Genomic DNA, 60,948 nt, shown 5'->3' on the forward strand with positions numbered 1-60,948 from the left:
GAACAAAGCAGAGGAGAATGAAGTATTTGTAAAGGATTAACTAATCCATTAGTTAAGTCATGGAAACAAATGTGGAGTATTGATCGGTGGAGGGTGTCCGCACGGAAAGAAGTTGTTGTGTTTTCTGGGTGGGAAGACAAGAAAGACGTTTCTGGAAACTGGGTTGTTGCTGGTTTTTTGGAGAGGGTCCCTGCGGCTGGCGGTTATTTCCCCAGCGAGGTTTCTAGCAAATTCAAGAATGCAAAGCCTGTTAAAATGTAAGGCCTTGTGCCTTCCCAGGATGGTTCTGGGATGAATCAGAAAGTTTCACAAATTTGGCAAAAGGCATGGCACAGACAGGAAAAGGAAGCCATGGATGGGAAGAAGGAGGCGGTGGGTTGGACGGAGGGCAGGAAGGTGGAAAATCCTTACACAGCAAAAGCCAAATATATACTGGTGACTGAAAGGCATTTTTTCCCTCCGTTCACGTGATTTGCCCAGAAGGGTACGTCGTCTGGGGGAATTTTTGTTTGGCTCCAGCTGTTTTGGAAGAAAGGGCGAGGGAGGGAAGGAAGGAGGGGGAGAAAATAGCATGCGTGATGCAAAAGGGGCAAAGGTTTCTTGAGTTCGTTCTTTCGTTCTTTCAACAGAAAGTCACCAGGATCTGGTGCGGAAAGGAGGGAGGCGGCTCTGGTGTTGGGAAATCAGTGGCAGAAAGTCAAAACTCCAGCCATAAAAGGAGAGAATGGACACATCCCAGGCAGCAGATCCCATTAGGAACACAAAAAGGCTGTTGTGAAGGGAGTGGATGATGGGTGAAGTGGGGTGGTCCAGCTTCTAAGAAATGGGCCTGGAGCACAAAGCGGGCCTGGCATTCTGAGCAAAGACTGGAGCTGATCCAGTCCTCTTGAGAGATACGTCAGATCCCAGGAATCCGTACTATCCAAAATGTCACAGATGAAGACTGAACATGTGTGTCCAAGCAAACATCAGACAAGATTGTTGTTCACTGTCTTCAAGTCGATTTGGACTCATGGCAACCCTATGGATGAGACATCTCCAAGACTCCTGTCCTCCACTACTCTCCTTAGGTCCTGCAAATTCATACTCATCCTCTCTTTAATAGAGTCCATCCATCTAGCATGTGGCCTTCCTCTCTTCCTCCATCCCTCCACCTTTCCCAGCATTATTATCTTTTCCAATGAGTCCTTCCTTCTCATGATGTGTCCGAAGTACAACAGCCTCACTTTGGTCCCTTTGGGCCTCATTCCCACTTCCAAATAAATCGATTTGCAATCCAAATCGATGGATCGGTTCGGCAGTGGAGCATGGTTTACACTACATTTGCCCCGATTGCATTTTCTTGCTGCAAAATAAAATAAAATAACCCACTTGTGGTTCACATTGACGAATGAATCGATTCAAAATGGACCCGCTCCAGTCGGCTGAAGGGCAAATTTAAATCGATTCTGATCCGCATCTGGTTCACACTTGCCTCCATCCAGGCTAACAGGGAATACGATGCCTTGAATGATTCTAACTTTTGTGCTCAGTTGTATATCTTTGCATTTCAGGATCTTTTCTAGTTCTTTCATACTGTCTTTTCCATTTGTCATTTTGACTGCATTTCTATCAATGTTTATTCCCAGGTATGAGAATTCTTTTACTATTTCTATTTCTTCGTTGTCTAGAATCATTCAGAATCATTCCCTAAAGATGCCAGCCACAGATACTGGCGAAACGGCAAGAATAAGCTCTTCTAGAGCATGGCCACAGAGCCTGAAAAACCAACAAAAAACTATGGATGCCAGCCATGAAAGCCTTCAACTTCATACAACTATGCCTTTAAAGGATTCCTTGGTTCAGAAGAAGAGACAGAACTGGAGCTGCCATTGTCCTGCCATAAGAACTGGGTCCTTGTCACCTTGATTTTGATAACAGGATTTTGATGGAAGTAGGAGGGAATGGAAAGGGGAATTCCTCTCCATGGCTTTTCTACTCTGGATTTGCATCTGTTTAATTCAGGACTGTAACGTTTTCCCATTCAGCAGCTATTGATCTGCGTCTCTTAAAATCCTGATCTGCATTTCTCAAAGGAGGTGCCGCAAAAGTGACTTCTTGGTGGCATGGAAGTGTATAGAAAAACCCCATACAAACGCTATCACTCAATGCTGATGTTATTCAGTTTAGTAAACATGTTCCATCGTTGTGTACATCACAGTCAACATTATCAGCAAAAATATAGGCGTCCCTTGTTGTGCGTCTTAGATACCTATCTTCCAGAAATGTGACGGAGTTTCTGCTGCTTGTTTCTTCCTGTTTTTTGCCCGGCGTACTGAACGACAAGAAAGATTTCCTCGTATTTCAAAAGGAACTAGAGCAGTAACACTGTAGTTACTGAGAAACAAACAAATATCTGAATGGGAAAAGACACTGGCGTGTGGCACAAAACCACAAATCCGCAGCTTGAAAATGTTTTTTAAAATATATAAATTCCAAAAAGCAAATCTTGATTTTGCCATTTTATATCAGGGACATCATTGTACCATGCCAGTGTGTTTAATGGGACTTGAACATCCATGGATTTTGGGATCCATGGAGGTTCTTGAACCCAAACCACAGCGGATCCCAAGGGCAGAGCGTAACAAGGACTGCCTCCATTCTCCAGAAGCAAAAGGAATGGGGAATGTTGAAGAAGCCACAGTGACCTCCCCTGGGACTTGGACCCTTGCGTCCTGTCCAAAATGAGAGTTACATGCATGCGCCACCTTGAATTCTCTGCTCGTATGTCACTGCCAGGATTCTGGACAGGAATAATTGGAAACGGAGGTGTGACCAAGAGCGGGTGTGTTGTTCCTTGAAGTACAGCTTGTGCCCATTGGGACATGATTTTCTTCCTCTCCGTCTTTGAGTTCGATCAAAGAATTCCATGCCCTCCAGCATTTCACAGGTGGAAAGTGGGACAGTTGTGGCCAAGCAAGATCAAGAGCGTGGTCAAGATGTCAAAAGTTATTGATGCGGATGAACTCACACGCCAGGAAAGGCGGGAGCAGTTTTTGCTTTGTCCTGGGTTTATAGGGACGGGTGAGATTCCTCCATGCAAGCCAGCATGGCGTAATGGTTTGAATGTTGGACGATGCCAGGGTTCGATTCCTAGGTTGGCTGAGAAACCCACTAGATGACTGGTGAGCCACACTCTCTCAGCCTCAAAGGAAGACAATGGCAAATCTCCCCTGGACAACTTTCGCCAAGACAATCCCATGATAGTTTTTTATGGGTTTTTCTGGCTATGTGTCCATGTTCTAGAAGAGTTTATTCCTGATGTTTCGCCAGCATCTGTGGCTGGCATCCAGATGCCAGCCACAGATGCTGGCGAAACATCAGGAATAAACTCTTCTAGAACATGGACACATAGCCGGAAAAACCCATAAAAAAACTATGGATGCTGGCCATGAAAGCCTTTGAAATCCCATGATAGGTTCTCCTTGGGGTCACCTTAACTCAAAAATGACCCGAAGGCACACAACAACAACAACAACAACAACAACAACGATTTCTCCCCCTCCTTTCCTCCCTTTTTAAATTCAGTGAATGCACTTTGAGCGCACTTTGCCGCAATTGGGGGGGGGGAGCTCAGGACAAAGGGGGAATGTGGGACGAGAAGACAGAAACCGGGACATTTTGAATGCAGTTGTGAAAGTGGGAAACCAGCATGGATGGGTGATTATTGAAGTGCGGATGGGGAAAACTGGCCTGTGCAACTGGGAACCAGTTCTGGAAAATGATCACCGCCTTGAGCTTGACAGCAAACCATTAAGGAAAGATTGTCTGAACTGAACCCGGAAGAAGAAGGCCTGGGATGCCCCAGTCTGTCTCATCGCAATGGAGCTGGCCGGGTGCCAGGGGCACACCTTCCATGGCAAGTTCCTGATGGACCGGCCCAAGTGTACCAGCATCCAGACATTTTGGAACAGCAAACCAGTTCCAACTGGTCCGGGCTGGTCTGGGCAAGAGAGTTCATTTGGCATTGCCTGGCGCATCAATGGGGAATCCACCAGTGGCCTCATTAAAAGGCTCCCGTGCCCAATGGGCGCAAGACGTCAGAGACTCACAGAGATGGCTGGGAGGGATCCAGTGGGTCAACTGAGTCCAGCCCTCTGCCTTAGGAAGGCAGGGCTGCTTCTTCCGACATCAAATGCCGCCTCCTCCGCCGACTTCCTAGCTTTTTGCTAAAGAACACAACTTCTTGGTGTGTTAACTTCTACTCTGTGTGACTCAGAGACGTGCAGATTTTGCCAAAAGCAATGGACTCCTTCGGTTGCCAGCCACCCTTTTGTCTTCAGAAACAAGAGAACTGGCACTTTTCTACCCTAGCATTGGGTTTAAGGGGAATTGAAAAACTACACATTTTGGAGGGATGAATTCATCCCACCACCTTCATTGTGATACTTTTACGCCAAATGTCAGGATTTTCTAGGATACAGCCTTTAAAGTGGTGCCAAACTGTATTATTTCCACGGTGTAGATGCACCCAGCATTAGTGCAATCGTAGTGCTATAACTCTCTAAGTGCCAAAGGGCCCCTGAACTTGGGAAAGTCCCCTTTATTTTGTTTCGGAACACAACCCTCTTTTTCTCTTTTTCAACAAAGGAACTTGCTTCCCAGAGACCCAGACAGGTCCCTTGGTGTTGTTGCGGGGCAATGACTTTGTGGAATGGCTGTTGCTTGGCACTGGGTTTCTGTGGCAATCGAGGGAGTGTTTCCAGGCATACAAGTGTGTGTGTGTGTGTATTGACACAAGGGCGAGTGTATGTTTGCCTTCTCCTTCTCGGAGGGTGGGAAAGGTTAGCAAGACATGTGAAAGTGAGGTCATGCTTTGGATTCAGCCTTATGCGCCTTCAGCGGCGGAGGCAGGTTATGAAACCCAGCGGGTGCCCTGCCTTTTCCAGGAACAGACCTGTTCGGCTCTGTTGCTGCCATGGCCGCCTCTCCCACCTTGTCTGGATTGGCCAAAAATACTCTCCCAAACCCATTCCCCTGTTTCCCGGATCACCTCCAACACCTCCAGGCTTTGCTACTCATCATTTCCTCTTGGCCTCACAGGGAAATATATATATATATATATACATATATAGTATGTAAAGAGATCTGGTAGCACCTTTGAATCTAACTGGAAGAAAGAAGTTGGCATCAGCTTTCCTAGGCTGGACGTGCCACTTCTTTCCCATATGCAAAGCATTTTGAATCTGAATTGACATTCTCACATACGAATGGCATATTTAGGTCTGTCCCTGGGTTTTCCCCTCCACCAAGCACATCTGAGGACATAAGTCTGCAAAAGCTTGGGCTGCCAACTTTTTTCTTTCATTTGGTCTCAAGATCCCTTTACATACTGACTGTATGTAAACTAATGCGGCTGTATCTTTCAAAAAATATACAGTCATCTCTCCGTATCCCCAGATTTTTTTTATCCACAGATTCAAGCATCTATGGCTTGAGAATATTCCAGGAAATATACAGCCCAACAAGGAAACCTTGATTTTGCCATTTGATATAAGGGACACCGTTTTACTATCCCGTTGTATATAATGGGTCTTGGATATCCCCAAATTTTGTTATCCATGGGGGATCCTGGAACCAAACCTCAGAGGAGATCAAAGGTCTATCATATTCATATATATCTATATATATAGATATAGATATAGATTGGAAAGAACTGAGAAATTCAGTACTTGTGCCTCAACTCTATGGCAGGTGGTCTTAATGTACAGTCAGCCCTTGATTCTTTATTCATGGATTCAACTATGCACGGTTTGAAAGTATTCCTATATATATATATATATACTGTATATATATATTCTATTTTATATAAGGTAACCCTTTTTACCAGGCCGTTGTATCTAATGGGATTTGAGCATCCATGGATTTTAGTATCCACAGGGGTCCTGGAACCAAACTCCAGCAGATACCAAGGGCCCATAACTGTCCATATACTTATGTATTTTATTTTATTCTATATGCCAGCTGTCTTCCGGAGTGGGACCTAAGGTGGGTCCTGAGATCAAACCCCAAGTGGAGACCAAGGGCCCAATATATTTGTGTGTTGGGTGGGAGGGAGCCGAGTTCAAGAGGGTATGGTGAAGTTGTGTTAAACTCAAGGATTCAGCTGAGAATCCAGTTGCCAGGAGTGGGTTAATGGCTCCTGTCTGCCTGGGGATTTGTCAGACCAAAGGCAAACAGTGAGCTCATTGTGTGTAGAGGCTCAGGTGAGATGTTTACCTGCACCAGGTTGGCTCCGCTGAGCTTTGGGGAGGGAAAAGAGGCCACTTAGATCTCCAAGAGGGGAGAGGATACATAAAATAAAGACGTATATGGACAGTTATAGCCAGATCAGCTGCTTTCAGAGAGAGGCCAGTCCTTACCTTTCATACACTATAATAGGCCTGGGTGGGGGATGCATGCAGGAAACCCAACAGTGCCTCCGGTTTGAATTCAGAAAGACACATGGCCTTCATAATCTTGCACCTGAATCTGACACGAGTGAAGAAAACCACACACAGAGCTCAACAAGTGTGCTTTTCGTTGGCAGCTCTGGCATCTCAAAAGGGGAAATCCCCAGAAAAAAGGACGAGTTGCTATTTGAGCAATGCAAGCAAGCAAAGGAGGAGGAGGAGGCAATGAAGCGGGTGTCCTCTTCACTGTCGTACCTGGAATATTTGACACCTGATCATTTTTAGTACCACTCTTGTTCCTTTTCTGGGACACTAGGTCGGCCTAGTGTCAAACATCCCTGTCCTTGTCTTCTAGGTAAACGTACCCATCGCCCTTCTGGGTTTGGTTTCTAGGTCTTCAGACTTTGAAATCTCAGTGACAGAAAGAAAGAATTGGGTCTGTTAGGAAATATGTATGCAGCCATCTCCGTACATATAGAGCGGACCTTTGGTATCCGCTGGGGTTTGATTCCAGGATCTCCTGTGGGTACCGAAATCTGTGAATGCTCAGGTCCCATTGAATACAAAATGGTCTCCCTTATATACAATGGCAAAATTAAGCTTTGATTTTTGGAATGTGCTGTACATATTCTTGAACATGTTAAAGGCCTGAAAGACAGTATTAGTTAAGAGGTCTTGATTTTATAGCCAGTGCGTATCTCCTGGGATACCAAAATTCATGGATACCAAAATGCCTTGGGGACACCAAAATCTATGGATGCTCAAGGCCCACACCCAACTGTACACACATATTATGTGCATTCACATTCCTCCATGGGTTTAGGTCTGCAACAAACAATCCCTGGTCCATTTGTGTGTATATATGTGTGCGGTGCATAATGGAAGGAGGAGAAAAAGGCAAGCAAATAGTGGGAACTGGTTCTTCAGGTCGGACACCACCAAGAGATGTAAATAGGACAGGGCGCTTTTGTCATGGGGCGATTACCACCTTCTTGTCACAGTCTGGGCACACCAAAGCCGGGTCTGTCTGCTTTACCGGCTTCTGACTGCTGGGTTACCAGAAGCTCAGGGCCTGAGATGCTCCACCAGTTAAGGGACCTGGACCCAGCTTGGACTGGTTTTTCGAGAGTGAGACATAATCCCCGGAGGGGAGTCAATATCGACTACGTGGAAAGTTGCTTCGCCAGTAGCCGGGAACTGACCTTCGAGCACAGAAGCACTTTAACCGAAAGACACACATGGCGCACCCCCGAGGAAGGCGATGATCCTGGGAATATCCCAGCCCACAGACTGTGTCCTGGGGAATAGGAACCCGCTGACATGGCCTCCCCAAAAGCCACGTCAGCTGGTCGGGACGGCTGCCTCCATCTGGGATTCTGCCCACCAGTCGCCTCCTAACCCTAAAGGGTTTGACTTCTTTTTTCCTCCCCTTTTAAAACTGAAAGCATCACACTTTTCTAGTCCTCATTTGTGGTTTCTCCTACTGCTTCGTAGGAGGTGGAATCCAGGCCATCTGGAACGGAGGATGGTCAACCCACTCGGCTGCCATTTAACCCACTAGTGCTGATGCCGCTGTAAAGGACTCGAATCAGTGAGTCAAGCTGCGAGCAAAAGTCTCAATACACATCCCCTCTCTAAAAAAACAACAAGGACACCAACACTAGACCCTTCTCAACCATACTAGAAACTCATAGTAGGCCAAATCCTCCTCCTCCTCCTCCTCCTCCTCCTCCTCCTCCTCGTGTCCATAGAGTTAATGAACTACTCAACCTGGTTTCTTTTACAACAGGGACGGATAATATACTGGAAAAACTCTTTCTAACCAAAACAAATCTTTTACCGAATTTTGTACTTATACACAAATCTTTATTGCAAGCTGATATTACTGAATCGTTGGTGTCTGTAATGTTGGATTGTTGATGCCGTGTGCCTTCAGGTCATTTCCGATTCATGGCGACCCCAAGGCATAAATGCTATTGTGGGGTTTTCTTGACAAGTTTCATTCAGAGGGGGTTTGCCATTGCCAACTTCTGAGGCTGAGAGAGTGTGACTTGCCCAAGGCTTCCCAATGGGTTTTCATGGCCAAGCAGGAATTTGAACCCTGATGTCTTCAGAGTCCTAATCCGACTGCTTTTTCCTTATCGCTAATTTTCTTCATCTTGACCACACTCTGATGTTGCTTGGATGTATGTCTGCTGGTTCTCATGTGTGAAGTTTTAGGGACTGTGCAGTGTATCTGAACCGATTCCTTGCAGAAGGTTTTCTTTTTGAATAATACTTTTTCATTAGTGCACTTATTTGATAATTACAGTGTTAGTGCAGAAAGGTTTTCAAAATTAAACCAATAATCCCAGATTGCTCACCCTTGCAAAAAATAAAATAAATTAAACCTGTGGCGTGGCTAACAGCTGTGCAGAGCTGGAAACCCAGGATTTGCATCCACACTGCAGGCATTAAGAATTAAGTGTCAGAATCCGTAGCCAAAGTGCAATCTTTCCCAGCCCTGAGGAGCTAAGGATGTGAACCCACAAAGGCCAAGGACATAATTCGGTGCAGAATATGCCAGAGCCATGCGTGGGCAAACCCACATTTCCCCCTGGAGCTTTGCAGTCATCGCCAGCCACGGCAGCCACCACCAATGGATTCCCTTCCCTTCTGTCAGTCACCTCTTGTGCCCTAGAAATGGGCCAGAAGCAAAGTGAGTCACTGCATGAACTAGACAGAGACGCGGACGCTGAGTCGCCAAGGCTCGCCAGCCCTGCGAGGAAGGCTGGGACTCCTTGGCGGAGAGAAAGCACACAGGCTCTCCTTGCTTTGCTTTTCGAGACGTTATCGGCTCCTCGATCAGTACTTAATAATAACAAGATTATAATATAAATTAATAATTAACAGCAGGGGTTGCCACGCAGTCAAACCAGCCTCTCTATATGCCTTGAAGTTGACTTTTGGTGAATTTCCGAGGGTTTTCTTGGGCAAGAAGGCCAGTTTGGCCAGTTCCTTCCTCTGAAATAAAGCCTCCAGCAGCTGGAGTTCATTGGCAGTCTTCCATCCAAATACTAACCAGGGCTGACCCTGCTGAACATGCCAGATCAGATAGGAACCGCTCCCTTTAGGGTCTCTAGGAGATGGTCTGGGTGCCTTAACCATAACTAAAGATCAAAATGAAGCTCAAATGTACAATGCTGGTGTACAGAATGCAACTCAAGGCTTTGAACAGCACAAAATCTAGATTTTATTTTCTGGATTTTATTTTATATTTAAATTGGGTAATATACAAAATTCCTACGATTGTTGTTGTTGCTGTTGTGTGCTTTCAAGTTGTCTCTGACTTATGGTGCCCAGAGGGCAAGCCTATCATGGGGTTTTGTTGGCAAGATTTCTTCAGAAGGGGTTTGTTTTTGTCTTCCTCTGAGGCTGAGAGAGTGTGACTTGCCATGGATGGGTTTCCATGGATGAGAGGGGATATGAACCCTGGTCTCCCAAGAATTCTAGTCCGGCATTGAAACAACAACACCATGCTTGGTCTTGGGTTCTTCTTGGCAAATTTTTTTCAGACGAGATTGGCCATTGCCTTCCTTGCTGAGCCTGAGAGAGAGGTCACATTGGACCTTACCACACGGGGGCTTTTTGACCGTTATTTCGCATTGGCCAACCCGGATCCGCGTGATTTAGAATCGGAGTTCCACACCTGTGAGTCCGAGCCCAACATGCACACTGCTACACCATGCTGGCTGCCACAATTACAACCAGAAGCTTTACAAGATATAGGAAAATCAGATGGTCTTTACTTGGTAAAGTATGGGTGCCAGAGAAGGCATGCAGCCATGCCTGCCAGAGCTTAAAAGGCCCTGATGCTGGTCATTATTTGCTCCACATCACTCCAAGAAGTCCTTCCCTTTCCTGGAAAGAGCCTCAAAAATGGACCTTACGGCCACGGTTAGTTAATGCAATAGGTAGGCTTCCCTGCACGTAACTTGCCCCAAAGTTTCTGAACTGGGCCTCAGAGGTGAATTGTCCCCTTGGGCCAGCACTTTCAAATGGACCAATTGCCCCTCCAGAGGACAGACGCCAGCATCCTACCCTCAAACTCTCCAGATTAAAAAGAAAGATATTCTTGCAACCCCTATTCTTGATGATACACCATTTCCAAACCCTTTTAAAGGCAGTCTTTAGGCATTAAGCAGAAGGTTATCAGATGGTGGATAGCCATGCGAGGTTATCTCTTCAGGTGGCAATGGGTCATCATTTTAGCCTAAGGCTTGTTGTCCCTTTTAGATGGCAATTCTGGATCAAAGAGCATGCACAAGCCATCTGCCTGTTGTTTTTGGACAGGGCAGTGGTGATGCCCGTATCGGTTGTGGATCCGCTCTGGGTTTTATTTGAAGGTCCTATCCAAGTTGATGACCCTATTGGGGAGAAATAGGGTTTGACAGCCTTGGATAGTGTCTTTTCCATCATCAAGTTTATTTGTCCATGGCACAGTGTCCATTACAAAATGTTACAAAGGCACTGCGGGAAACTTGTAAAAATACAACCCGCTACCAGCATGCTTACAGGAAAAGTCTCCTACATAGTACAAGGAAAATACAGGAATTAAAACAATTAAAATTGCCGGGGGAAATGCCAGGGCAACAATAAGGCTACAACAACTGCTCCCCTTTACAGTCCGCTGATGATGATTTTAAATATTTGTAGCGGAAGGATAGTGTCTTGTTCCAGAATTAGGTGTAGATCCAGGCCTCTCCAAGGGTTCTTTTGGTGCTGGACCCTGACACATATTAGTGCTTTAGCGTAATTAGCGCATTGCACTAGTGACAGGGCCATTCTATTGGTGGTAAAGCACTAGTGCACTAATTACACTAGTATAATGCATTAATACACTAACCCAGTGTAAACACCAGCCTTTGTACAGCTACTAAAGCACTAAGGTGTATCAGTGTCTGGCACTGAAAGAAAAACTGTTGGTGGTAAATGGGTGCAGCAGGTGGTACCCAGCAATGAAGCGACCAAGGGTATGATTTGGACCCCAAACATATTCTACCCAAACTTATGCCCTGGCCAGAAATCCAATTGCCAAAACTATGGGGGAGTCCTTGGGTTGAGGGGCACCCACTCCAAGGTGAGGCTGACTGAAGGTGGGCTCCCAAGCCTTCTCCAGGGCAGAAGCAAACAAAGAAAACCAAAGTGCACAAGTGTGACTCATATGAGAGCTGTGCCAGCAGGTTAGCAACAGAGGAAAATCCACTCCCCCAGTCAGTTCTCAGCCTTCATCTCTTTTCCCAGCCTCAGACTGTAAAGGTAACGTAGAAGGTACCCAAACAAGATCATCCACCATCTTGAGGGGGAGAGAGGCCTGGCCTGAAAGACTAGGAGCCCTCCTTCCGACCACCATCTTGAGGGGGAGAGAGGCCTGGCCTGAAAGACTAAGAGCCCTCCTTCTGACCACCATCTTGAGGGGGAGAGAGGCCTGTTATGTTTTATTTTAACTTTGTACTGTACTTCCTTGTTGTACACCGCTTTGATCTAATTTGGAAAAGCGGTATATAAATAAACATTATTATTATTATTATTATTATTATTATTATTGACACGGGGATACAAGTTAACTCATTCACACCAGCGGACATCTGTTAATGTGGACCAGGGTCCCTTTTTTAAACATCTACTCAACTGGACGGTTCGGACCTTTATGCCAGTCGTCCCCATACTTTGGTCCTCCAGATGTTTTGGACTTCAGCGCCCGGCGTTCCTGATTGTTGGCCAAGCTGTTTGGGGCTTCTGGAAGTCAGAAGTCCAAAACACCTGGAGAACCAAAGTTTGGGCATCCCTGCTCTGGGCCTTCCCTTCAAACCAAAGCCTGGAGAAAGGAGATGATTTCTGAGAAAGGAAGGATAGACGGTCAAGTTGGGCAAAAATAAAAGCAAAAGGAGAGGAATGCGGGCAGGGAGATGCTCCATCCGCCTCTGATACCCATTATCCATGCCTGCTTGATCATTTCCCAGCGCCAGGGCCTGCGAAATGAGATCCCAGGCTGGTTCTGGAGGCGTAATTGTCCTCCCCAGCTGTGCCAAGAATCTGATCCTTTGCCAGGAAGCCTTGCTGGAGAGGAAAAGGTGGAGCATGGGTTCCTAAGCAGAGCATAAGGAGTTGTTTTCATGTTCTGGGGAAATCCCTGGCAAGCCCAGTGCTGTGGTGTGTTGTGTGCACACACAGGAGAAGAGGCAGGGCTAGGCCAGCAGCTGGAAATACCCCTTCTGGAGATCTACAGCAAACAGATGGAGCCCAGCCCTGGGAGGCTTCTGGTGTTCCAGCTGGGGTCAAGGGAGTGGGGATGTCTGGAAGGGGATTGCCGTCAGTCTGGCCTGTCTCTAGGGGCTTTTTTGCAGGACGCAGCTGGATAAGCCAGGGTTGATGTCTGGAGAGGAAAAATTCCACTGCATCCTGCCCTTCTTGGCACTGTTTCATACCTTCCAACTTGCCCGGTTTTAATTATTAATCCTGCACATATTCTCAGCCCCAGAAAACCTTGTGATAGATTTGCCTTAGGGTCACCAGAAGTCAGAAACATCTTGAAGGCACATAACAATAACCACTTGGCAGAGGAGGGAGAGAAGAGAGATGAGGATGGGATCTTGCTCTTCCCAGTAGGCTCAGGCAAAAGCAAACAGCAGCAGCCTTTCCTTCCTTGTGTGTTTTTCCTCATTAAAAACCTTTGCCACCTTGACCACATTCAGATGCCGCTTGGCCCCAAGTGTCTTGGTTTTCAGCTGCGAAACATTGGAGGGTATGATGTAGAGCCAGCGTGGCGTTATGGTTTGACAGTTGGAACTGGGGAGACCATGCTTTGGATCCCTGCTCAGCCATGGAAGCCCACTGGGTGACTTTGGGCAAGCCACACTCTCTCAGCCTCAGAGGGAGGCAACAGCAAACCCCCTCCGAACAAACCTTGCCACGAAAACCCTGTAATATAGGTTTGCCGTTAAGTCAGAAACGTCTTTGAAAGCATGCAACAATGACAATGATCCCACGGATTTAATAGGTCTACTGTAGCTGGATTATCAATAGGACTGCAAATCCCTAAATTCATTGGTATCATTCTAGACCAAATCCCTTGGCATGCAAGAATACGCAAACTAAAGCATTCTCAAAAGACAGCTATCCAACCTCTGGTTAAAGACCTCCAAGAAGGAGAACCCACCACCCTCCAAAGTAGTGTAATAAATAAGTCAAGAAGTTCTCCCCAAATGCTTTGGGATCTATGGCTGGGAATTCAAGGGCATCTTTTGACGCACTGGGCCATGGGTTGGCACTGTGGCAAATGAGACCGCTTCAAATACTGAGCCCACACTCCATGCATGCCCTTTGGACAGCCCAGCTGGCCTTGAGGAGGTGGGTGTGAAACCCGGGAGTGAAACGAACCCTCCACGTGACCCTTGTGTGATACGGCTGCCATGTTTCCAAAGATAGGAGAGGGCCTGTTTGTTCAGAGTTTACACATTGACAGAGCCCTCCTCGACTTACAGTGCGACGCAGCAGCCAGCTGCAAAATTGTGAGTAAGCGTGACGTTGCCGACACACTCATGACCACCCGGGTTATTCACCGTCTGGTTCTGTCTAATCGCCAGGCACCGGCTCTCGTCTCGCCCACTCCAGGCCTTGCGCTCTTTGCCATGTTTCGACCTCAAGCCGGGTCTGGGGTGGGGTGGGACTGATAGGAAACATTTGGGGGAAATGGGACATGTGGGGCTTACCTGAACTTGTGGGATTGCACCACCCATCAGCCCTAACTAGCACAGCTAATGGGGAGGAATACTAGGAGCTGCAATCCAACCATTATGTTTAACCATTATACTTGGGATACACAGAACTGGTATAACTACAAAATGGCAGACGTGTGGCCAGGGATAATGTGCTCAAGGTGGCATTTGTTATTAATAAGGAAAGACACACAAGATAGGAGAGGTTGCAGCTGTTTGCTTTTGCCAGAGATGACTGGGAAGGGCAAGATTTAGTCCCCAATTTTTAAAAATGGGGGTTCAGGTGGGCTTTTGGCACCAAAAAACTGGGGTTTCAGAGCTGCATTTGGCCCACTTTCTTTCCCCATCCCTGGCTTAGAGTGGTGGAGAGAGAGCTGGGAGATCAAGTTTCCAGTCCCTACCATTCCCTTGTAAACCCATCAGACCATCTTGGCATCCTGACCTACCTCAAAGGGTCCTTGTGAGGACATAGCAGGGGAGGAAGAGGGCCACGTGTGGCACCTTGGGGGAAAGGTGGCTTTAAAAACTGAAGAAGGGAAAGTGTACCAACAAAGCAATATTTGGACACGATGGCATCACTTGTCCTCGGCTCAGTGGATCAAAAGTAGACCTTTGGATCAAAATAAACAAAGGAGATAATCCACAGGCTGAACTTGACCCGGGATTTCCGGGAACTGTAAGGGTAGGGGATTCTGGGAAAAACAGTTGTCGGGTTTGGCAGGAGTCTGAAGTGCCAGTTGAGCAGTGAAAGGCCCCACTTGCAGATGGGAAATGGCTTCTCTCAGTTCCTCTGCAAATCTGGAGTCACTTCTCCTTTGGGTCGGTTGCGTAAAAATCCTGAAATGTCAGCGCAGAGAATTGGACGAAGAAGGAAGAGAAGAAAGAAGGGACTCTCCCAGAAATGGGTTTGTTGACATCCTCGCTCAGACCGTGAGGAAGTGGTTCATTTTGCGCACAGGAAATTGCGATGGGCCACAGGAGCATGAGCGTGCATGCGTCTTATCGCCTTCGAATTCTGGCCAACTCGTGCAATCGGTGATGCCCTGGCCTTCAGAATCAAAAACAAGCTTCTGCCCATCAAGCCTGGGAGCGAGCTTCAGAGAAGGAAGAGGAGGGAGCGTGGAGGTCTTGGGTTCAAATCTCAGGGTGCGCTTGGGTTGTAAAATGCCACCACCGTTGCAACGCACAAGACCTCGGGTCCCTGTAGGTGAAGTGGCACAAGGTTTGCCACACACATTGTCACGGGAGAGCCTATGCAAAGGCTTGGAGAATGGCACATTGCTGTGCCACATACAAAAGAGGAAACAAGCTCCATGGGCTCTGAGATGGCCAACTCCTTATTCCTGCATGGCGGGGTGTTGGACTGGCATGCCCTTGTGGGCTCTTCCAACCCTTCTATATGGTTTTCTCTTTGAAGCCGAGTTCAAGAGAGGCTTCCCATCACAAAGAAGGCGCTCACACAGTTAGGCACAAATGCACAGAAACAGACACGTTTGCCATTACCTCCCACTGCTTAGGTTTTGGTTTCCATCAAAACATATGTAATGATGCACCCGAAGAGCCCCTGGGAGGGTTTCCTGAGCTGCTCTGTCACGGCCTCAGCCCCCAGCCGAGCCGGATGGGATGAGTCAGGGCCCCAAATGTGTCTCAAGATCCAGGCCCAGACCATCCCTATTTCGGCAGCTGTGGTGTTTTCCCAGCCGGGTGGGCTGCAGGCGTGGGAAGCTGCCACTGCGCATCACTTCTGGGAGCCACATGGAAGGGTCAAAAGCAGGCTCAGAAAATGGCTGGCAGCTTCTGTGGCTGCATCCTCACTGGAGAAATAACCCGGTTTGGCACGGCTTTAACTCTTTCTGGCTCAAGGCTATGGAATTCTGGGAGTTGGAGTTTGTTGTGGGGGCCAGAGCGGTGACTTGTCGAAGGTCACCCATTGGGTTTCTTGGCCAAGCGGGGATTCGAACCCTGGCCTCCAGAGCCGTAGTCCAACACTCAAACCACTGTGCCACACATTCTCTCCAACACCAACACCTTCTACCAGCCTCCAGCTTATCTTTTGATTTCCGCTCCATTCTCCAAAGCCTGATTTCCAGACACTTATGAGAAACGTTGTGCATGGATTTGCACTCGCCAGGAAGGAAAATGCATGGGCGAAACGTGTTCGTTGCCAACAAGTCACGTTCTTGCTGAGACAGCAATGGGGTTGTGAGTACATGTGTGTGTTTTTGTCGCGGGGAGGTGTTGACTCATTTCCACACTTCTCAAGAACCAAACAAAGCCCGGCAAACCTGGAGAAGGTGCCGAGTCCAGGACTGGGGTGTGCGGGTGAGTCATAAGCAGAGATCCCATCACAGACGTCACACGCTGTTTTGCTTCTTCTGCAGGCCAGGATTTGCAAAATAGGTAGTTTTGGTTTAGTGTAAAAACAGAGGAAGGACAAAATCAAGGCAGCTGATAAGGAGGAAGATGGTTTCCAAAACAAGAGACCCGTGCCTTCCTGGAAGTCGCGCCCTTTCCTGGCACCTGATGGTTTGGGTGGTTCCTAAGAAGTGAGAGGAAAAGCACTTTGCACATGCTCAGGCATACCAGGTGCTGGAGCTGCGCTCTTGAACACAAAGCAGGTGCATAGGCTTAGCTGTTAAACATTTCTGGATTTTAGCAGCAGGGTGAATTGGGGAAGAAGGTCTTGATTCAGTCCAAAATGGACTGAAATGCTTGTGGGCAATTTCAATTCTAGACACAATCTAATAATTTGTTAATTGATTATCCAGTTCATCAATCAAGAATGGACCCTTACACAATAATGATTTCTACTTTTGTACCCACTCAAATAATCAGTCAATTAATTACTTTATCTGTCATATAGTTTATTAAAAGTTCAACAATTATTCTCTTAAACCAATTCTGCTGCTTGTTTTATTCATTAAAAGCATATTTCAACAGACGGAAAAGTCTTCCTGTTCCGCTTAAACAAATGCCTGTGCGTCAAATGTTGAGACGTATATTTTTCTTTGGACTACAAATCCTAGAATCTTTCAGCCGGCGTGGCTAAGGGTGCATCTACACTGTAGAAATAATCCAGGTTTGACACCACTTTAATAATAATAATAATAATAATAATAATGTCACACACTCTCAGCTCCAGAAAACCTCATGATATGGTCACCTTAAGGTTACCATAAGTCAGCAAGGACTTGAAGGCTAGCAACAACAGTCCTTGCACCTCCGAAATAATGTTTTAAGAAGGCAGGTCTAGAACATCTCTTGGCTATTCCCTGGCACTCTGCACATGGCCAGAGGCCTAACTATATGGGTGTTCTGTTTTGCTTTTTTCTGTTGCAATGCAATGCAATAAAAGCCTGGCTGGTTTTTTGTTTTTTACCCAACCGAGGTTCCCGTAAGCAAAGAGGACACCGGCGGCAATGCAAGGCCGACGGGTTCTTTCCCCTCCTGTGTTTCCTGATTCGCAAAAGGAAGAAAAGCCTGGGCTGACGAAGCGCTCTCCTTGCAGGATGTCTCAGCGTGGGAGAAACAGGGACCGAGCGGCTTATTAATCTAAACCCAATGCCCTTGTTATGTAACCGCAGTCACAATGGCAATTAGAGATTTTTAAATAACAAGCGATTAGTAATAATAGTACTGGCGTCTAATAATAAAAACCAAAGCGGCCCTTTCCAGTTCTGACAAAGTTGTGGCTCATCATGCCCTGCGTACGTGAATGAGCAATGCGGGTTTGCTTTTTGCAAAATCTCCCTTTAAAAAAGAAGAAAATAATAGTTTGGTTTTAATGTTGTTGTTCTTGTTGTGTGCCTTCAAGTCGTTTCCGACTTAATGGTAACCAAAGATGAATGTTTCATGGAGTTTCCCCGGCAAGATTTGTTCAGAGGAGGTCTGCCATTGCCTTTCCCAAAGGCTGAGAAAGTGTGACATGCCAAAGGCCACCCAGAGGGTTTCATGGCCAAGAGGGGAATCGAACCCGGGTCTCCAAAGGTGGTTGTGGTCGTTCTTGTTGTGTGCCTCCAAGTCACTTCCAACTCTATTATAGGGTTTCCTTGTCAAGATTTGTTCAGAGGAGGTTTGCCACTGCCTTCCTCAAAGGATGAGAGAGTGTGACATGCCCAAGGTTACCCAATGGGTTTACATGGATGATCAGGGGCTTGAACCTTTTGCCCTGTTCCATAACAAACCACAATTCCCAGAATCCCATAACATGGAGCCATGGCAGTTAAAGTGGTGCCAGAGTGGATTATTTCAGCAGTGTGGATGCAACCTTAATGAGAAAAACACATTGGTGGGAAACAATTGCCTATCTCCCACATCAGCCTTAGAAGAGATGCTCTATGTGAGTTACCACACTGGGGTTGTACCAACCCTAGCAATGCCACTGCATCTTCTATCATCCTGCTCATCCATGCTTGCAGGACTCCATCTCTTAGTGCAGTAGGCTGGATTTTAATGCGCATTTTGGAGGAGTGGGATTGGGAAAGCGATCGAAGCCGCTTTCAAAATGTCTCTGTTTCTCTCTCCCACTTCCCCCCTTTATCCTCAACTTACTTCAACTGCTACAAAGGGGGTTCAAGGTGCAAAAGTGGTTTGTGCTCCATTAAATCACGAAGAGTGGAGGAGCAAATTCTTATCCTTCCCAGTAGACGCAGGCAACAACAAACCGCTGCAACCTCAGCTGTCCTGTGTCTTCTTCCTCACTGATAATCTTCTCCATCTTGACCGCACTCCCATGTTGTCGTTCACAGCCTTGGGTCCCTATATTGGGAGAACGGTGGGATATAAGAAAATAGTATAATAATAATAACCACAACAACAACAATAATGTGTCCGATGGCCACATGTGTCCTATGATTCTATGGTTCTCATCTGTGAAATGTTGGAGGGCATCATCAGGCTGGGAGAGCATTGATCAATTTGGGAGGCATAGGTCTAAGAATGGTCAATGAGTGCTTTAAATAAATGACATTAAAACAACCATGTCATGTAGTGGTTTGAGTGTTGGACTATGGCTCTGGAGACCAGGGTTCAAATCCCAGCTTAGCCATGAAACCTACTAGGTGACCCTGGACAAGTTACACTCTCTCAGCCTCCAAGGAAAGCAATGGCAAACCTCCTCTGAACAAATCTTGCCAGGAAAACCTCATGGCATGTTCGCCTTACGATCGCCGTAAGTCGGAAACGATATGAAGCCATGTGACAACAACAACAAACCATGCCATGGTGTCTGGTTGCAACCTGGAATGTCCCTTTGCCATAAGAGAGGAGGATGTGAGAGTCAGGAAATGAAAACTTAAATGTGTAACCGTTAAAAGTGAAACACACAGGTATCATTCCTCAGTCTTTAATGTTCGCAAAACCAAGGTTCAATCTAGCACTAGAAGACAGGGAAAAGTGTGCCCCCACCAGGCCAAAAAGGAGATTTGCAAATGAAGGGTGCATAGCTGGACATCAGACCTTCACTTTCTGCAAAACATTAACCAAAGTGGCCTCACACCAACAACCCAAAGTGCATCTGCACCGTAGAAATAACGCAGTTCGACACCACTTTAACTGCCCCAGTTCCATCCTTTCAAATCTGGGATTTGTAGTTTTGTGAGGCAGCAGCACTCTTTGGCAGATAAGTCCAACAACCTTGTAAACCTACAAAAGCTAGGATTTCATAAGATGGAACTACAGCCCTTAAAGTGGCATCAAACTGCATTATTTCTACAGTGCAGATGCACCCCCAGATGTTTCAGTTCTGAAGGAATCTTGGGATATTCCGGTGACCAGAGGTCCTAACCACAAAGGAGGACAAGGCACTGCAAAATATAGGACATTCATGAAAAATATAGGAGATTCCCAAACAAAAGCTAAAAAAAGTGCTCATAGAAATATCAATGCATGCTTCTTAGCCATGCTCTGAATGGAGGACATGCTGGGATTCCTCCTGGGCAGAAGGTTGAAATGGAGGATCTGTCCTGGAGAAGGACATGTGGTCACCCTGTCCTGTGGCTGTGTGGGACTGAAATCTGTGCCATAGTAAAAGGAGAGTGCCTCTGAGCATGTGAACTGAGGCCAATTTCCAGGCCCTTAGACTTTTGCTGGTGAGACAAGCCAAAAAGGAAGAGAGGTGGAATCTGAAGTTTCATTGAGAAGGTTTCTTTTTGGACTGCAACTCCCACCATGCTGGTCAGGGAGGGGGATAATGGGAGCTGTAGTCCAAAGAAAGGGACTTTCCTGAGCTTGGTGAACAAAATACTCTGCTTTCTGTTTAATGCTAGATTTTTCCCTTGGGAGCTGAGAAGTGAGTCAACCTTTTGGCAGATGCTTTACACACAGGACCTTGTCTTGGGTTTTGATTCATCCCTGGATTAAACAATGACAGGATTGTTACTTTCCAAGAGCTGGGTTTGGGTGGTGGCAGTAGCGGCAGCTGGAGTTTCTTGGAGAAATGCAGGCACCTGCGCATAAAGCCAAAGAGTCTGATAAACCACTTGGAAATTTTTGTTTTTGCAGATAGACACTCAGGGACAATGTTTGCCCTTGGCTTCCTTATCTGCTGGAACAATGTTTTGAATTAGGGAACTGGGAAATTAAAAACCCATGGAGTGTGTGTGTATAGGTTTGAATCCCAACTTGGCCATGAAACCCACTGGGTGCCCTTGGTCAAGTCACACTCTCTCAGCCTCAGGGAAAGGCAATGGCAAACCTCCTCTGAACAAATCTGGCCAAGAAAACCCCATGATAGGTTTGCCTTAGAGTTGCCATAAGTTGGAAATGACTTGGAAGACACACAACAACAACAAACCAAAAGTGCTGAAGATATACTCTCCTATGGTCCCCACTTTAGTAGAGACAGTCTAGATTAATCCTCTATCATCCCACTTTTACAGTTGCATTTAAACTGCCCCGGTCTGTCTCTCCTCCTCCGGCTTTGTCCTCAGCCTACTCCAATTCCTGCAAAAACAGTTTGCACTCAGAGGAAAGCAATAGCAAACCTCGTCCGAACAAACCTTGCCAAGAAAACCCCAGGATAGGTTTGCCTTAGGGTCGCCAGAAGTCAAAAATGGCTCGAAGGCACACAACATAAATAAGCTTGACGCTGTCCAAACAGACCAGTGGAGCATGGTTTGACTCCTCAGCTCAAAGCAAAGCAGTGATGTGTCATTCTTGGAATCCACCTTTGGCCATCCTTCGGGGAATGAGCCCCTTTGGGAATGCCAAACGGGGATCTTTTTTTCCCTTTTCTCGAGGCCTGCGGTTTGGCAGGAATTGCCTTTTTCCAATATCTCACCCTCTCCCTCCCTCTCTGGCTCCCAGCGCCAAAAAGAGAGGAAAGAGGTGCAGCCAAAACAACTTGGGACAAGCTGTTCTCTCTGGGCCACTGTGGTTTTCTCTGCCCCTTTCTTCCTCCCAAAAGCAGGGTGGGGAGAAAGGCCTTGAGACATGACTGCAAGCAAGGGAGAAGGTACCAAGAGGCTGCTGGTTTTTTCCAGGATTGAGCTGCTGGATTGTAAAAGAAATACAAAATCTAGGGAAGAGAGATTGGGAGGGAGAGGCACACACCGGGCTGCTGTGATGCAACGGTGCTTTTCCGGCCACAAGTCCTACTACAGAGAACTGGATGTCCCTTTCTTCCTCTCTGCTTCTTGGAAATATATATATATATATATATATATATATATATATATAGCAAAAGCTCCCATGTGGAGTTTGCGGAGGAACCAGGTGCACAAGCGTGGGCAAGGGAAACAGAAGCCAGCCTTGTCCTTTTCTTGGCAAGCCAAAGAAACCACAGAGGCACTTGTGATGGATTGGGCCAAGTTTTGCTGGAAGCGGGTGGGATGGGCCTGTTTCTTTCTAAGCTGCCCAGACTTTTAAAGCCTCTCATATCTCCTGCAACTGTCCCGATTTGGAAGGGATGTTGAACTGTCCTGATTTTCATTCATCATCCTCCATCATCCCACTTTTCAGCTGCTTTTTAAAATATTCAAGCTATGTGGCCAATATTCTAGAAGAGTTTATTCCTGATGTTTCTCCATCTTCTCTGAAGATGCCAGCCGCAGCTGCTGGCGAAACGTCAGGAATAAACTCTTCTAGGACATGGCCTCATAGCCCGAAAAACTCACCCAAAACTATGTAAGCTGTTAGCTTTGTGTCAAATGCCCAGCAGTGATTCCCAAACTTTGGTCTTCTAGGTGTTTGGGACTTCAGCTCCTAGAAGCCCCAGCCAGCTTGGCCAATAGTCAGGAATTCTTGGAGCTGAAGTCCCAAACATCTGGAAGACCAACGTTTGGGAACAGTAAAATAAACAAGTGTTCATCCACACGCAGCAGAAGAACCCATGTATCGCAGAGCGATGGCGCACTGGGGATGGTCAGAGGTGTTATTTCAGTTTTTATTTGGGAGGAAAATAAATCAAAAGCCACCCTCCGGATAAGTCGCCATACAAACCCAAGAAACTCCTTCGTCTGAGTCAACAAGAGGCCGGTTAGATAAGAAAACTGATTTTGAAAAGAACACTTAAGAAAATTCAAACATATATATACACATACCCATGCTAATAAAGAAACAAAGGTGGTTGCTATGAGAAAATTCTTGCACAATGGGAGTTCAGAGAACAAGGGACGTGTTGATCCTTCCCTATAGAGAATGACACATTTCCTCCCGCTTGGTGCTGCCCTATTCTCTGAGTTCTCACAAAAAAACGGTAGTGAAACCCACAAGAAATAGGGAAGGAGGTATCCAAAGAGAAAGCGTGGGGCGGGGGTCAGGCAGGGCGGATATCAACATTACAGCCCAGCTCTCAGGTTCCTTTCTCTGAAAAGGGACTCTCTTGGGTGGTTTTTAAGGGATCACAATTCCCAGACCCTTTCAAACCACACCGTTACAGCATTTTGGGAACTGGCACGGTGGCATTGTGGGATTTATAGTTTGTTGAGGGCACAGAGCTCTCTGGTGGTGAATTCTAAATACCTCCATCAAATGGCAAATCCCAGGAGTCCACTGGATGCTGCCATGACATTCAAAAGGGTCTCAAAATGATGTACTGTGAAAGAGACCTTTAAGGTCTCTTGAGTTGTAAGATGTTAAGTCCCCAGACAGGAGGGTTTGCTTTGGGACCACAAGAAAACCCAATGAGAGCAGAATTCACTCTCAGCAGCACAAAGAGAGTTTTGGGGAGCATGTTCAACTTGAACCAAGATCCCTGGGTCACATTCTGTGATACTGACATGCTTTGTTCTGAACACACATTAAGAAGGGAAAGTACAGATTTCGGCATTTTATATCCAGGCCCAGGATATCTGATTTCCAGAGATATTTATCCAATGACAGAAAAATGTAACATCAGACACTTATACATACACAAGGACCCACATCAGGGATTGACAAAGTGCTGCCTGCTGGCGCATGCAGTCCCTAGACCCCAATTTGGGGTAACTAAAGCCCCTCACTAGTTCCAATAAGCCCTATTTTATTTTTTTAAAGGTGTAATTTTCAGGCAGCTTTTGCCACTAAACCACACAAACGCATGACAACACATGACAATACCCTCACAAGCATTGCAGAACTGTCCCAAGTATCTCCATTCTGCCTCTGTAGGCCTTCTCAAAATGATGAGCAGAAGTGATGTGGCATCACATTCGTCACTATTTTGAGAGGGACTGCAGAGGAAAACCATGGCATTTGGGCTTCAGGTGAAGTTTGGTGTATGTGCACAAGGATGCGAGAGTTGGCACTTGGCCCCCAAGTTACCTTGACTTAGATGGTGGAAAGGAAGTCAAGGTGAAAAAATTCAAGGGGGTCTGGAGGGGAATCTCCCTTCACAGTGATTCCTTCTGGGAGGGATGCTTGAGGGAACTTTGCAAAGTCTGTTTCCAGACCCACTTTGTCTGGAAGGAGTGCAAACCAAACAGCTGATGGAATGATAAAAACACATAGCCAGAGGAACAGTTACTAACAGTGGGTGGTTGCTCCTATTATGAGATGTTCCTTAAGGTCCGTCCACAAACCTGAAATGGTGGATTGAGAACAGCCAGGTAAATCCAAGAGGGAGCCTGTGCCCTTCAAAACTCCATAAAGCCTTCTCTGCAGTTCACAAAACCAACCTGCAACCAAACAACTCCAACCCTTGTGCAGTGTACAGATCTCAAGGGTGGTGTTAGCAGCCCACATGTGGCCCATGGGTCACACTTCCCTCAACCCTGCTGTACACAGAGAGGAGCATGAACAATAGGGCTAGCAACCTAGACTGAAAAAAACAAAACCCAAAGTAGGAAACAGCTTGGTGAATCCCAGTCAAACAAAAAGGGGAAAGAAACCAAGGGCAGATGCAGGAGCCAGACTAAGAAGCTCTGTGCCCAGTTCGCGTTGGCTGTGCCGCCCTCTCCTGGGCTCCAGTAGACAGGCCCAGTGAGTTCTAACCCAGAAGCCATGGGCTTGGTTGCCACCTGTGGTTACAGCACCCCCTGGGAGGGCACTTTGCCAGTGATCTTGTTGGAGCACTCGAGGAGGGCGTTGTGGATATCCTTGGCGCACGAGATCTGGGACTTGATCATGCTGAGGTACTGGGTGTAGGGAAGGCTCTCTGTCTGGACAGCGTCCGGCTTGGTGGCCGTTGGGACGAGGGTCGGGGAGTGCTTGGCGCTGTCGAAACTCTGGGAGAGGCACTCGTAGGCCAGGCGCTGTGGCAACAAGAAGGGAGAAGGAACAGAGAGGTGAGAAGAGAAGAACCATCTTTGCTGGATAGGGCTGAGGACTAGAAACTTGAGGTAGTGTCTAACTAACTGTTTCCGATGGGGAGCAGCTAGTTGTCCCTATGCCCCTCTGCACCTGCTCCTGGGAAAAGGCCCATCAGGGTTGAAAAGAAACAGATTTACCCTACCCTTTGCCTTCTCACCCACTAGTCAGGGATAAACTAAACTGTGATTCCCAAACACTGGTCCTCCAGGTGTTTAGGACTTCAGCTCCCCGAAGCCCCAAAGGCTGAAACTGACAGTTAATAGGCAAGTATTGCATTAGATAGTCCACCCTGACAAGAGGTTGAACTAGATGGCCTTTGGATTCCCTTCCAAATGATGATGCTACCCAGGGATGCTCACCAGGCAGAGTTCTAGCTGGTCACACAAGGCATAGAATTCTTCTAGGCTCTTGTCCACTCTCTGAACAGGGCCATCGTTGCTTTTTCTGAAACGGGAGAGAGGAGAGCTTTTTATTTGGGGTGTTTATACAGTTTATACAGAAGCTGGAAAATGCAAAATGGTGTGGAAGGGATGATATTTGAATAAAACACAGACTCACTGGCCACTGTCAATGTTTGTGTTCTGCACAAAGTTCTGAGCGGCTACTTTCATCAGGTTCTGGAAAAAAGAGAGAAGAGGAGTATATTCCGTTACAAAATTGAAGCTTTTGACCAGCCCTCCACAACCCTAGGCCCTTTTCACACCACACAGCCATAGCACTATGACTGAATCACAGAGCAATTGAATCCCGGGATCTGTAGTTTGTTGTAGCACCAGAGCTCTCTGACAAAGAAGGCTAAACATCTCACAAAACTACAGTCTCCAGTAGGTCCCAGTATTCAAGCTGTGTTCTGGCTGGGAGTGGGAAGCCTGTATCTTTTGAGTTGCTGGATTACAAGCCCTATCAGTCCTAGCCATCAGAGGAAATGGTGAGGAACATTGGGAACTGTATTTCAGCAATTTATGGAAGGCCACACAATTCTCACCGGAAAGCATCACAGACTTGGAACAATTACTAAGGAAGGTCAAAGACAAAAGTGCGATGGTGAACATAAGGAAAGCAACAATAAAACACCATGGAGTGGATGCAGAAGCTCAACCCAGGTAACCAGGAAATCGAAACAGTTAAAGATTTCTCATACGACTGCAGTCAAGAAGTCAGAAGACTAGGAATGGGAAGGGCAGCTATGGAAGAACTAGTCAAGATCCTAAAGAGGAAAGCTATACAACTGAGCACTAAAGTTGCTTTCAGACCGCAGCGCTATTGTCCTGTTGTTGCATTAACGCAAACTCCTGTTAATGCAAAATGCTGGGCAATGCCACTTCAATGACGGGATCTGCGTGGCAGGGACGTAGCTAGGATTTTAGGAAGGGGGGGTCCAGACTAAGTGGCACCATTATAATGGGGCTTGAGTGCGGTGGTGCAGCAGCACACACCATTCATTTTTCTAATGGAAGGGGGGGGGGGTCTGGACCCCCAGAACCCCCCCCCCCCCGGCTACGTCCCTGTGCGTGGCGTTGTTTGAAAGTCACAATTGTGCTCAATCACACTTTCCGGATGGGATAAGTGTGACGTTGTACGAAAATCTTCTCGTGATCGCGCTATGAGGTTGGGGAAAGGACGGGACAAGGACGTTTCGTCCCCTGTATGAAAATCTCTAATGTCCAAAGAGCTTTAGGTTCCCATCTGTAGGGATTCCAGAAAAAGCAGCCTGATTTCCAGGAACCTTTGAGCACAGGAAATTCACAGACAACGCCAACGCTACGGTTGACTTTTGATCCTGCAAGGAAAAAAAGAAAGAGAGAAGATGGTGTTGATGATGATGAGATGTTGTTCTGGGGTTATGAGAAGGCAAGCCAGAGGGCAAAGTCCACGTTCTGTGTTTCCACTCAATGTTTCTGATACTCCTAATAGTAAACTGCCCCCCTTTCCATGCCTCCGGATGCAGTGAATCATTTACCAGAAGCACTGGAGACAGCCCTGGTAGGAAAGCATCCATTCCGGAAGCTTCCGCTGCTCGGCTCAAAAGTCATCGAAATTCAGTATTTGGTACATGTGGCTCAAGGCGGACGCTTCGTTCTTGCAGAAGGAGTCAGCTGCCTGGTTCTGCTCCATCATATATATATATATATATATATATATATAGTAGCGTTAAAAATAATACAGCCTGACTTGGCAAAAGCTATTTTAAACAAACAAACAAACAAACAAACAAACAGCCACAGGTTTGCAAAATTTGGAAGAATCGGGAGGAATGGAGAAAGAAAAAGGAGGAAGAAACGAAGAGCGGGAAAAGAAGCGGCCGGCGAAGGATCTTTATTTTATTTATTGTTTCATTTATTGATTTCATTTCTAAGCCGCCTTTCTCCCCGGAAAGGACCCCAGGCGGTTCCCAAGACAGAGAAAACATTTTTAAAACTTTGCAAACTGGGAGATTCTGGGACTTGCAGCCCCCAAAAGACGTAACCCAAGAGAGGCGTCCTCAAACTTTATAGTAATCTGGATTATTGTATTTATCATCTCTTAATTCAAAATATTCAGGAGACTAAACGGTGGGTTTGACACTACTTTAAGAGCTGTAGCTCCTTCCTGGGGAACCCTGGGCTTTGTAGTTTTAACAAGATCTCCAGCCTTCTCTACCAAGAGTGCTGGAGCCTCACAAAACTACAGATCCCAGGATTCCACAGGATGGAGCCAGGACAGTTAAAGCGGGGTGAAACTGCCTAGTTTCTATAATGTAGGCTTCACAAGGCTCAGTGCTATGGAATCATGGGATATGTAGTTGCTATGGAATTCTGGGATATGTTTGGAATGAAATCTTGGGATATGTCGTTCTGGATGTTTTTAATTGCATTTTTTTAGAAAAACTGTGAGCCGCTTTGTATTCCAACTTGGCAAAAAAGTGGGATATACATAATAATAATAATAATAATAATAAGAAGTGAGATATTTAGTCTTCAATGGCTCTGGGGCCACCACAAAACTACAAATCCCAGGATTCCACAGGATGGAGCCATGTCAGTTAAAGCGGGGTCAAACTACTGCCTAGTTTCTACAATGGTAGACTTCACAAGGCTCAGTGCTATGGAAACCTGGGATATGTCGTTCTGTATGTTTTTAAGCCACTTTGAGTTCCATTTTGGCAAAAAAAAGAGGGAAATAAATATAAATATAACTATATAGCGCATAAATGCTTCTCCTGGTTTAGAATTGCATGTATGTACAGTGCTACATCAATAAAACTTAATAACAGTAGTACAAACTCGAGGGCTTTGAAACTGAGGCCTTTTTCTAGGCCGCGTCGCCATGGGAACGGGCCACGTGACCCTCTTTCCGCCTCCAAGCCCCGCCCCCTTCCCTCACCTGGAGGCTCTCCTTCAGCTGCGGCAGCAAAAGGCGGAAGCGCTGCACCGGGTCGAAATCCTGCGCCTGCGCGGCCACTTGTATCCCGGATGGAGCCTGGCCCACCGCTAAGGGAGCCCCTCCCGCTGTGCCCTGTCCCGGCCCCGCTTGCCCTCCAGCGCCGGAGCCAGGAGCCGAGGTGGAGGCTCCAGCGGCGGCGGAGGAAGCAGAAGGAGGCCCCACTTGCGCCTGCAATAGGGTCAACTGCTGCTGCTGTTGCTGCTGCTGCTGTTGAGCCGCCGCCATCTTACCTCATGCAACCCATATGGCCTCAGGGGACTACTGTTCCCGGCGTCCCGCGCAGCAATTGACCAAGGGGAGGGACTACGGCTCCCGGCATGCACTGCGAGAGTACTGAGGAGGGAAAAATGATGTCCGTTCCCAGCATGCATCGCACAACTCCTCTGAGGGGGAGAAACAAAGGCCCCATACAGACTGCCAAAATAAAGCTGCTTGGGGTCTCTTTGGAGGGATGCTGTTTAAATGATGCATGCACCCTAAGAATCCGGAAGCTGCACCAAAGCTGCGCTCCAGTGCTTAGGAATGGAGTGTGGCTTTGGCGCGACCTCCGGACTCTTAGGGCCCATGCGTCATTGAAATAGCATACCTCCAAAGAGACCCCAAGCAGCTTTATTTTGGCAGTCTGTAACAGGCCAAAGTAACTAAGCGTGAGGGGAAGGAGCTACCCGGCATGCGCTGCGAGAGTACTGAGGGGAAAAAATAAAGACCGTCAGTTCCCAGCATGCACCGCGCGACTCCTGAGGCGAAAGTTAAGTTCGAGGGAGGGAGGGTACCCGGCATGCACTGCGCGAGTAGTGAGGCCAAGAAAACATCAGTTCCCAACATGCACCGCGCAAATACCGAGTGGCAAAACATTAATCTGGGAGTCTTGAAAATAAAAGCCTATTTATTTAATAATAATAATAATAATGTTATATTAGAAATATAATATCCTAATATAATATATAATGAAATATGATATTAATATAACATAAAATAACATATATAATTAAAATATAATAAAATATTAATATAAAATAATATATATTATATCATAATCAAATAATATAATGTAACATTAAATAATTTATATTTTATTATATATATATATATATATATATATATATATATTATATAAATATAAAAATACAATACATATTCCTAAAATAATATTAAATATTATTTTTAAAAAACGCCTAATTTTTCGACCGGAGTCTTCCCAGAATGCTTTGCACTCACTGATCATTAACATCATTAATATATTTTTATAATATTTTTATATTAATTAATTATATTTATTTATTTGAACAAATAAATATTCCCGCCGTGCTTTTCGCGACAGGCCTTTGTCGGGCGCATTCGCCCCTTCAAATAAACAACAACAACAAAAACCAATAACAATTCCTTTGGTTCCTTTTCCGGAAGTGGCTCCTCAGAACCCATAACCGAGCGGGCCTTCGCCGGAAGTGGCAGCCGGCGCCATGATCGGGAGGACTACGTTTCCCAGCAGGCGCGGCGGCCGATAACCGGAAGTGACGTATTGTCCCCCATGTCCACTGCGCTGTGGCTTCCTCGCGATCGCCATGGCGCCCACGATCCAAACTCAGGCGCAGCGGGAAGAGCAGCCAGGACACAGGTACCAGGAAAAGAGGAGAACCTGTTGCTTCAGTGCTGGATTGGGGAATGCTGGGAAGTGTAGTTCTGTGAGGCATTCAGCCTCCTCTGTTAGAGAGAGCTCTGGTGCGACAGTGAACTACAATTCCCACGGTTCCCTAGCGCTGAGCCAGGGTCTGCGGTAGGTTGCATTTGCACTGAAGAAATGATGGGCTTTAACTGCCCTGGCTCAGTGCTAGGGAATTCTGGGAACTGTAGTTTTTTATGAGTCATTGAGCCTCCTCTGTCAGAGAGAGCTCTGGTGCCACAGTGAACTACAGTTCCCATCATCCCCTAGCATTGAGCCATAGAATGAAAGTGGTCTCAAACTGGAGTGTTGTTGTTGTTGTTTTTGGACCTTCAGTTGCTGCAAAGTTTGCTAACAGCCTCTCAAAACTCTTGAATGGATTCAAACTCTTTTCTGGTTCAAGGCTATGGGATTCTGGGAGTTGGAGTTAGTTGTGGGGTCCAGAGCGGAGGACAGAAAAGAGTCAAAGCAGTGCCAAACTGGGTTATCTCTCCAGTGCGGATGCAGCCTATGATCACCTTCTGGCAGATACTGACCATAGAGTTGCACCTTTTGGGTTTCATGGACAAGGGGAGCGTACGTTGGGGGAACGTTTTCGTGGGTTTGGTGGACTTCCAGGCAAAAGATTGCCACCAAATATTTGGAAGAAGGGAATGTGGAAGACTCCAGGGATTGCAGAAGTGAAGCCCAGCGGCTGAAGATCACTCCAAGGCTCTCTCCATCCCTGAAATAAGGACACGGCTCTTACTTGTGGCATCACCTCTTTGCTTTTGTCCCATGCCAGTCCTTCTCGCTTTCGTGGCATTGCCATCTCCCTGGCTCTTAGGTGCTGGAATAGATAGCTGTCACGTGGTGTAATTACTCTTGTCTCGTTTTCCCTAGGCCTAACTCCCACCGGACGCTTCCTGAGAGGTAAGGCTCCCTTGCATTCCTCACTGTTCCCACTTCTGTTTGGGATGCGGCTGCGGACCCATCGCTCCCCTTTCTCTCTGCAGATCCGGCGTGGTTTGCAGAGTCAAGTACTGCAACAGTCTCCCTGACATCCCCTTCGACCCCAAATTCATCACATACCCGTTTGACCAGAACAGGTGAGAAAGAGAAGGGTCCGGAGGTGGGTTGGCATGAGGAGGTGGAACTTCTCAGCCATGGAAGAGGATGAGTGGGTTTTCTTATATCAGGGAAGCTCAGCTACCTTTGTATTTAGGGTACAATAAAGTGCCAATTGACCTTTTTTGGGGATTGCCATTTCTGTGAACTCTCTGGCTCTGTTGCCGTAGCCAGAAGCAAAATAATGTCATCATCAGTGCTGAGATCTGTCAAGTCCCTCCAGAGGTCATATATTATATCATTCAGACTATAATATGTCTGTTATATACCTGGGGTATTCTATGGCTCAGACTAGTATAGGTCTGCTTGCATACTGGCTACACTGTGCTGAAGTGTACAGGATTGTGGCATACACACACACATTTTAATTCAGTTGTGTTGCCATTTGTGTGGGAAGACACGATACAAATTCAACCATCCCCCAACAGATGTGGCAGTCCGTTGCAACAAACACTGAGGTTTTGTTTGACAACTTAGGAAATGCCTTAATGCACAAAACGAAAAAAATTACTTGTATTTTTCTTTTTCAGATGCACATTTAGTAAATGAAGTTGTTAAAACATTTATGTGATTGATCAGTAGTTGGGGGAACAGCTCCGGAGAGGTGGTTCCACACTTGCACACAGTCAGAAACACCAATTTTGTATCTGTTTAAACAAGCTACCTTTAAGGGATTTTAGCTGGTGGCTGTATGTTTTTCGCCGAGTGATGTGTCCCCTTGTTGCATTGCCTTCCAGGTTTGTTCAGTACAAAGCCACCTCTCTGGAAAAGCAGCACAAACATGACTTGCTGACTGAGCCTGACTTAGGGGTCACCATAGATTTGATCAACCCTGATACATACCGCATCGATCCCAACGGTGAGGAGACTCAGAAGGGAAGGAGAGAGCATTGGGCAGACCTGCCTGAGTGTAGTGGTTCATAATGGTGTGTGCCAGGGGTTTGAGGCTGAGAAACTGCCTGTAACTGTTGCGCCAGAAGAATCCTCACAATTCAGAGGGAAAGTGAGAAGAAGGAGGTCAATGCGGGGTAATAACCTCCACTTGCCTGACCCTGTGCCTTCTTTGCCTCTTGTAGTTCTTTTGGACCCGGCGGATGAAAAATTGCTGGAAGAGGAGATCCAAGCGCCAACCAGTTCCAAGAGGTAATGCTTCTGCCTTGTGCCATGATTTCAAAACACACATTGCCCTGGGGATGATTGCACTTCCCAGTAAGAAAAGATGCTGTCCTTAGAGATCTTCCCATTTGCATGCACCAGATCTCTTGTGCGTCCTTGTCTTCTGCAAGTCTCTCTTCTTCACTTTCATAACAGACTCCCTCTGTTTCTCATTTAAGTGATTTTCCTCTTGAAGGCTGCTAGTCTTCAATCGCTTTGCTGCAGTTGATCAGTGGTTTACCCCTCTCCTTTAGTACTTAATTGGCATGATTCTGAACCAAGCAATCTTGCAACCTGTTAGAATCATGTGCGTGAATCAGCTTGCAAGTATTTGTGGGCAATAGCTGATATCATGAGAGCTAGGAACATGAATACCTAACTGTGGACATCCGGCACTGGCATTATTTGGAAATGCCGCAGGAGAGAGAGGCAGATGTAAGTAGCCCTTAACTATCCCATCTTTTTAACTATAATTGTGCAGTTAAAGACATATCATACAAAGGGATATTATGTAAGTATTCAATTAAGGGTATATCATTTTAAATTTAAAATCAATGTTTGTGATGCCAAATTTAAAAACGAGTGTTTGTGATACTTGGTCAGCATTCTTTCTGGTTTCATGTAGGTGTGTTCTTCTTGTCTTCCCCTTTGTTTTCTTTTCCTTTTCTAAAGAAGATGAATGTAAATAAAAACAAAACCCTGTTCTAAATAAGTTTATTTCCAAATAAAAGTAAACCAATACCTCTTTCTTTTGCCCTTCCTTAGGTCTCAGCAGCATGCCAAAGTCGTGCCATGGATGAGGAAGACTGAATACATCTCCACAGAGTTCAACCGATACGGAGTCTCCAATGAGAAGCCAGAGGTTAAGTGAGTAGAAGCATTACAGACTTAAAATAAATCTATGTATAAAAGCTGTCTATTGCTTTTCTGCATAGAAAGACAGTGATGTTCAGAATGTTTGCGCTGGACATAGATTTTCATGCAAAAAAAAAAAACAAACAAAACCCTGGAGAGACCTCTTAAACTGACTGCAAATTTCTGATTTAAGGGGCATCAATACCTTTTTTCACTGGGATTAATAATTCTTTTCTGAACTGTCTTTCCTCACCTCCGTCAGGATCGGTGTATCAGTCAAACAACAGTTCACAGAGGAGGAAATCTACAAGGACAGAGACAGCCAGATTGCAGCCATTGAAAAGACCTTTGAGGATGCTCAGAAATCTGTGAGTTGTCTTCTTAATTTACTTTCTTGCTTTTAAGTAAACTTGCTTTCATCTCACTGTTTGGACCCTTTAAGCCTTTAAGAGAAATAAATGGGAAACTCGCTGGCTCACAGTGAGAAGAAATAGATGCTACAAGGACACTATGTCTTACCTATAGTCACTCTAGATTATGAGGGTCTATGCTGTGAAGTTAGTTTAGACCTATGGCAACCCTATGAATGAGAGACCTCCAAATGCCTTGGTCACCCATTGCCCTGCTCTGTTCTTGCAAACGCAAAGCAGGCTTGGCTTCCTTGATCAAGTCAGTTCACTTGTACTATGGTCTTCCTCCTTTCATACTGCCTTCCATTTTCCCCAGGATTATTAGCTTTTTCAGTGCCTCATTGAGAACCAGCATGGTGCAGTGATTTGAGTGTTTTGGACTAAGATGCTGGGAGACCAGGGTTCAAATTCCCACTGGGTGACTTTGGGCAAGTCACACTCTCTCAGCCTCAGAGGAAAGCAAAGTCTAACCCCCCCTCTGAACAATACTTGCCAAGAATGCCTCGTGATAGGGTTGACTTAGGGTTGCCATAAGTTGGAAACTGCTTGAAGGAACAAAACAAGAACAATAACAACATGTCCTCTCATGAGGTGTGCGAAGTGAAACGGCCTTAATAAAGTCCCTTTGGCTTCTTACATCTTAGCTGGACCCCTTTTGGGAGTCTGAAAGAGGGCTGGACTTTGGCAGGAGTATCTGGAGGGGATATTGCCTTATCTTCACAATTGCCCACACTGGCTGAGTCTCACTATAGCACACTCTTTCTGTTAGATCTCTCAGCACTATAGCAAGCCTCGGGTGACTCCGGTGGAGGTCATGCCTGTCTTCCCTGACTTCAAGGTAAGACAAGATGAAGGAGGGTTTGGGTAAAGGGGGCACTGGTTATCCTAGGACGATTGTGTAAGCTGCCCTTTCTCTCCTCCTCTTCCTCCCAGATGTGGATCAACCCCTGCGCTCAGGTCATTTTTGATTCAGATCCAGCGCCAAAAGACACCAGCGGTGCGGCTGCTCTTGAGATGATGTCTCAGGCCATGATCAGGTACAGACTCTACCATCAAATAGGTTAGACTGGCTCTATTCCTACTCTTTCTGTAGCCTTGCTTTCGGTTCCGACAGGCCTTTGAGGACTGACTAATTAGGCACGATGGGCCTTGTGCAATGTACTGGGTTTTCTATTTGCTGTTTTTATTGTTTTTTTACGGTTTATGTTTTTAACTGGTTTTAATTTTTTATAGCTGAATCACCTTTTAGCTTTTGCATTTTGTGGGTTTTATTCTTTCGGAAGCTGCCTTGAGTTCTATAACTGGACAAAGACAAACTACAAATATAAATATGATGATAATAATTCTGAGAACCTCTCTCTTCCCTTTTCCCTCTTCAGGGGGATGATGGATGAGGAAGGGAATCAGTTTGTGGCCTACTTCTTGCCAGTGGACGACACGATGCGCAAGCGGAAGCGTGACCAAGAGGAGGAGATGGATTATGCCCCTGAGGATGTGTAAGTGGGAGATGAAGCTGAGGGGTTGTGGGGCTGAATAAAAGAAGATCCATTCCACAGAGCTTCATCCTTCCTGAACCTTACAACGCTCCCTTTCTTCTCTTCCAGATATGAGTATAAGATTGCCCGGGAATACAACTGGAATGTCAAGAACAAGGCCAGCAAGGGATATGAGGAGAACTACTTCTTCATTTTCCGGGAGGGTGACGGTGTCTATTACAACGAATTGGAGACAAGGTGAGGAGGGGACAGATTTGGGCCCTTAGTTTTTCATAGATTTTTGTGGGGTGTCTCTGTGCCCTTAAAAGTCACTCCCATCTTTTAACAAGTCAGCAGTACTGGTCTACTATGGGCAGCACCACAATGTTGTCTTTGAAAAAGCTGGAAGTACCGTAATGATCATTTCCAGTTTCTAGTTCTGCACCTTTTCTGTTCTTTTGGATGGGATGCGGCCTGAAAAAACCTAGCGACTGGGAAGAGTGGAGTCTTTCTAGGGTGTCTCTGCCGCTACCCTTTCTGTGGCACATGGTTGGCAGCTGAGGGCCTGTGGTTGGCAGCTGGTGGGGCTGGAGCAGGTTACACCTTCTGTCTTAACCCCCTCTGCTTCTGTTGGGTCACAGGGTGCGTCTCAGTAAACGCCGGGCCAAGGCTGGGGTGCAGTCGGGTACCAACGCTGTGCTGGTGGTGAAGCACAGGGATATGAATGAGAAGGAGCTGGAGGCACAGGTAAGGCTGGTGGGAGCTCCCCGATGCCCTAAACAGGGCAGTACCCCAGACATAGGGGCAGGGGAATGGAAGAGAATTCCAGATGCTAAAATAAACTGTTCAGGCCTGTCAGGTTTCAAAATGCAGACTCTGCAAGAAGACCTGAGTTGTAGCAGCTCTGGTCTGTGTATTTATTTTATTTTATCCTGCCTTTCTCCCAATTTGGGACCCACATATTGCCATTGTGATCAATCTTTTGTGGATTAAAATGAGGGACCTGAGCCCTTGACAAGATGGCAGGTGCCCAGGGTTTGTCCTTCCTCACATGCCTCCTAACCCCTGCTTCCTCTTTGTCTCCATAGGAAGCCCGCAAAGCTCAGCTGGAGAACCACGAGCCGGAAGAGGAGGAAGAGGAGGAGATGGACTTGGGCAAAGAGCCTCAAGGATCAGGTAGCACAGATCTTTCTGTGGGGCTCCAAACACCTTCAGGGAATCTGGGGAGGGAGGTCTTCCCACCATGTTTTGGGAGCATCTTGGTCCCGGGAAAGGTTCTTTTTAACAACCGGATGTGAGCAGAAGTCATTTCCTGTGTCAAAGCAAGGCCTCTTAAAATTGGGCAAAGCAATGTGTTGAACATGTCTCCCATGCCCCCTAGAGGATGTTTTGGGACAGAACATTATTGAGGCCGGGCAGGAGATCTCCAAAGATAATGGAAATGCTCCCTACACATCTACTGGAGGCATTCTGGAGCAAATAAAGTATTCTTTTGTAATAAACATAAAACTTGAATCCCCCTGAGTGGCCCTGGGGCCCACAGATGGCCCTTTGGGGTTGCATGTACAAGCTGTACCTTGCCCATCCCTACAGTCAAACAACAACAACCAAAAATCCATTTTAAAGAGCAGTCCTCCTTTTGAAAGAAAGTGTCTGGGAATTGCCAGGCTTGTTTTAGAGGAGACCCATGCCTCTTGGGGGCACTGGTCTCCCAATTGGCGGTATGGAGGGATTCACATGGTGGGGATTGGGTTCTGGGTGGGCTTCAGAGACCACGGAAATATTCTTGGTGAGATATTATAATTGCTTGCCTTAAAGGGTTTCTTAAAGAGTCTGTTTTTAGACCTGGTGGTGCAGTGGTTAAATGCCTGGACTGCAGCCACGTACTCACAAACTATAAGGTTGTGGGTTCAATCCCAGCAAAAGGACTCAGGCTTGCATCCTTCTGAGGTCGCTAAAATGGGTCTCCAGTTGTTGTGGGCAACTAGCTTACACCTTGTAAACCACTTACGGAGTGCTTAAGTGCCCTGATAAGCAGTATGGAAATATACTTGAATATATTTTATTTAACCGAGTTGCTTTGTCCCGTGTCTGTCTGTCTCCTCAGACGAAGAAGAAGAGCCGGAGAAAGGCAGCGAGAGCGAGAAGGAGGCCAGCGAAGCAGAGGAGGAAGAGGAGGGCCGCTCGGCCAGCGAGAGCGAGGCGGAGGTCAGCGAGGCGGAGGGTGCAGTGGCCGAGGAGAGCGAAGAGGATGAGCGGGCGGCCCGAGACCAGGAGGAGATCTTTGGCAGCGACGATGACGAGGACTCTGAGCAGGAGGGCCGGAGGGCTGAGGGAGACGAGGAGGAAGAGGAGAGCGGCAGTGAAGAAGAGGAGGAGGAGGAAGAGGAGGAAGAAGAGGACGGTGGGGGCAGTAGCCGGCGGCAACAGCGCCAGGGCAGTGGTAGCCCCTTCCTCAGCGGCAGCGATCGCTCCAACCATGAAGATGAGGAGGAGGAGGAAGAAGAAGAAGGTGAGGCCAGCGCTAGTGAGGCCCCGTCAGAGTCCAGTGAAGAAGGCAGCGACAGTGACTGAGCCCAGGGCAGGGACACCTGGGGAGAACTTTTACCTGCCTTAGCAGCTGCAGCTACTGGGTCTGTTGTTCCTTTGGGGTGCAAAAGGTTCAGGAAAACTGGTCACAGTGCATGAGAAGGAGATGGCCTCCAACTCTGGCATGGGACTGTTGAGACCCCTGTTGTACAGAAGGACCTTGGAGACGGTTGTGTGTTTGAGTCTCTGTGTGTTAAGAGAGAGGTTTATTTTCTTGTTATTTCCTCCTTTGTACATAATGTGTTGTGTCGCTTACAATAAAAGTCCCCGTTTCCTTTGCTCTCTTGAGCCCCTGGTCTCTTCTCTTCCGTTGGTTCTTTGGCACTTTCCCTGGCTAGTGTTGAAGCCAAGAGAGAAGGAAATGAGAAGGCGGAGAGATGCAGCCTTGTGTCTATTCAGCAGTCAGGCAAATGGTATTTGAGTCCATTTCAGTGGATGGTGTACAGGAGCTTTTCTGGTTTACAGAATCAGATTTATCAGCACCTGAGTTTGGGAATTTGTAGATCTCTTTTCCCCCACGGTTCCTTTTATGGCCTATTTCTGCTGTCTGGGAATGAGCCTTATCTACATTATTTTAGTTTCCTTTTCTAAACAATCTATGGAGTTAAAACCATTCAAAATCCAGGGACAGATGAACGATATAATTCACTAAAAGACAGACTGTAGTATTCTATCTGGAGGATATTATGCTGGGGAATTAACCCAAAATTTCATCAAAATCTTAAGATTTTGATACAGGCTGTCAGTGAAAAAGATCTGCAACAGAGCCTACAATTAGTAATGCATATGCAGAGGCATGGATACAGATGACTTTGGGAAGAGTAGTGTGCAACCCTAAAACCTGTGTGCTCTAGTTCGACCGATGGCATTGTTAGAATGGAAACCAACCCCTGATAAACAGTAAATGGCATTAAGTAGTTCAGTTGAAGCAGTTCTGTTCAATTTCAAGACATGCAACACAAACCTGAATAGCTGGGAGTGCATGGCTGATGTGGGGGAAACCTTGTACTTAATGGGAATTAAAGGGCGTTATGATGGCTTACCAAAAACCTATAGACAGTGCCCCTATGGCTGCAGGAAGACCGAAGATTTGCATCATTTTCTTCTGGAACATACTTGGACCTGAAAGCCCAATACCTTGACCCTCTTGTTATACATATCAGGAATGCTGTTCCCTTAAAACAAATGATATCTTTACTGGCAGGAGCTGACTCTTACGTGTCCCATCGAACGGCCAAATATATTAAGTTAGCTCTATCCAAAAGAGAAGCTTTTGGAATTGCTTAGCAACGAGGTGCAATCTGAGCTTTATTCTTTATATTTTACTACCAATTTAATTGTCCTGTTTTAGGTTTAGCATGGAATTGGGTTGTTTTATGGGGGATCACAAAGTGTAATTTTAATAGGTTTTTTGTGGGGTTTTGGGCCATGTTTTAGAAGAGTTTATTCCTGATGTTTCGCCAGCATCTGTGGCTGGCGTCTTCAGAGAAAGATCTCTGAAGATGCCAGCCAAAAGATGCCAGAAAGATCTCTGAAGATGCCAGCCACAGATGCTGGCGGAACGTCAGAAATAAACTCTTCCAGAACATGGTCAGGTAGCCCGAAAACCCCACAAAAATCTCTTGATGCCGGCCATGAAACCCTTTGACTTCATGTAATTTTTAACATTCATGGCACATCCAACCAATGCTGCATATTTTAAAATGTATGCACTGTTCCTGGAGATTTCTTGCAAGAAAAAGAGGGTGAGCCAGAGAAGATGTGGGACTGCAGAAACAATCCTTTTGCATGCTGGACTCTACTGTGCAATGCTTCCGACTCATGGCAAGCTGAAGGCGAACCTGTCATGGAGTTTTCTTGGTAAGATTTGTTCAGAGGAGGTGTGCCTTCCCCTGAGGCTGAGAGAGTGTGACTGTTCAGTGCAAAGGTGGGTCATTTATGATAGCGGAGGGGTTCTTAATAAAGGGGTGGGTTCTTAAGAAATCCAAAGTTCATTCCCTGGGCTGGAGAAAGTTTGTGTTTGAAACCCTGAAGAGGCCCAGCTGGCGGTCAGCACCAGAGAGAGCACTGTGCCAGGAGGACCGATGCAGCATCTTGTAGCTTCCGGCATTCCTGGACCTTGGAGACGGCATGTGAGGATGTGACTCATTGCAAAAGGCTGTGATGTCGGGCAAAGAGGAAGGCAGCAAGGAAAGAGGGAGACCATATCAAAGTTGGCGTATCAAGCCTCATTCCCACTTACCTCTTGATTTGCTTCCTGTACGGATTCCTGAAACCGGTTCAGCAAACAGCATGGTTCCCACTAGGTTTGTGCCGGTTTCAAGAATCGGTGCAACCTCCGTCCTTCCTGGCCATATTGCCAGGGCAGAAGGAAAGACGAAGGGCCCAGAGGATGGAGCATGGAGTATGGAGGTGTGGCTGGGAAAGCCGCTGCCAGTGGGAACCAAGGCAGATTGGAATCCGATTCGATTCTCAGTTTGCAAGATCTCAGCAGGGCAACTGGCCGAGAATCTTGCAGGTCTCTCATTTATAGGGTCAACATAAGTTGAAGTTAACTTGATGGTAAACAGCAACAAATGTTCCCGTTAGGTGCTGTATGGCATTCTATAATATAATAGGTGCTGTATGGGGTTATTTTAAACTTTAACTATACAATGTTGAAATGGGCTAATATGGTCAAAAAGGCTTATTGTAGGATCTGGGCAAGACTGGAGTGAAGGACAGGGATTCTTGGAGGGGTCTCATCCATAGAGTTGGCATGAATTGGAAGCGACTCAGGGTCAGCCAACAATAACAAATGATAATAAGGTTGTTTATTATACAATTCAGGAATGAATAAGAAAGAAATATTGGGAAAGCATACATAAAATCATCGTGGAAACAGTACATAGAAACATGCCACTCAAGCCTGAGCTATTTTTACTGAATGTAACAGATGACCTAAAGATCAAGTTAAACCAGGATGAAACAAGCATATTTCTGCACTTGATCCCCAGGGCAAGATCGACTCTTGCAAGGCATTGGAGAGCCAAAATCATTCCAAGTGCGGGAGAACGGTTCATGAAACTGAATGAAAATGGTTACCATGGATAGACAAGCAATGCAAATCAGTGGGAAAACTATACAACTGTATGGGAAGAGATGGGAAAATATAATTAAATTGTGGGAGAAGTAAAATAATTATGGAGGGAGAAAATAAAACAATTTAAAAAATGCAATAGTAATCTCTTGGTCTTCCTGCAGGTGCCAACTTCCAGGGTTTCCAGGTTGCGGGTGCCATCTTCTGTAAAAGACCTCCCTTGAACCCTAAGATGTTCCTCCGCAGGCGATCCCTGATGGGAGAGGAAAGTTTTCCACGCTTTCATTTGGAAATGGGGTGCAATGGGGACCCGTCTCCTTTAACTTCACCTTTACAACCCCTAGACTCCGTGACCTGTGTTGTGACCACCATTGTCACGGTGGCATCCATCCCCTTCCTTCGCCAGGGGTGACTTCAGGGACGTAGCCAGGATTTTGGGAAAGGAGGGGTCCAGACTAAGTGCCACCATTTTACATGCTACAGTGGACCCTTGTCTTAGCGGGGGATCCATTAGCGGAATTAATGGACCCCATGGACCCCTCCCTCGGCTACGTCTCTGGCAACTGGTTCGCCTCCCCTTCTGCTCCAACTGCAGGCAACCCAGCCATCCCTCTGTAGGGTTCCCTTCCCTGTGTCTCTCCGTTCTCCAACCAATGACTTTATGACTCACCTACTGGAAGACACACCGGTCCGGCCCAACAACTAAGAGGGAATCGTGCCCTGTTTCACCAACAAGCTCCCAAAGATAGCGGCGATTTCACTGCAGAAAGAGAGAGAGAGAGAGAGAGATTATCACGTCACTAAGTTCTTAGGTGACAGAAAATCTTGCAGGATTTGTATTCTTCAGGCCCAGTCTTGGCCTCATTCCAGCTACCTTTTAAACCGAGTCACAAATAGCTTTGAATCGGTTTAAATCTCCGTGGTTCACACAGCGATTCGGAGAGGAGGGGCCATGCACTAGACCCATTTAACCTGCATCTTTTTATCCACGTCTTTTTGGATAAATCGATTCCGCGCAAGTGTGAACCAGACGCAGATTGGAATCGATTGAAACTTGCTGGAGCGGCTCCATTTTGAATCAATTCCTTCGTCAATGTAAACCGCAAGTGGGTTATCTTATTTTATTTTGCAGCAAGACAGTGCGACCGGGGCAAAGGTAGCGTGAACCACGTTCTGCTGCTGAACCAATCCATCGATTCAGATCGCAGAGCGATTTGTTTGTAAGTGGGAATGTGGTCAGTGTAACGCATCTTACCTTCGATCCATATAGGTCACAATGTTAATCCCTTCAGGACTGAAGTAATACTGTATTACAACTCCCAGCATGATGAAATGGAAGTCTTTGATCCATTTTGGCTGCCTCTGCCTACGTGGGAGAAGGAAGCGTACGATTTCTCCAATAATCCTGATGGCCATCGCCTGAAGACAGAAGGAGATTCTGTCCTCAATGAGAGAACGCCTCTTACAATCTGGAGAGCCCTTGGGAAGGATCGATCTCCTTACCTTCGCCTTCACCTGCTTCTTCAACTCACTGGGCAAAAAGCAAGGTGTCTCTTCAATCTGGGCCATCAAGAGGCGCACCACAGCTTTCACATTGCAGCTGGAGGACCTGAGGACTCCAGACATCAACACATGGCAGGCTCTGGGAAGAGAAATGGGAGAAGAGGGAAATCATCACATCCTTACTGGGCTTCCGGACCCAGAGATGGGAGGCTCAGGGCCCCAGGGATCTGTGAGAGATAGGAGGGGGAGAAGCAACCCATCTACCCGTCGTCTGATTTCAACACGTGTTCTATAAAGATGTCCAGATGTTTCTCGGCCACATAGTCTGCAATATACCAACGCGCTCTGCAGAACGAACAGGTGGGCAAGCGAAGGCTAAACAGGCAGCACATGCCATGAAGACATGGATCCTCCTGTCAGGGAACAAAGGGGGGGGGGGGGGGCAAAATTAGGTACCTGCCCTTTGCCTTGGAATGTGTTGGGCCAGTTTATTTGCTGGAGTGTGCATTGCAGGTCAGCTGCCTTAGGAACCCCTTTAGGATTATGGAAGAGGCTGCTCTCCATCCAGGACTAGTTCAGATAACAGGCTATGATGAAGTGAGCTGAAAAGGCCCAACGCTCACTAGTCCAGCTTAACCTGGTTGCTCCGAGATGGATTTTCCACCCAAAAGGCCTGGAGGAAGGCAGGCTAGTGAGCTTTGGACTTTTCCAGGACAACTGTGTGCCTTACCGGCCATGATGGAAAAGGAACCCACTGGTCACGCGTGCGAGCACCTTCCTCTTGATCCATGGAGCTGTGTGGGGAAGCACAAGGAGGAGAGATCGGATTGATTATTATTCCTTTGTTATCTAATCAAACGGAAGCGCAGGAGAGAGCCATGTGGGTTGGTGAGGATGCTTTGGAGAAACAAGACAAATCTCCCTCCTTGCCCAGCACAGCATTGAACCTGGAAAGAAAGGTACCTTTCTGGGCAGTTCGAATTTGCACCAGGTTGTTCTTTGGCTCTGACGTCTCCGTGGCCTTGTTCCGGTTCCTGGGAACCCTGCCAAAGGAAACGTATAATGAATCTGGACACCGCTAACCACTTAAAGACCTAGAATGATAGAATTGTAGAGTTGGAAGAGACCACAAGGGCCATCCAAACCAAAGCATCCCCAACAGATGGCCATCCAGCCTCTGTTTAAAGACCTCCAAGGAGGGAGATTCCACTACACTCCGAGGAAGGAGTGTGTTGCGCTGTCAGACAGCCCTTACTGTCATATTGTCCCCTACGGGCCTTCAATCTGGACTGTTATATTTACTTACTGATGCAGAGGGTTGCTGCTTCTCTGCCATGGTCTCAGAGGTATCCACTTGGTCTCCTGCCTCTGGAAGTCTGCAAATGGAGGGAAAGGGAAAGACCATCAGACCATCTGTAATGTAGTCTAGGGCCCTGAGATGGAAGGTGAGAAATCGCCATTGATGGAGAGGCGAAGAAGCATCACGCACACCAAGCATGAACACTTCACAAACCTCAGTTTTGGGAGTGGCAAGGACATAACCCCCATTTCCCCTGTCCAAGAGATAGATGAGCCCCTGAGAAAAGAAAGAAAGAAGGAAGGAAGGAAGAGGAAGGAAGGAAGGAAGGAAGGAAGGAAGGAAGGAAAGAATGATAGAAGAAAAAAAGGAAATAAAGAGGAAAGAAGGAGGGAGGGAAGAAAGAAAAGAAGGGAGGGAGGATGGAAATGAGTTCTTACATCTTCGGAGCCCCGTCATCTTCATTCTCTCTTGGAGACTCCAGAGTCTCATAACTTCTAGCTGTGTAGTGCATGAAGCTGTCAGACAGCATCTGGCCCCTCTTCCTGAACCACTGCAAGAAGAGAGAGCAATGGGGACCCACCAGGGAACCTGGCATGGCCAGGTACGCAGCAACAACAACAACAACAACAACAACAACCCCTTCCCCCAGCTTGCCCTCTCCCCCTCCTCCTTCTCCTCCTGGGCCCCTCTCACTTTGGGTAGACCCCTTGGAGTTCGGCGCATGGCGCCAGCAAGGAGCCAAGGTGACAACGAGGACCCTTTCCAAAACGCCTGACCTCTGACCTCTACGGCCCAGAAAGAAAGCCAGGCCAGAAAGTGACCGTTGGGTCTGGAACCTTCTGAGGTCTCCAGGGAAACGCTGTAAACAACATCCGAAGAGCCTATCTGGAGCCTTACCAGAGATAAGACTATCTTCTCAAGCATGTACCAAGCGTGCGCACATGTTGAGCGGGTCCAGAATGGGATAAAACCTGATGGGAAAAGCATATTAGATCTAGAAGCTGTAAGGCTAAAATATGGATGGCTGCGCATATAGGATACAGCAAAGGTACAAGTGATAATCTGGCAATCAATCCAGGGGAAAATATAGTATAAAGGTATTGGTATCCCATTATGGAAACCACTGATATGAATCCTACGTTTCGTTTTTAAGTACCGTGCTTCTAATGTACTTATACTGTTTGACATTTATATGATAATAATAATAATGTTTATTTATATATCGCTTTTCCAAATTAGATCAAAGCAGTGTACAACAGGAAGTACAATACAAAGTAAACAAACAAACAAACAAACATAACAGGCCTCTCTCCCCCTCAAGATGGTGGTCGGAAGAGGGCTCTTAGTCTTTCAGGCCAGGCCTCTCTCTCCCCAAGATGGTGGTTGGAAGGAGGGCTTTTCTTCTTACAGGCAGGCAGTTGGAGCTTGCCTGCCTCTCTCCCCACAAGATGGTGGCTGAAGGGAGGGCTTCTCTTCTTCAGGCAGGCAGTTGGAGCTTGCCTGCCTCTCTCATATGATATCCATATGGTACTTTATATACATTTTGGATTACATTGTAGAATTTCTATAGGGTTTTATAGTGTATCTTATTTGTTTTTAGTGTTACTTTGTGTCATTTTGAAATAGCCTTAGGGCTAATCAATAAAGATTTCTGTGATTCACTGATTCAAATCTGGTAATCAATCCAATGGAAAATACATAGTATAATGCTATCCCATTAGGGATCCCAAAAGAGAAGGCCTTTTCCCCCAGACAAGGATGGGATAGAAATAAATGGATAAATTATAAAGATTTATTGATAACAGAATTGCAGGGGGAAAAAATTAGGATAAGATCTAAAGAAGAGTTAGAAGAAGGTTTAGATAAGAGAGTATGCAATATTATCCAATCAAATCAAAATTTAATGGAGATACCATGACAGAAAAGTTTGAAATGCAACCAAATCCCATATAGATAAAATATAAAAAAAATAGGTAAAGTGTCAAACATATATATATAAAAAAATATGATTGTAAAGGGTCTCTCCAACAGAGATGGTGTGTATATATATATATATATATATATATATATAATCAAATTTATATTTATATATGTGTGTGTGTGTATATATATATATATCTCCATATATATATGTGTGCATCCACATATATATATATGTATACATATATATCTCCATATGTGTGTGTGTGTGTGTATCCATACACACACACACACATAATGATGGTAAGGAGTCTCTCCAACAGAGAAACACATCTATCTATCTATCTATCTATCTATCTATCTATCTATCTATCTATCCTTGTCGCTCTATATTCACTAGGGTTAGGGGCATTATTATTATTATTATTATTATTATTATTATTATTATTTAATTGTTTTTTAAACTTTGCATTTTTAATGTTTCATATTGTTTTTAGCTTGGACTGTTTTAAATTTGTTAGCCGCCTTGAGTCCCTATGCTGCTAGGAGGAAGGCAGGTTATAAATAAATAGAATAATAATACATTATTATTATTATTATTATTATTATTATTATTTATAATGATAAAGAAGCTGGTATACAACCAGGGGTAATGTAACTTGTTTGCAAAGCAGAAAGAGATGCTTCCTTTGCCACAAAACATGCCTTCATCCCTGTGAGGCCACAGGCCCCTTTATTATTATTATTATTATTATTAATAATAATAATAATAATAATAATTTATATTTCCTGCCTCTCCTGATGGATTAGCCAGAGGACCCTGGGTTTCTCATTAGCCTTCATGCTTTTGCACCTGGAAGAGGTAAAACATGCCAATCCAGTCCCAGTTTAAGAAGAAAGATGTTTTACATAGGGGTTTTTTGTGTGGGTTTTTCGGGTTATCTGGCCATGTTCTAAAAGGGTTTATTCCTGACATTTCACCAGTAGCTTTGGCTTTGGCATTTTCAGAGAATCCGTGGGGTCGCCTTAGTTGATGACCTCCGTCTGGGCATGGACAGGGGGAGCGTGTCCCTGTTAGTGCTTCTGGACATCTCAGCGGCCTTCGATACCATCGACCATGGTATCCTTCTGGGACGCCTGAGGGAGTTGGGAATTGGGGGCACTGCTTTGCGGTGGTTCCGTTCCTACCTCTCGGGCAGATCCCAGATGGTGGAGCTGGGGGACTGTCGCTCCGACAGGAGGGCCCTGACATCTGGTGTCCCTCAGGGAGCGATTTTGTCCCCTATGCTATTCAACATTTACATGAAGCTGCTGGGAGAGATCATCCGGAGACATGGGGCGCGGTGTTATCAGTACGCTGATGACACCCAGATAATTTTCTCTATGTCTCCGACTGTTGCAGTAACTAAGGATGGCATCTCTCCTCTAGATGCCTGCTTGGCTGGATGAGGGAGAACAAACTCAGTGTGAATCCAGGGAAAACGGAAGTACTGGTGATAGGTTCCCCGGTTTCGGGTGGTGAGATCTGTCACCCGGTCCTGAATGGGGTCACGCTCCCCCTGAAGGACTCGGTGCGCAGCTTGGGAGTACTCCTTGATTCGTCGCTCCAGCTAACTTCTCAGGTGGATGCGACGGTCAGGAGTGCTTGTTATCAGCTACGGCTGATACGCCAGTGCGTCCCTACCTGGACCGAAAGGACCTTGAATCTGTTGTACATGCTTTGGTAACCTCTCAATTAGACTTCTGCAATGCGCTCTACATGGGGCAACCCTTGTACCAAACTCGGAAGCTGCAATTGGTGCAGAACATGGCAGCCAGATTGGTCGCTGGTAGCTCCAGGTTGGACCATATACCACCTATTTTAAAAGACCTTCATTGGCTGCCTATTTGCTTCTGAGCTCAATACAAGGTGTTGGTTTTGACCTATAAAGCCCTAAATGGCTTGGGCCCAGGGTACTTGGAGGACCGCCTCTCCCCACATAATCCGCCTTGCACGCTCAGAACTTCCGGGACCAAATTGTTGGAGGTCCCTAGGTCCAACTTGATGCGGACCTCACAGAGGGCTTTTACTACTGCTGCCCCTTCTCTCTGGAATAAGCTCCCTGCAGAGCTTCGCTCCGCCGCCTCATTAGCTGTCTTTAAGACACAGCTGAAAACATATCTATTCCGGCTGGCCTTCCCACCTTAGACTGTCTGTTTTTTCCTGCTCTCCTTTTCCCTTTCGACCCCGGACTGTTGTAAACTCCTCCTCTCTTCTCCTTGCCCCTGACATGTATATTTTATTGTCTTCCTGTTCCGTTTTTGTACTAATGTTTTTAACTGTTATATTGTATTTTTTATCTTGTATTGGAATGTTTTAATAATTTTGTAAGCCGCCCTGATCATACCTATGGAAGGGCAGGGTAGAAATAAATTTTTATTATTATTATTATTATTATTATTATTATTATTATTGTCTGTCTGTCTGTCTGTCTGTCTGTCTGTCTGTCTGTCCATCCTTCCATCCATCTTATCTATCTATCTATCTATCTATCTATCTATCTATCTATCTATCTATCCATCCATCCTTCTATGTCTTCCATGCCAGCGTTCTCTGAAGATGCCAAAGCCATAGATGCTTCTGGAGAAACGTCAGGAATAAACTCGTCTAGAACATGGCCACGGCGCCCGAAAAACCCACAGAAAACTATGGATGCCATCCATGAAAGCCTTCGACTTCAAAATGTTTTACCTTTGTTGGGGGTAGAAACTTCAAATAGGATGCTCCCAGTCCACCGTCTCTCTCTTTACGACCCCCCAGTTGCGGCTTTAATGCAATATCTCAAAACCCCGAAAGCATCCAGGAGTGGCTGTGTTGGCCATAGAGCGAATCCGGCCCAAAGTCCACCAGTGATGTGTGTTTGTCTATGATTCAAGTGCCGCAGCCAACAGAAATGCGTTCTGGTTCAACTCTCTGATGTAAAGCGGTCACCCAAGCCCACACCAGAACTTACAACGCCAAATGTGCCAAGCCTAAGCTTCGACGCAAGTAGCCAGGACTTAGTAGGAAGAGGACACTCTCCTGTTTCTGATCCAAGGACTGAGTTGGGGACACCGAAGAATCTCACTTGATAACTATCCAGCTCAGAATTGGGAGCTTCATTCCAAACATTTTAGGTTGAGATCTTTGCCTTAGAAACTTTGGCCTCATTCCCACCACAACTGAAAGCGAATCGCCGGTTGGATTATATGCCTGTCGTTCCCACTTGAAACCGGTTCCGATCCTACGGCACTCGGTTTCGACCGCAATGAAAAGAAGAACAAGCACTGTGTGTATGCGTGGGGGGAGGCGATAACAAGCTTTAAACCAAAATTAGGGGTGCTATAAAGTTGTAAAAGTTTATTCAGTCATTGAAAAAAGCTATCCAGTGATTAATATACACTGCGCCTGCATTATACGTGGGCACGCCTTACGCGGCTTCCAGCATACGCTGGAAGAAATGGCACTGTGCACCTGAAAGAGGTGGAAGAAATGGTACCGCCATGCCGCCGCCGTGTGCGCGAGCCCCATTGGCTTTAATGGGGCTCCAGCTTACATGGGATTTGTCTTACATGGGGGTCTGGAACAGATCCCCCACGTAAAGGAAGGGTCCACTGTATTACGTGACCAAGTAGAAATAAGAAGACGATGGAGACAATACACTGCAGAACTATACAAAAGTGATGAAAGCAACCGACTCAAAGGCAGCCAACAACAAATGAACATAAAGGTTCTTTATTATCCAGTTCAGGAATCAATAAGGAAGAAATATTGGGAAAGCTTACATAAAATCATCATGGAAACAGTACATAGAAACATGCCACTCAAACCTATAGATCAAGTTAAACCAGGATGGAACAAGCGCATTGCTGCACTTGATCCCCAGGGCAAGATCAACTCTTGCAAGGCATTGGAAAACCAAAATCATAAACTGAATGAAATGGTTACCATGGATAGACTAGGAATTCATATCGATGGGGAAGCTATACAACCATGTGGGAAGAAATGGGAGAATATAATTAAATTGTGGGAGAAATAAAATAATTATAGAGGAAGAAATAAGGAAGGGATAAAAACTAAAGAGGAAAAAGTAAGAGAATAAAACCCTTCCAAGGACGGTTAGGGCATATATTTCCATACTTTTATATAAGAAACAACCGGTGTATAAACAGAAAATAATAACTAATAACTAATAATAAAAAAAGAAATGCTAGAATAACATTAAGGCTGGCGATGATACCATCTAAAAAGCCAAACTTGCAATAATAAAATGTCAGTAATACAATACAGATACAATAATAATAACAAAAGATACAGCAATACAAATAAAATAATAATTTTAAAAATGCAACCGTCATCTCGTGACCAGTGTCTTCTTGGTCTTCCTGCAGGTGCCACCTTTCGGGGGTTCCAGGTTGCGGCGGCCACCTTCTGTAAAAGACCTCCACTGAACCCTAAGATGTCCTCTGGTTCCTCCGCAGGCGATCCCTGATGGGAGAGGAAGGTTTTCCACGCTTCAATTTGGAAATGGAGTGCAATGGGGGCTTCTCCCTTCTGAGCCCCCCCAATTCCTTGGTCTGTGTTGTGACTACGGTGGTATCCATCCCCTCCCTGCGTCCCCACGTTCTCCAACTGATGACTCTATGGACGATATCATATGGGGTCCTATGTAATCCCAACCCCAAAATGGCCAAAGTTGTGCTGGCATCCCAGAAAAAACAAATGTGAATGGGGATGGTCATCACATACAAGCACAGCGAGAATTGAAATGGACAGTAGTACAGAGGGCCCAATTCGCAAATTGTTGTATCAAATGGGGGAGGACAAATCCCCATCGCCATCTTGCCAAATACCTTTCATGCGCATGGTCCAGCTGTCATTTCCAGAAGGCTGAGAGAGTGTGGCTGTGTGTGATATGACTCACCTAATGAGAGGCACAGTGGTCCAGCCTTGACAGCCCAAACGAAATTATGCCCCATCTGCCACCATGTTCTTAAAGATAGTGGCTATTTCTCTGTAGAAACACACACAGAGAGAGAGAGAGCAATGGTCACATTGCCAAGTTCTTAGGTGTCAGGAAAGCTTGTAGGATTTGTATTCCTACATCTGAAACCACTGACCAGGCCCAGCCTTGTAACATGTCTTACTCTGCCCCCATGTAGCTGCCGATGCTCCTCTCCTCCAGTCTGAGGATCTGCTCTGCCATGACTTTAGCCAAGATGATGGTGAAGGTCAAGAGCCATCCCTGTGGCCTCTTGGTGTGAGGGATGTGGCATATGATGGCCCCGGTGATTCTTATGGCTTTCACCTGTGGAGAGAAGGGCATCCGGGCCTCAATAAAAGGATACCTCTTGTGGCCGATCAGGACATACCTTGGGAGGGTCTGTGATCTCCTTACCTTGGCCTTAAGCTGTTTCTCCAACTCATCAGGTGAACGGCAAGGTGGCTCAGTTATCTTCTTCATCAAGAGGCGTTTCGCAGCATCCAAACTGCATCTGGATGACATGAGGACCCCGATCATCAGCATGTCACAGACTCAGTCAAGAGAAATGGAAGAAGAGAGATGTCACATCCTTACTGGCCTTCCAGACCCAGAGAAGGGAGATTTGTGTGAGAGGAGGAGGAGGAGGACAAGAAGCACCCATCTACCCTTCCTCTGATTCTAAGATGTGTTCTATAAAGATGTCCAAATACTTCTTGGCTACAATGTTGGCAATATCCACGGCCATTTCCTGGGAGGAACAGTCGAACAGCTCACACAGACTATGGCACGCTGTCACCTGTCAGGGAACAAAAAAAGAGAGAGGGGTGCAAAATTAGGTACCTGCCCTTTGCCTTGGAACGTGTTCAGACAGTTTATTTGCTGGAGTGTGCATTGGCAGGTCAGCTGCCTTAGGACCCCCTTTAGGATTATGGAAGAGGCTGCTCTCCATCCAGGACTAGTTCAGATAATAGACTATGATGAAGTGAGCTGAAAAGGCCCAACGCTCACTAGTCCAGCTTAACCTGGTTGCTCTGAGATGGATTTTCCACCCAAAAGGCCAGGAGGAAGGCAGGCTAGTGAGCTTTGGCCTGTGTCTTACCTGCAATGATGGGAAAGGGAACCACCGGTCGCGCCTGCAAGCACCTTCCTCTTGGTCCCTGGAGCTGTGTGGAGAAGCACAAGGAGGAGAGATTTTGAGTGGCAGCCATCAGATTGATTATTATTCCTTTATTATCATATTGAAAGGGAAGGGCAGGAGAGAGCCATGTGGGTTGGTGAGGATGCTTTGGAGAAACAAGACAAACGTCCCTCCTTGCCCAACACAGCATTGAACCTGGAAAGAAAGGTACCTTTCTGGGCAGTTTGAATTTGCACCAGGTTGTTCCTTGGCTCTGACGTCTCCGTGGTCTTGCTCCGGTTCCTGGGAACCCTACCAATGGAAACGTATAATGAATCTGGACACCGCTAACCACTGAATGACCAGTGGTTCTTCAAGAGTCTATTTACTTACTGATACAGAAGGTTGCTTCACTGCAATGGTCTCATAGATGTCCAATTGGTCTCCTGCCTCTGGAAGTCTGCAAATGGAGGGAAAGGGAAAGAGCATGGAACATCAGGCCATTTGTAATGTAGTCTAGGACCCTGAGATGGAAGGCGAGAAATCGCCATTGATGGAGAGGCGAAGAAGCATCATGCACACCAAGCATTAACACTTCACAAACCTTAGTTTTGGGGGTGGCAAGGAGACACCCCCATTTCCCCTGCCCAAGAGATAGATGAGCCCCTGAGATCTACAAGGGCCCTGGAGGCAGGGAAACCGTGCCTTGAACAGCTTTGCAAAGGGAAGTTTCCCAAAGTTCAAAAGACTCCCTTTGATGCAATACTTACACTTTTGCCAGAAGCTATTTGGAGCCTTTTATAAGGTTCCCCCAAACGAAGCTCTGGGTGCCTGCCTGCCTTGGGTTTTCTGGGTGACTTTGTGCCATTCAGGCCTCAGAGTCAGCTCCAGCTGAATCAGAGGAAGGAAGGAAGGAAGGATGAAAAGAAGGGAGGGAGGGAGGGAAGGAAGACTTACATTTTAGGAGACCCTTGATCTTCAGTCTCCTTTGGATACTCCAGAGTCTCATACCTTCTGGCTCCGGAGCGCATGAAGCAGCTAGACAGCATCTGGCTCCTCTTCCTGAACCACTGCTAAGAAGAGAGAGCAATGGGACCCACCAGGGAACCTGGCATGGCCAGGCACGCAACAACAGCAACAACCCCCTGCTTGCCCTCTCCTCCTCCTCCTCCTGGGCCCCTCTCACTTTGGGAAGACCCCTTGGAGTTTGGTGCATTGTGCCAGCAAGGAGCCAAGGTGACAATGAGGACCCTTTCCGAAATGCCTGACCTCTGACCTCTCTGGACCAGTTCCAGAAAGAAAGCCAGGCCAGAAAACAACTGTTGGGCTCAGAACCCTCTGGGGTCTCTGGGGAGACGATGCCAACATCCAGAGCAAGAAATGTAACCTTTTGGAAGCCAAATTCCCATGGGTTGCCATGTTCTCCTTTGGCCCTGCTCCTCTGCCTTGGAACCCCACAGAATAAAAGACACTTTATCCACAGATCAAATATAAATTTCATGGTGTGTGTGTGTGTGTGTGTGTGTGTATATATATATATATATATATATAATGATGGTAAGGGGTCTCTCCAACAGAGAAACATATCTATCTATCTATTTATCTATCCATCCTTGTCCCGCTATATTCACTAGGATTAGGGGCATAATAATAATAATAATAATAATAATAATGATAATGATAATGTAATTGCTTTTTAAACTTTGCATTTTTAATGTTTCATATTATTTTTAGCTTGGACTGTTTTAAATATGTTAGCTGCCTTGAGTCCCTATGCTACTGGGAGGAAGGCGGGATATAAATAAATAGAATAATAATAATAATAATAATAATAATAATGTGTTGGTGGGCCACCTTAGGTCCCTACACCTTTTCGTGTGTGTGTGTGTATATATATATAATAAATGTATGAAATGTGTTTCTGTGTTGGTGAGCCGCCTTGGGTGGCTGCCGTTGGGCGAAAGGCGGCTGAACTAAGGCTGCGAGGAGGAGGAGGAGGAAGGCCGCAAAGCCAGGGCTGTCTCTCTGGGTGTCTGTCGTTGGAGGCGCTGCGCCGGAGCCAAGCGCCCAGCTGCTGCTCCTCCTCTCTTCCTCCTCCTCCTCCTCCTTTTGGAGGCTGTGTTTCCAGCCTCCTCCTCCTCCTCCTCCTCCTCCTCCCAGGAAGTGGCCTCCATCTGGCTGGGTCTCTCTCTCTCTCTCTCTCTGTTGCCCCCCTGCTCCGGCCCAGAGCCCCTTCTTTCCTTCCCTATCCCCAGCCTGGCACCCCAAGGATTTGGTGCCATGCGCCTTCTTGGAGAGGCGCGCCTTCTTAGAGAGGTGGGTGCCTTTGGAGAGCAGGGAGGCAGCAGGAGGAAGGGGCTGAAGGGGGTCTTTAGGGGCTGTTGCTGGGGGGGGGGAGATCGGGGCCCAAAAGGGGCCAAGGGCTAGGTCTATCTTGGTGCCACTTGGGGGCCAGGAAGGGAGGAGGATTGAAGAGGTCCCACGGGGGTCTTTTGGATGGAGAGGTTTGGGTACCCAGCTCTCCAAAGGGAGCCCTGGCTGCGCCAAGAAGTATTTTGGAGATGGATGGAGAGAGGGCTGGCTGGGGGGGGGGGGGGCTGAGAAGGTGGGTTAAGGTGGGTTTTTTTGGGGGGGTTGTTTATTTTATGTATTTTATGTATCTCAAGGATTTTATATCCCACCTTCCCCCCACCATGGGATCCAAGTCATTTGAAAAAGAGAGAAGCAAAAACATAGATGGCAAGAGTCCCCCCTCTTAAAGTAAATATGGTTAATATTAAAATATAAACTGAAAGCAGCTGTCAAAAGGGGGTCCCCTGCCTGGACCATGCCCATCCTGATGCCAGTTTGGGGGGGGGGGCAGAAAGGGAAGACGGTTGGAAAGGACCCGGGGGTAAATCGACAGCGCTATATAAAGTTTAATAATAAAATAATAAAGGGGGTTTCTTTTGGATGGAGAGGTTGGGATGCAAAGTTCTCCAAAGGGGTCCCTGGCTGTACAACCAGGATTTGGAGATGGATGGAGACCAGGGAGGGCTGGAAGTCAATTTATTTCATTTCATTTCAAGGAGAGCCTCCTTATCCAATTTTGCTCAAATTAAGAAGATCAGCTAAGACCCCCAGAAGAAAGGATCAGAATGCAAAAGGACCTGAACAGACTAGAAAGCTGGGCCAACGCTAACAAAATGAACGTCAACAGGGAGAAATATAAGGCATTGCGCTTAGGGCAAAAAAATGAAATGCATAAATAGATTATGGGGGACCCCTGGCTGAAGGAGACTTATACATGCAAAAGGGATCTGGGAGTCCTAGTAGGCCACAAGTTGAACATGAGTCAATGGTGCGACGCGGCAGCTAAAAAGGCCAATGTGATTCTAGGCTGCATTGATAGAAGTCTAGTCTCTAGATCAAGGGAAATGATAGTGCCACTGTATTCTGCCTTGGTCAGGCCTCACTTGGAATAATGCTGTGTCCAATTTTGCCCAAATGGGGAGGAGTAGCTAAGACCCCCAAGGAGAGAATCAGAATTCAAAAGGCCCTGAATAGACTAGAAAGCTGGGCCAAAGCCAACAAGTGCAGAAACCGTCCAGGTTGAGTCCAAACCCAAAGGTGACCTCTTAGGCCAGCTCTAGCCAGTGGGGCCAACTCACTTTGAAAAGGCCGCTAGTGCCAGGCATGGTGGGGACCCCTTGCCAAAAATGCCTAAGGAAACCTCTGTCCAACTGCCCAACTGGAATGGAATGTTTTCAAAGCCAAACAACCCTGGGCTTGCCATGTTCTGCTATGGCCCTGCTCCTCTGCCTGAAAGGGAGCAGGATGGTTTCCATGATGAAACCTCAGATCCCAGCCTCCACACATTGACAATATTATGTGTGTTTGTGTATGTGTATGTGTACACACACACACACACACACACACACACAGTGGGTCCTTGTTATCCGCTGGGGTTTGGTTCCAGGCTCCCCCATGGATAACAAAATCCATGGATGCTCGTCACATTATATACAATGGGCTATTATTTCTGCAGTGTGTTTTGGACCCAAATGAATGCCAACAGGGAGAAATGTAAGCCCATGTGGTCTCTTCCAACTCAATGATCCTATGATTTATATCCTGCCTTTCTCCCACAATGGGACTCAAGGCAGGTTACAATAATATAAAAAGAAAGACGTAAAAACACTGACCGCAAAAGTTTTAAAAATAGTAATTAAGTATTATTAATACTAAAGCATACATTGAAAACACATAGTTAAAACCAGGAAGCATTGACAGTACACCTGGAGTCAAATTCATCCACCTAACGCTGGCCAAAATAAAAATGTCTTTGGCTGCTGGTGAAAACAGATGTGGTTAGAGAGGGTCCCTTTTCAGTAGGGTCCTCTCCTGGAGAGATTTGTAGGCCTTCTTCTGCGCACAAGGTTGTGTTTCGGAGCCGAGTGCCCCTTAGCATGTGCAGAGTGCTGCCTCCTCCAAGGAATTTGGTCCCTCTTTTCAGGATGGTTGGAGCCCCTTGAGAAGTCCCAGACTCAGTGATCGGCTCCCAAATTCTGGTCAAACTTGGACTTCAGCTCCCAGAATCCCCAACCATTGGCCGAGACTGTTGGAAGCTGAAGTCCAAAACACCTCAAAGGACCAGAGTTTGGGAACCTCTGCCCCAGAGGAATGTCGGGTGTGAGCCAGAGGGAGAGGCTTGGTTTCGGGGTGTGCCACGGAGAGTGACCCAGCAGAGGTGCCCAAGCTTGGCACCTTGCCTCAAAAACTGTGTGGGAGCTGGAATGAGGCTGGGGCATTCTGCACAGGCCCAGAGGCCCTCTTTTTCTCACCACGTCTCACAGTTGCTTATCAGCTGCTCTTCCAAAAGGGCTCAAATTAAGATCTGGGTGGCCTCGGCCTCAGAACCAACCAGTTTTCTCCTTCCTCCTGTTTACTGGGTTTAAAGAGGGGACTTCTGGTGATAAAACTACAAGCAGGCAATGGCATCGCTAGGGTTGGCATCTTGCAGTAACTCATGGTGCCATCCCACCATTGACTTCCTCCTCCTCCCATATCACCCCATACAGAATCCTTAGGAATGTTTTTTGTGGGTTTGTGAAGCTGGCTTACAATAGTTTAAAATATATTTTAAAATGCTGCCATAAATCTAAGTAAAAACATATTTATTTAATTCGTATGCTACCTGTCCACCAGAGTGGGACCCAAGGCATCATCAGGTAGCTTGGGAAGCACTGGTATAAGTCTGCCATGAGTTTCTGTGCCCTGCTATGCAACTCTTGTGACAAATGTCATTCCTGCATTCTCCTGCATAGCTCTGCTTTCTGAAACTGAATGCAGAAGCTGCACATCAGACCAAAAAAATATCCAGTAAGGCAATTTAGACACCAATAGGATTGTGTGTGTGTTTTTGGGTCAAGGGGTGAACAGAATGGCTGGTGATCTTTTCTCTTGCCTTTCCAAGGTCCTGCTGGCCACACCACCACCGCTGCCATGATGCTGCTCCATTGGCCTGGACACATCTCTCTGTGTGTATCTCCATTCCCATAGTTTGTTCTTCATCGGTGGGACCATGTCTCAGGACGGTGGGGCTCGGCCAAAAGTGAAGCCGGATGGAGGCCCAGGTAGCCACTCCGGTGGCCGCTGGAAAGCCAGGACCGTCCAAAGCCTTTCACAGTTGGAGGCTGAACCGGATTCAGGGACCAGGGGTCAAATGGACCCAGAGCCCAACAAAGGGGTGGCCCGCTCCTTGCGGCAGAAACTCCAGGCGGCAGTGGGCCAGTGCTTCCCTCTCAGGAGTGCCCCCCGCTCTCCGGACCTCTCCTCACAACGCAAGATCCACCTGCGGGAGCTGATGCTGGACACATGCCCCTTCCCCCCAGGCTCAGAGTTGGCCCGCACATGGAACCTCATCAAGCAGCACACGGCCCCTGTGTCCGAGCAGGAGGCGTTGGGGCCGGCTCCCTTGGAGGATGAGGATGACCGTCTGCGGGAACGGAGGCGGATCAGCATTGAGCAGGGGGTGGAACCACCTCCGGATGCTTTAATCCACACTTTTGAGGTGACGGCTCAGATTAACCCTCTCTACAAGCTGGGCCCAAAGCTGGCGCATGGAATGAACGAGTTGGTAGGGTCCAGCCGGGCTACACTGGCAGCTGCAGACGAAGGGGAGGAAGAGGAAGAGGAGGAAGAGGAGGAGGAAGAAGAGGCCATAGCTGCTGCATCTGCACTCCCGGATGTCAGGGATGGTTTCCGGGTCCATACCCAGATCGATTACATTCACTGCCTGGTGCCTGACTTGCTTCAGCTGACGCAGCTGCCCTGCTATTGGGGGGTAATGGATCGCTATGAGGCCGAGGCCTTGCTGGAAGGCAAGCCAGAGGGGACATTCCTCCTCAGGGACTCGGCTCAAGAAGACTACCTTTTCTCGGTCAGCTTCCGGCGCTACGGGCGCTCCCTTCATGCCCGTATCGAGCAGTGGAACCACAACTTTAGCTTCGATGTCCACGACCCCAGCGTCTTTCACGCCCCCACCGTGACTGGCCTCCTGGAGCATTACAAGGATCCCAGTGTCTGCATGTTCTTTGAACCTCTCCTCTCCATCCCGGTCAACCGTACCTTCCCTTTTGACCTGCAGCACCTCTGCCGGGCTGTGGTGACCTGTTGCACCACCTACGATGGCATCGGACGCTTGCCCATCCCCAGTGCCCTGAAGCAATACCTCAAAGAGTATCACTACAAGCAGAGAGTGAGGGTCCGGCGGCTGGACACCTGGTGGAGCTGATGAGGGAATCCTTTGGACTTCCACCTGACAGTGGTCCATGGCTATCCCTTCCCTGGTCTTCCCTGTTTACTTTGGTGATCCTTGTGCCCCTGTCTAAGCTCCTTCCCACTTGGGTTGTCTTCCCTTCGTCCATCTATGGTGACCATGGTGATCCCCTCTGCATCATCTTGTGGCACCCCTTGTGCAGAATCCATTCTCGTGTGGCCCTTAAAGCTGTGGAGCACATGATAAATCTGTGGAGCACAAGACGTCTGTCCTACCCTAAGACAGGAGATCTTCCTGTTGTCTTGGAGCAACAACCCAAGCAGAGCCACCTCCAGCGGCTGTGGCCTGCACACAGTGAGGCCTGTCCTCCCAACCCCAACTTTGTGGTAGTGCATTTGGGGTTTTGTCTTTCCAGATGTTGGTATGCCCATTGGGGCATAACATAGCTCCTCTGCTGTTCCAAAAATAAGGTGCCGTGCAGCCCCTGTGTAAATACCTAGTGCCTGTGAACCCGTTTCTCTCACCAGATTTTTGATTCTTAAGTTAAGACTGCTGGCTGGTGGGAACAGCGGGAATGATGACAGCAACAGAAGCACAATTTTGGGGTGGGTGGGTGTGCATTTGTGTGCTAAGGATGGAAAGAATATTAGAACAAGAATCTTCACCGTTTGAGACTTATTCTGTGCACAATTCATGTTTTGTTTGGAAAACAGCATATTCTCCTTCAGAAAATATTATTTCCTGTACAGAAATAGGCAGTTTCTCTGCAGGAAAGACTACCATGTAGAAAGGATATTTCGTTCCCTGGAAGTGTGGTTTAATGTACAAAACCACCACATGCGAATTTTACACAGAATAAGCCTCGAATTGCAAAGAGGCTTCGGAAACTGTCGTTTTGACATTTATCTCAGTGGGAAGAAAATGATTAAAATTATTCATTGTTTCCTTTGAAAAGAAACATGCCTAGTATGTGCTGGGCTAGAGCTTCCTCTAGGCCAGACTTCTAAACACAAATGCTGGGGACGCGAATGAGCCGACATGCCTTCTTCTTACATGCCCTAGCACAACTCTCCTCCTTTTTATTGGCCTTTCTTCCATTCCTAGCAGCCTGTTATTCCTGGGGGGCTATTAGTGCTGATATGAACCCCACTGGCCTAGGAAATGCCAAGGGCAGCCAAGGCTTCCTTGCCTTTTGCCTAAGCTCAAGGGCTACCTTTGTAGGGGAAAGACTGTCTTGCCTTCTTTTTTGCTTGGGCAGAGCTACCAGATCTGCTGCCAGAAGATTCACCTAAACCAAAGAGTTGGGCTGAGCTTCCTCATCCCCTCCTTCATGGTTTTTTGGGAGGTGACCCAGGTCTTGTGAGAGCGGGTGAGTGGACTACTGCTGCCAGGAGGCTCTCTTGTCTCCACAATTTGCTGCTCTTTCTCTCTCTGTGTGTGTGTCATTAAAGAGATGTTTCTTTGTCTATAGCTGCTTCTCATGGACTTTTTCCTAGCTGTGATAATTTTAAGTTGCCTGGGAAGCCAAGAGGGTGGTTTGGAAACCTGGTTGGATCTTGGGATGCTGACACAGAAACCCCGGGTGAAGGTCACAGGATTGCTAGCGCTCCCATCTATTCTAGACCACTGGTTCCCAATCTTTGGTCCTCCAGATGTTTTGGGCTTCATCTCCTGGTTGGCTAGGGCTTCTGGGAAATAAAGTCTAAAATATTTGGAGGACTAAAGTTTGGGAACCACTGGCTGGATTATGCCCACACCTGCTGGGGTGCTTCTGTTTATGCCAGAGCTCACCTTTTCTTTTGGGTGGCTGAAGGATTCTGGGAGCTTGTGTCCAAAAATATTAACTTCCCCATGGTCAGCAGGAGGCAACATCCTAAATAATAAAGCATTTTGCTGCTCCCAAACATGTGAAAATTATGCAAAAATGCTCCAAAAGACGTATTACTTCCTGTCACCATTTTGAGAAGGACTGAAGAAGAAACTGATTATCTGGTCTTGCTGGAGTATATGGGAGATTTTTTGGGGTGGGTGTGTATGTGTATCCCTGTCCACTCCTGGTCTAACCAATTCAACCATCCTTCCTCCAGTGATGGATGCAATCCACTGCAAGGTTCTTCTAGGTAAGTCCAATGGAAAAGGTAGTGGTCATATTCCAGAGACATGGTTAGGTCCAGAGCATGGAAGTGTACATTTTTGGACTAACTCCCTGTATCATCTGCCCAATGTCCATGTAACCAAGTTGTAGTCCAAGAATAACTTTTCTAAAGCTCTGGTTTGGCTTACGGTGTCCAACATCCGTAAATGCCTAGACAGCAACTTGTGGGCAGGTCAGTTATGGGGACACTGTGTTTGTTGTTCAGTCCTTTTCAAAGAATTACCATCAAGTTAATAATACTTCACTTCAGTGAACACACTCCAGGTGTGTTCCCACTGCCACCCTCCAAGGAAATTCAGTTGTGTGTCAAACCCCACACCCGCAACAAAGGAAAAAACAAACGCCCGAAAAGAAATTAATACAAAATAAGCACAGCTTTATCATAGAGGTTAATAAAAAAGGACTAATACTTAAATTCTGTATGCCTTTTACAAAGCAAAAACAAAAACAAAACTGGAAAAAAAAGGGGGGGGAGCAGCAAAGGAGTCCAACAAAGCAATCTAAAGTCAGAATCTGGAATT

General features: G+C 46.7%; 4 protein-coding genes and 1 long non-coding RNA gene across 9 annotated transcripts; 2 read left to right on the forward strand and 3 right to left on the reverse strand.

The window, feature by feature from the left end:
* Window positions 1-17,060: 17,060 nt before the first annotated feature.
* On the reverse strand, window positions 17,061-28,614 carry LOC149304650 (mediator of RNA polymerase II transcription subunit 29-like). Of its 2 annotated transcripts, XR_016271803.1 has the most exons (5): window positions 28,280-28,614; window positions 25,475-25,533; window positions 25,276-25,360; window positions 24,187-24,858; window positions 17,061-18,946 (listed from the first exon to the last, which is right to left on the reverse strand). XR_016271803.1 is itself a non-coding variant. In XM_089478170.1 (4 exons), the coding sequence occupies exons 1-4, from the start codon at window positions 28,562-28,564 to the stop codon at window positions 24,631-24,633; spliced, it is 657 nt and encodes a 218-aa protein (XP_089334296.1). In that variant the 5' UTR covers window positions 28,565-28,614; the 3' UTR covers window positions 22,558-24,630. The 2 variants fall into 2 exon arrangements, 1 of the variants encoding a protein (XP_089334296.1); XM_089478170.1 differs by lacking the exon at window positions 17,061-18,946 and having other exon boundaries at window positions 22,558-24,858.
* A 1,069-nt stretch (window positions 28,615-29,683) lies between these two features.
* Window positions 29,684-37,878, forward strand: PAF1 (PAF1 component of Paf1/RNA polymerase II complex). Its single transcript, XM_089478714.1, has 14 exons — window positions 29,684-29,954; window positions 30,882-30,911; window positions 30,995-31,087; window positions 31,844-31,965; window positions 32,183-32,249; window positions 33,027-33,128; window positions 33,379-33,484; window positions 34,296-34,364; window positions 34,460-34,563; window positions 34,906-35,022; window positions 35,131-35,259; window positions 35,643-35,748; window positions 36,090-36,177; window positions 37,109-37,878. The coding sequence occupies exons 1-14, from the start codon at window positions 29,902-29,904 to the stop codon at window positions 37,573-37,575; spliced, it is 1,653 nt and encodes a 550-aa protein (XP_089334840.1). The 5' UTR covers window positions 29,684-29,901; the 3' UTR covers window positions 37,576-37,878.
* A 3,025-nt stretch (window positions 37,879-40,903) lies between these two features.
* Window positions 40,904-44,649, reverse strand: LOC149304652 (uncharacterized). 3 transcript variants are annotated; one of them, XM_089478764.1, is made up of 10 exons: window positions 44,370-44,649; window positions 43,910-44,022; window positions 43,479-43,548; window positions 43,136-43,215; window positions 42,903-42,966; window positions 42,437-42,585; window positions 42,173-42,311; window positions 41,925-42,088; window positions 41,340-41,429; window positions 40,904-40,922 (listed from the first exon to the last, which is right to left on the reverse strand). In XM_089478764.1, the coding sequence occupies exons 1-9, from the start codon at window positions 44,502-44,504 to the stop codon at window positions 41,372-41,374; spliced, it is 972 nt and encodes a 323-aa protein (XP_089334890.1). In that variant the 5' UTR covers window positions 44,505-44,649; the 3' UTR covers window positions 40,904-40,922; window positions 41,340-41,371. The 3 variants fall into 3 exon arrangements, with proteins under 3 accessions (XP_089334890.1, XP_089334891.1, XP_089334892.1); XM_089478765.1 differs by lacking the exon at window positions 44,370-44,649 and adding an exon at window positions 44,166-44,283; XM_089478766.1 differs by lacking the exon at window positions 40,904-40,922 and having other exon boundaries at window positions 41,348-41,429; window positions 41,925-42,035.
* On the forward strand, window positions 44,388-59,717 carry LOC149304653 (suppressor of cytokine signaling 5-like). Of its 2 annotated transcripts, none has more exons than XM_089478762.1 (2): window positions 44,388-44,520; window positions 56,968-59,717. In XM_089478762.1, the coding sequence occupies exon 2, from the start codon at window positions 57,076-57,078 to the stop codon at window positions 58,285-58,287; it is 1,212 nt and encodes a 403-aa protein (XP_089334888.1). In that variant the 5' UTR covers window positions 44,388-44,520; window positions 56,968-57,075; the 3' UTR covers window positions 58,288-59,717. The 2 variants fall into 2 exon arrangements, with proteins under 2 accessions (XP_089334888.1, XP_089334889.1); XM_089478763.1 differs by lacking the exon at window positions 44,388-44,520 and adding an exon at window positions 53,685-53,828.
* LOC149304654 (uncharacterized) lies at window positions 51,495-52,205 on the reverse strand. Its single transcript, XR_016271847.1, has 3 exons — window positions 51,906-52,205; window positions 51,745-51,824; window positions 51,495-51,558 (listed from the first exon to the last, which is right to left on the reverse strand). It is a non-coding gene; the product is annotated as an uncharacterized LOC149304654 (long non-coding RNA).
* Window positions 59,718-60,948: the final 1,231 nt, after the last annotated feature.

The sequence above is a fragment of the Sceloporus occidentalis genome, unplaced genomic scaffold (genome assembly GCF_023333645.1).
Source record: "Sceloporus occidentalis isolate IW3139 unplaced genomic scaffold, rSceOcc1.0.p SCAF_13, whole genome shotgun sequence".
Lineage (NCBI taxonomy): Eukaryota > Metazoa > Chordata > Lepidosauria > Squamata > Phrynosomatidae > Sceloporus > Sceloporus occidentalis.

What these genes read in the sequence shown, in the direction of transcription:
- LOC149304650 (XM_089478170.1), bottom strand. Translation starts at nt 28,564, where the DNA reads ATGGCGGCGGCTCAACAGCAGCAGCAGCAACAGCAGCAGCAGTTGACC. An exon ending in ACAAACATTGACAGTGGCCA is followed by an intron (nt 25,361 to 25,474) that starts GTGAGTCTGTGT and finishes CTCCCGTTTCAG; the next exon opens with AAAAAGCAACGATGGCCCTG. An exon ending in ACCAGCTAGAACTCTGCCTG is followed by an intron (nt 24,859 to 25,275) that starts GTGAGCATCCCT and finishes TTGTTGCCACAG; the next exon opens with CGCCTGGCCTACGAGTGCCT.
- PAF1 (XM_089478714.1), top strand. Translation starts at nt 29,902, where the DNA reads ATGGCGCCCACGATCCAAACTCAGGCGCAGCGGGAAGAGCAGCCAGGA. An exon ending in TACCCGTTTGACCAGAACAG is followed by an intron (nt 31,088 to 31,843) that starts GTGAGAAAGAGA and finishes ATTGCCTTCCAG; the next exon opens with GTTTGTTCAGTACAAAGCCA. An exon ending in ATACCGCATCGATCCCAACG is followed by an intron (nt 31,966 to 32,182) that starts GTGAGGAGACTC and finishes TGCCTCTTGTAG; the next exon opens with TTCTTTTGGACCCGGCGGAT.
- LOC149304652 (XM_089478764.1), bottom strand. Translation starts at nt 44,504, where the DNA reads ATGCGCAGCCATCCATATTTTAGCCTTACAGCTTCTAGATCTAATATG. An exon ending in AGCAGCAACCCTCTGCATCA is followed by an intron (nt 43,216 to 43,478) that starts GTAAGTAAATAT and finishes TTCCTTTGGCAG; the next exon opens with GGTTCCCAGGAACCGGAACA. An exon ending in GTGTTGAAATCAGACGACGG is followed by an intron (nt 42,312 to 42,436) that starts GTAGATGGGTTG and finishes TTCTCTTCCCAG; the next exon opens with AGCCTGCCATGTGTTGATGT.
- LOC149304653 (XM_089478762.1), top strand. Translation starts at nt 57,076, where the DNA reads ATGTCTCAGGACGGTGGGGCTCGGCCAAAAGTGAAGCCGGATGGAGGC.